This window comes from Copadichromis virginalis, linkage group LG12 (assembly GCF_057382275.1).
Source record: "Copadichromis virginalis isolate Kocher_CV1m ecotype Utaka linkage group LG12, C_Virginalis_male_GT1.1, whole genome shotgun sequence".
Classification (NCBI taxonomy): domain Eukaryota; kingdom Metazoa; phylum Chordata; class Actinopteri; order Cichliformes; family Cichlidae; genus Copadichromis; species Copadichromis virginalis.
The window spans coordinates 34,913,856-34,983,377 of NC_140629.1; the positions used below are offsets into that span (position 1 = coordinate 34,913,856).

Here is a 69,522-nt window from a genome sequence, read left to right on the forward strand (position 1 = left end):
TCACTCCTCTTTCAAACCATCTGTCCTCTCTGTCCAAAATGTGAACATTGGCATCCCCGAAAGAGTGACCTTTATCCTTAAGATGCAGATGGACTGCTGAGTCTTGTCCTGTGGAGGTGGCTCTTCTGTGTTGTGTCATGCGCTTGTGAAGTGGCTGTTTGGTCTCTCCAATGTAGAGGTCTGAGCATTCCTCGCTGCACTGTACAGCATACACCACATTGTTAAGTTTGTGTTTTGGCGTTTTGTCTTTCGGGTGAACCAGTTTTTGTCTGAGCGTGTTGCTGGGTCTGAAATGCACTGGGATGTCATGCTTGGAGAAAACTCTCCTGAGTTTCTCTGATACACCGGCTACATAGGGGATGACAATGTTGTTGCGTCTGTCCTCCCTCGCTGGTGTCTGGTCTTCTTTTCTGTGCCTCTTTGCTGACTTTAAGAACGCCCATTTAGGATAGCCGCACGTTTTGAGTGCTAATAATTCATATTAGTTTTTCAAGAAGCTTCTCCCTTTACAGTAACTGTGAAGCAGGTGAGAAAAAATATAATCCTGAATAGCCACTTTATCTAAAACTGCGGTGACAAAAGACACCGATACATGTGATCTAACAGCATAATGACGATCCTGTTCTGGACATACTATATAGCCCTGCGTCATGCAAAGCTTGATCAGTTATTATTGGCTTTGTATAGTTGATTGGTGGTTTTGTACTTTATTTCTGTTTTTTTCTAATTGCTTTAAAATATGTTTATATAGCAACACGAATGGAAAATACTATGCATGAATAACATTTTGATCAACAGTAAAACTGTCAAAATCTTAAATAATCTTAAATACAGCGATGTAAACGTTGATAGATACCTAGAACCTAAAAATCCAAATTCCTATAATTAATTCACTCAATGTTTTATCTCAGTTCGACTGTTTTAAAACATGTGCACACCAGTCCCAGATAACCAGATGCACTCATTTTTGGCATTTTTTGTAATATCCTGACTGCCTGCAGGCTTAGACCAACTGAGGAGCAGGTCCACAGTCTCAACTTGCTTCATAACATTTAAGATAAGATAAGATAAGATAAGATAAGATAAGATGACCTTTATTAGTCCCACAGGTGGGAAATTTGTTTTGTTACAGCAAAAGTGCAAAGATATGTAGCAGAAATGAGAAAACACTGGAATGCAATAAAATACAATAGAATAAAATAAAATACTATATACAATAGAATAAAATAGAATAGAATAATATATACAATAGAATAAAATAGAATAGAATAATATATACAATAGAATAAAATAGAAATACAAATACTATATACAACTGAGTAGGAAAATACAAGAATACAACTTCGTCAGAAGAAGAATTGCACAAGAATTGCACATATAGCATTTACTGCATACCAGTAAAATACCAATAAATGTTCCCATTACAAGTAATAAAAAAGAGTGATTTAATATGTGTCAAATGTGTCCACACCCTTCAGAATTACGCATGATTTTCCTCACAACACACTGTTCTTATTATTCACCTCTCTGAGGGCCTTCTATGTCAGGCTCACATGCTCTGTGAGTGGATGAGTGAGATAAAGCACTTCACATCCAGAGTAAAGTAAGGTCTGTATTGGTCAAGGTGGCAAGCAGTGTAACATATAATTTTAAGGTTGATGGAAGAAGAGTACATAATTGGATTTAGCTTGGATTAAGGCCTTTTTCCACTTTACAGCAGTGTTTTGTCCACTTGTGGCATGAGGAACTTTCCTGTTTACTTGCTGTGGTTTGTCACAGCTGAAAGTTTATAAGGGTGACAGCTTTCAAACAACATCTATCCAGTCTTCCGTTGTTTGTTTAAGTGTGTCCCAGACGTTTAGTGCTCAATTTCCATTTCAGGGCTAATTAGTTTTAAAAAAATAGTTACAAAAGAAGCAGATGTCTCTGGAGGTAATGCAGTTCACTTTCTGTTCAGTTCAGTTTTATTTATACAGCATCAAATCACAGCAACAGTCGCCTAAAGGTAGCACTGAAGTGTGGAGCTCTGGCATTTCCTCCTTACTCGTTACACTTGTGCAATAAAGTAAGCAATCCACATGCAGGCTGTTAGGATAAAATCAATGATTTTACAGCAAAGAAAGCATTCATGCAGCTTTTAAACCGGGAGGATCAAAGCCAGGCTGTTTTTTATTGACGGTGGTGAAAATAACACCTTCAAAGAACGCTTATCATTTTTTTCAAGTGATAAACACTACAACGACTGGGAGTCATGGCACTGAAGCAAGATTGTAAATGTAAAGTAATAAAAAAAATGAAAACATGTTATCAAAAGTTGAGTCCTAATTTCAAAAGAGACCACAACCTACAGAAAAAAAATTCTTGATGAGTCAGACTCAGAAGAGTAATATTTAACTGTGTGTTGCTCCACACTGTCTCGCCCGGTTCCTGCAGGGTGACTTCTGTCTTTAAACCTTGGTGTTATCTGAGGCATTGTGCAATAGGTTTATTAGCTTCGTTTAGTCAACACTGTTATATGAGAGAAAGAATATCAGTCATTATTATCACCATCATAAAGTCTGAAATAAAATGTTTACAGTATAGATGGATGCAGCTGCCATCGCATCATTTTTTTTATTGGAAATTATGCAGTTTATTATATCATTGCACTCTGAAATAAAAGCATAGTACAAATGAGTAGTTGGAGTTAAAAAAAAAAGAAATCATGGAAATAAATAAATAAATAAATCCTAAAAGCTTTAGTTAAACTTTAATTAAAGGTGCAAACACTAGCAGAACATGCAAACTCCACACAGAGGCAGATCCCTTTACTGGTGTAATAATGTCATTTCAGGCCCTATAACAAAAGGATTTCTCACATATGGAATGAATAAAGTATTTTTTATCTTAATTGCAGCCTGCAGCTGTCACGGCCAGGCGGATCAGCTGCACGCTGATCAGCCCTCTCTGTTTCTCTTCCTCTTCTCTCTCGCCGGGGCGGAACTCACTGTGGGTTCATGCCCTTGGCCCACGCCCTCGGGAGATGAGACCCAGGTGTCTCATTAAGGGGAGCAGCATTTAAGCCAGGAGGTGACTGCTGTTCGTCGCTGGATCGTTGTCTACCACGCGTTAGTAAAGTCAAAGCTACAGCAAGTTTAGTGAAGAGTGTTTTCCTCTGTGCATCGTCCTTAACCCTGTCTCCCTGTCTATAGAACCTCTTGGATTTTTCCCCGTGTGTTTCCCGTGTGGCAGTGTTGGAGTGTGAACCTGTGATCGTGTGAGTGGATATTCTGAAGAACATATGCTTTCCCTTGGACTTCCCTGGAGACCCCTTCTTCCCCCACTCAGCTGTATATAACACCCCCCTGCACATTCTTGTATATACACCTGGTGACTTGTAAATAAACTCTTCTTGTAAGCATCAGTACCGGAGTCCTGCGCTTGAGTCCTCCTTCCAACCGTAACAGCAGCAGAGTTTTCTGCTGAGTTTTGGACAGTCAGTCACCTTCCAGTTAGTATTAGGAAGGAGAATTTTAGAATTTTAACATTAAACACTGTAACTGAGCCCTGTAACCTCAGTCATGTGTTTTGCATTTCTTTCTGCTTAGCGTCATGAGCTGACTTGGCAGTGTAATATTCCAAGTGATTCCAAGGTTCATCTGAGGACCTGTGAGATCCAGCTGGGTTTGTGTCCTGGAATGTAAAACCTTAAAGCTGAAAGAGCGCACACTCTCTTTTTACCATTGTCACTGTCCGAATACGTATGAAAGTTTTTGTACACGTCCAGGATTATTGTCAGGTTTGAATGGTTATAAAACAATAAAAGATAGAAACTGTAAACCTTTCTTTTATGGCCATTTTTTATGCACTTTGACTTTCTCATATTTGTTTAACAATAAATGCAATTGTGTATGTTTTGTTTTAGGATGCTTTTTATGTCAAAGAGACTAAAAAGTTTCCACTGACAGCTACACAAAAGCACAGTGGCAACACGAGAGAGGAAACTGGGCCCGACTGGAATCTGACCTCACTCACTACACATAAATAACTTCATACCTATCTACCCGTGTAAAGGACTCCATCAAGAAGAAATATCTGTTTATTAACCTTCAGGAGTAAGCGTTGTGAAATGCATTCATTCTTTTGGGTTTGGGTGGATATATTGAAGTATTAAGCAAGTTTCACTATAGCTGGACATCACTAAATATTCTCAAAAAAATCACCATAGACATTTTTGTGGAAAAACAAACAAAAATAACAACCGCCCAACAGTTTTGCAACAATGTACTTACTAGTTACACAAATGTAAGAAAATACTCTTTAGCCTAGATATCCACTGTTGACGCATGCAAAGAGCATTTAAGGAACATTTTCACATTCAAGGGAAACTCTGCTGCCATGAAAAAAGGTCAATTTACTGGCAGTGTGACATTTTAACTTTAAAAAAAACACCTAGCCGGATGACCTCTGCAACCAGGGAAACAGGAAACGAAGCATAAAGGTCCCAGCGCGGTACTGTGTTGATCCAGATTCGTATTGCAGAGTTTGTGTCTGTTCCAGCAGCTCTTTGGATATGGAAAAAAATATGAGGCATTTTTTGGGAGCTCTATTTGTCTTCCAGATACTTACTGCAGGTTGTGCTATGCTCAGTGACACAGTCTGCCTGGATGGAAAAGCCACCTGAACAAGCAGAATTCATCATGAAGAGAGAGAGAAGGTAAGATAATCCTCAAGATGAATGAGCACTTAAAAGACTTATTCTTAGAGCCTGGAAATCACCATCTCCTCCACTGTTTAGGGTTTGGCTACGTGAGATGGTTGCACGTTTGTATATTGAAGAGGTTCATTATTGTCTGGCTGACACTCATTTTAAGTTTGTTGAAATCTGGGGCCCTCTCTCAATCATATTAATGGGGATTCAACATAAACTTTAACCCATTTGACTGCACTTTGTGTGAAACTGCACTTCTGCCAGACCCTGATTCCTTCCTGGTCTTGTTCCCCACATCTTCTGGACTTGGTGAACTCTCTGTTGCCCTGTCTAACATGGCTCAAGAGTTGGGAGTTCGCCTTGTAATCGGAAGGTTGCCGGTTCAAGCCCCGGCTTGGACAGTCTCGGTCGTTGTGTCCTTGGGAAAGACACTTCACCTGTTGCCTACTGGTGGTGGTCAGAGGGCCTGGTGGCGCCAGTGTCCGGCAGCCTCGCCTCTGTCAGTGCGCCCCAGGGCAGCTGTGGCTACAATGTAGCTTGCCATCACCAGTGTGTGAATGGGTGGATGACTGGATGTGTAAAGCGCTTTGGGGTCCTTAGGGACTAGTAAAGCGCTATACAAATACAGACCTCACACAGAAGATCATCTTCTTTGGACACTGGTATTTCTTTGAACTTTTGATTTGTACTGGCTAATCGGTGTATTTTTTCTTTTCTTTCCTGTTTTCCTGTTTGTTTTTTTCTGTGCTTGAATGTTATTGTTTTTGAATCTTGTGTCCTTTGTCTGGTGTGATTTTATGTAACTTCGAACTTAAAATCTTATAAATAAACATTAAAAAAAGATGAATGAGCACTTTACTCACTTTGGCAAGAACTGCTTAAAGCTGGTAAGATCATAAAGTTCTAAAATAACACAAATGAGAAGCAAACACATGGCAGCAGAGGTGTTTTTACACTTTATTTTCCACCTTATAAAACAGAAGTTGTTTATCTTTTATGATTATAGCCTTCTCAAGACAAAATGCAGGAGCGAAGGAAAAAGACCCAACAACAACACAAACCACCAGTAGACCACATTCCTTGGTGTGCCACATATTACTGACGGCAGTAATAACTAAGAACTTTTTGCCAGGTTCGTCAAATCTCTAAAAAACCTCGTGTACTGCAGCCACTCTGCATGCTTTTGCCGCCCTTCCTTTCTTATCATGATAAATTCTGCTGCAGTTGTTTCCTTTGTTATTCAAGCCAAACATTTCAGAGTGTGAGACCAGGAAATTTATTTTAGGTGTGTCGCTGGGAACTTTCCTTATAACAAAAACAAATTTCACACCAACTTCGGGCGCCACAGTGTCTGATCATATTAGGGGCTAACAACTCATATCGTACAAAAACGTGGTGTGTAGTGCTTTTTCCGAATTCTTCACTATGTTTGTTGTGGTGCCGAGAACAAACCTTTGTCGCTGAGCGTGGCATGCGAAACAAACAGAGAGTGTATATTGCAATCACAGGGGAACGATGAATACGAAAATCTAAAGAATTGGGATTTGTAATAAATTCTTTTTAAAAACATATGGACAATGTTTGTACAGTTTCTTTGAGATTGGCCAGTAGTCTCATCCCTTTGCACCACCTGTAGTTTACAATATGAAAAAAAGAGCAAAGTTTTATTTTGTGCTTTTACCACCCAACCCAACTACCAAAGCATTTTTCTCCCTATACCAAGAACACAAAATTAGCCAGCCAGACTAATCTCCAGTTTGTAGCTCTACTTAGTCCAGCTACTTTATCAAATCACAGCAGGAAGAGAGAGTTCTGCTTGGATTTAGCTAAAGATAAACTGTCTTCCTCTTCAGTTTGTAGACAGAGCGGATTGTAGTAAATGTGTGCAAAAGGCTGTTGGTGAATGCCTGCAGGACAAAGAGCACACAGAGGAATAATTAGGGAAGGCTGCTGCAAAGAATGTGAGATACATATAGTGAACCTGCACCATTTTAACCCTGGGAACATTTTAAAGGGAACATAAAAGAACTAAGTAAACTAACTTACATACATCTACTTTGCCTCATCTTTGACTTCAGCCAAATCCCGCTTGGTGTCACTGAGGCTGAGATATTTCTGAGATATGCAGACGTATTTCTGCGGTTGACACGCAGTTTTGAGGCTGTAGTGTTCGCTGCCTCCATGGTTGTGCTTCTCAAACCAGTACTCCACTGAGTCACTATCCAGCTGATCCAGCTGAACCAGCTGTAAAGAGATGTAGCAGACGTAGAGATGTAAAAAAAAGTAACTGATACAAGTCTACATCTGTAGTTTTAGATTGAATGATCGACAGGGAGACGGAGAGAGAGAAAATGCATTGTTCTATTTACCTCAAGGGAGTGTTTGTCCCCCTTTAGGAAATAGTCTTTCACCATATTGTCACGCTTCAGATTGAATTTAAAAGCTATCCAGTTGTATGAGCGGTGTTTCTCTATGTAGACCGTATGATCATCTAAAAAAACCAAACAAAATAACATTAACTTTACTTCTTTATTAGTGACACAATAACCCATTTCATGCAATAAATCAGTGCACATATAAAGCTATCAGTGTAAACAATGCTGTTTCCTGTTTTTGGATTGCCACTTAGAAAAATCTGAATGATTTTGCTGTTAAAATTCTTACTTGTTTGGGAGTCAACAGCACACAGCTTGAGTCCATCGTAAAATTTCTGGACTTTCACAAACTTCCCATCTTTAATCTTCAGAACACGTGAATTCATCCTGTCAGCTCAGAGGGGTTCTGGCACGAGGAGGAGAACGTTAAGACCAGCAGAGATCTTAAACAATAGAAGGTACACAGACTGGACTCCTTGTTCAGTAATTTGACTTAATAGGATTAAATGTTTGTTCCTAGTTCATGAATGCTTTCTGGAAATGATCTTAAGTTCCTTGCAGCTTTGAAGGTTTCCAGCTTGTGATTTATTTCTGTGATTACTGATATATCCATCTTTAAAATTAGAGGATAAGAGATTAAAAAAAGTCCTTTCTTGAATAAATTTCTTATGGAGAATGAAACAAACATAAAGAGCAAAATAAAATATGATGCAGGGGGGACATTTCAGCATATTGTTCGTTTGAATTTTGCAAAAACACATAATAGCACTCTTAAATAATAATAATAATAATAATAATAATAATACGTTTAGTGTAATATTTATCTACTTATTCAGCTACTTCTGGAGTCTGAGTAGCTAATATAACAGATTTTAGCTTTTATTGAACTATTACCAAGTTGGAGTCTTGAGTTATGAAGCCCTGTGTAAACAACAGCTATTTCACGGAGAAAATCGGGAGCGCATGACAAATAAACCTTCAGATAGTTTTTGCAGCGACTGCTGCAGGCTGCTTTCACACCGCTGTCGGAGAGTGCAGTGCAGCCTGCGTTATTTTTAAACCACTTTACTGAGAACAGTACTGAGAACTGAGAACAGCTAAAGAACGCTGTTGCGCATGCACAAATTAAAGCACCTGTGACTTACCGGCTGTGATGATGTCTGAAGTAGAAGCGCAGTTTGTAACTTTAGCCCGCGGTGCCGGAAAGGAGACTTAAATAGGAGGCGAGTAATCTGTGGTCATTGCGCAAGCTTGTGACGTGGGAGTGCTGGACGTGGGTTTATCGCTTCTGTCATTCTAGACTGGCGACCTGACCACGGTGTTTTAATAACTAATACTAATAATAATAATAATAATAATATATATATATATATATATATATATATATATATATATATATATATATACACCTACCTCAGCTTGAATTTACAGTGCAATTTACTGATTTCAGTGTACCCATCCTTATTGTAATCTCAAATAAGTTCAAGATAGATGTGAAGATTCAGAAAACCCAGAACAGGTGACATGGATGGTGATTTTAAAAGGGGAGAAGACCGATGTTTAGGATGTAACGAATTCCTTCTGATGCAAAATGCTCGTTTAAAACAAACACAAAAACGCGTTTAACAATTTGAAATGATCCAAGAAGAAGCACTCCCTCTACTGGCCAAAATGGCAAATCGCCCTTTCTGTGTCGAGCATGACTGTTGTGCTTCCAGATATGGGAAACTTGTAAGAAGAAGCTCGTGACCTTGAAAATATATATTAATTATATATATTAAGTTAAAGTTAAAAGTATTTAGCTAAGTTTGCTAATTTATTTGAGGAGTTCTTTGGGGTTCTCAAAGAACATTAAAAGCTTTTCTCTGGCTGACTTTTGTGCCTTTCCACGCCACCATGATCTCACTTCGGTAATGTTGAGGTCTGGGGAGGCCAATCCATGACGAGTACTGCTCCACTGTGTCTCTTTCTATTTAGCTCTACCACCCTGGCAGTTTGTTTGGGATTGTTGTCATGGTGTCAAGTTTAACAAGATCCCAAACACCAACGGTTAAAAAGCACTAAACCATGACAGAGCCTCCATCATGCTTTACAGATGGCTGTGGACACCCCCTGTCATACCTCTGTTCTGAACTCCTCTGTAAAGATTGAAGATGATTTGAACCACAAATTCATCACTCCATGACACCTGATTACGCTCATCTTTAATCCACCTCTTGCATGATCTGTCATACTTTAGTCTTTTCTCTTTTCTGTTTAAAGATTGCTTTCTTCAGAGCCAAACTTCCACAGAGACCCTTTTTTGATGAGGCTTCAGTGAACAGCACACGATTCATTTGCTAGAAAAAAAGAACCAATGTCCAAAACTTTAAAAATAAATAAATAAAAACTATTGCTTAACACTACTTTAAAGAAAAATTCACAAGAAATTCTGGTTCTTTGGAAGAAAAATGTAAAGAAATGGGGGGAAGCACTTTTTCAAAGTACTTATACATTTTTGAGGGGATTTGATTTTCAAAAGACCTTTACACTTTATACTTTTGTCCTGGTGTTTTACTGCTACAGGTCCATTTGAGCCAAGGATTTCCAGTTGAAGAGCACTGAAGTGAATCACTACAGACATTTTAATACTATCAATGATGTGTAACCACAGAAGTTCCTTTGGCTCACTAGTTCCCCTCACTCATTAACAACAAGCACTGAGTATGAATATTTTTACTACTACTACTACTACTTTAAACAGAAAGCGCAAGCAGTGAGTCAGTTCCACTGTGGGTGTAGCCTACTCACAGGGAGCAAAGACTACGTGCAAACTATAAAAAAATCACACAAGTTCCTTTATGTGGCACCAAATGAGGGTTTTTCTATATCTGCACATTTCTAAGGCATCAACAGCTTGTTGTGCAGACGGTATGTAACATTGACTTAACTCTTGAACTCTTAGTGGCTGGTTTGCAAACTGTGAGGTTTTAAAATTCAGTTTGATATTACAAAAATATAGTTGAATTGAACGTGGGAATAGGTTTAGTGAGCATTACTCACTTAGGAGCACAATGAGTTCTTTTATAAACACCGGAAAGTCATTAGCACTGTATTGATAAGGTTATCTCATTTTATTCCAAACATTATTAAACACTGAGCTGTTGTTTAGAATTACACACAGAGAAAAAAGTCTGAGCCAAGAAACCACCTCTGTGCTGCCAGTAAATATGAATGAAATTTTGGAGGAATGCTAAATCGATGCCACGAAGAATTAAGGACGTTCTGAAGACAAAAGAGGGTCCGACTGAGTATCAAACAGGCGTAAACTAAATTTAATTCATTTCTTATTGAATGTAGTCTGCAAATCTTATTCTTTTTTTGACTGATGTTTCTTAAATAGCAATTTTAAAGTTGTTCTCACACCCAATACCTGAATATGAGTCACCCAGACTTTCAGTAAAGGCTTTCCACTTGTATTTTTATTCATTTAAATTGAGAAAATGTGGCAAAACACGTTCTCAGTTTCTGTTATTCCGTATTAATACCATATTTGTACATATTTATGATGCAGACCTGCTGTGCAGAGCAACTTAGTTCTATACTTCCAGCTCCAACAGCCACAGCAGTTTTTGATCCATCGCTGTTTATTTTAGTCCCCAAGTTATGCAAGAAGTGCTGCAAAACTATACATGCAATATATACACATACAGATTTATAGGCTTTAAAGGGAAAATATTTATTTTACATTACTATTTACATTGCATTCTTTGAAAATAAAAAAATAACAAAGTCAGGACAATAAGCTCAACATCTTCTCCATAAGGGAGTATATCAAATACTTGAAATATTAAAAATATCCAAAAAGGAAAAAAAAGAAAACTGAGTGTTTGAAAAGGTCAAATGTGTCATGTCATTGAGTCACAGGCGTAACTAAAAGGAATGAGAGACAAGAGGAGGTCATAACTGAAAAGAAACGGCATCAAGAGAATGTGTACTTAGGTAGTGAGAAGTGTGCTGCGTATATGAACAGGAGGGCGTGTATGTGAATAAACAGTGTGCAGAGCAGCCAAATAAACACAACAGGTTTTCCATGAGGAAGTGTCAAACACCAAATTATGAAAAAAAACAACAATCTCCCCAAAATATCAGCCAATATATTTACAAGGAAACTCATATTCTCAAATCACAGAAGGGTGAAAGCATCGAAGCATGCAGACTAAATTTTTTTTCACCCTCCCTTCCACATTAAAAGTAACAAATGGTGTAATATTGATAAACCACTGAAGCTAATCATCGTCGTCACAGACTAGCTGGACAACCACTTTGTCTTTGAGCGCCTCGTTTTCTCTGTAAACGTACACTGGTGCACCACTTTCAGACGGGCTGGGTTCCCAATCCGTTTGCTCTTCACTTCTTTCTTTCTCGTCCTCACAGAGCAGGTCATTGTACGAGTTAACGCACAGGTCGTGGTCCTGAAGGGGAGAGGGGTATCGGAGCGAGGCTCTCTCGATTCGCACTGACCGCCTAACCGGGGTGAAGAAGCGAATCTCCTGACCGTTGACCTTTACTGACTCTCTCTGTTGACTTGGAGGGCCACTAAGTGAAGATAAAACATAATTAATTATAATCCACAGGAAAAAAAAAACATCTTGCTGTAAAAACTGTAAATAACTCATCATTTCTTTGTTAAGCTGCTTGGATATGATTCTCATTGTGCATATTTTTTCTTTCTTATTGCTTCTGACTTGTGATTAAAACAAAAAGCATACTTCAAACAGAATAAGGAAAAAGGTGAAACCAAATAAAGCACACAGATCAGTGAAAAAGGTTCTAACATTACAGCTTACTGTGTTTAACATGTGTTTCTACAGCAGCCTGAACACAAATTAACAGTATCATTATTATAATATCAACATCACTTAAAGAATTATCTGACCCTGTTTTAGTGGAGTGTTTGCTTTTGGACCTCTTTTGATAAATACTGTTGTTTAGTTCTAAATATATGCACGGATTACCGCAGCACCATACACGCAACATACACAGGTTTTAAAAGCTAATTTTACATCACTGTGTACACTGTATTGTTTGAAGAAATAAAATAATAGCATAAGGACCATAAGAACAAATCTATATCTTGCATGAAGAAGTTACTTAGCTGCAAAAACGGGTCGAGAATAAAAAAACAACAAACAAAAACACAGGACGGTTTGAATGGTTCAAACATGTCATTTCAATGTGTCAGAGCAGGACTGAAAGACTCCGGTAAGTCATGGGAGACAACCCACGGTCAACGAACGGATGACTAAGAAAACTGGATTTAATTTATGTGAAGAGAACAGCTCAGTATTGTGAAGCGTGCTTCCCTACGCGAATAAAAAACAACGAGGAAATATCTTATTGCCAGAGACACACGGAAGGAGCAAAGCAGCTTTTCTAGCTGAGGGCACAGAGCCTGGGTGTAGCTCATTTCAATATTTACACTCAAATGACAAAGCAACACAACAACTTAGCCTTTCTCAAACTGTGCATCCAGCAGTGATTTTAGTGAGTGATCTCTTAAAAGTTGTCTGCGGGACAGTGTTCAAAGGAGCACGACAAACACTCTTTATATAGATTTACATTACTCACAGTATCTACAGAACACAGTAAACTTGGCACACATAATCTAGAGTGTGCCTTGAGATTATTAAATGGGATTGACTGACAATGTCCCATTTTCCCCACATTTTGTTCTTCTCTTCATGCTCTTTGCAAACTGATTCAGAAATCCCCCCCATTATTAACTATGCAATGCTTTTATTTCCGCGTGAATGCAAAAAAGGAAACGAGCCGTTGGCGTTGTTATCATGAAAAGTCGATGGCTCATAACCTCAGTAGCTTACAACTCATGGGCTCTGTCATCAAACAGATTAGAGCTGAACTAATGCTAAAAAATTTTGAGCGACCAAACAAATACATCAGAGAACAGTAACATGGAGAAAATGACACGATGACTCGAACATACCCAGGGGTTGCCGTGATCTTGTACTTGACCACAGACGACTCTCCTCTCTCCCCATAAATGAGCGCTCTGACAGGTTTGGGGGTCATCAGTGGATTGCTGCCACAGTCTGGAGTGTTTTCAGGTGTTGGAATATGTTCGACTTCTTTGTCCTGTTCTTTAGCTGAAAACAACATGAAAATGTGGGTTTTACTAAATTTAATTGGGGAAAATATCCTGCAAGAATTAACAGGACTTGATTTGATGTAGAAAATGTGTGCATTTAGTAGCTGCACATTTACACTTCCAATGACAAAGACAATACCCAGGCTTTGGATACCATACCAGTACCTCAGACTGGTAATCATATACTCTAAAAATGTGCATCTTATTAAATGTGCATATTTTAAATAACATTCATGGTCGTATTTTTGTTTAAAAGGAAGGAAACGTATATTATTATGCAACGGTTTTAATTTCATATTAGGCTGTATGTTCCCCATGAATTAAATGAGTTTGACACCCCTTATCTAAGAACTAAAGTTATCTATTGTAAATCTTAACGCTGCCGCTGCCCCCACCAAGGTCATGAAGGTGAGTTACCTTGGATCTCGTCCTTTTTCTTCAGAATGTCAAACACCACGATCCGCAGCTCATCTACTGGCTACAACAAAATACAATTACAGGAAAACAGGATTATTATACATTACTGGAAAGCTTTCCCCAGAGATGACAAACTCTTCACATCCTGCTCTGAGCTAAAGTTAACTATACGCGTATCAAGTTCAAATTTGTTTATATGGCACAATTTCATGCTAGACCAATTAAAAATGAAAAGTGACTAACATATACAAACGTTTCTATAAAAGGAAAACTTGATTAAAGAGAAAGACAGTTTTCCAAATGCAGTCAGAATTTCCAAGCTACTAGTTGGAATGTGTATTTGTGACTCGCTAAATAAGCTACGCAGACCACTGATCAGCCTCTATCCATGAACATGCTGCAGCAGTGTTGTTTTTGAACTGCTCTACCTAGCTAAGAAGCCGAACAAAAACCTGTTTTTTTTCCCCCGAACAGTGATACTGGAACTCACTTAATTCTGGCCTCTGAGTTATCTGGAATACTGCACTAAAGACAAACAGGATGCATGACATAACCCCCCTCCCCACCCACCCCCCAAAAATGCTGAAAACCCCACACTGATGCATCAACAACAGAGTCATTTAAGTTAAGATTTGCTATGCTATTTTTGGCCTCTGTTATATTATAAAATTTCGTTTTCTCTGAGTGAGCCCTGTTTTGTTTATGTAGGTGTGCACAAGACTACAGATGGAAGAGGAAGATGCTTTTTTAATACATAAAAGACCTTGAGAGTCTGAATATCACTGTTGCCTTACCTCCAACACAAGACGAACAGCCTCTTCGAACATGGGTAGGACATCGAAGTTTCCTTCTTGCTCCATGAGGCGGACTTGACAGATCCAATATTTCGCAAATTTCTGGGAAACAGCAGGCAGGCGGGAGAGAACCTCCTTCACCTGGTCTCGGCAACCCTGCAGGTGTGAAACGTGTTCTCAAGTAACTGGCAGGATACTCCAAAGAGTTTATTTTATGTTTATCTTTAGTCATAACTTTTTTACACTACCATTACGTAATGACTAACCCGGTGTGAGAAAAAGTTAAATGTAGGGGTTGAAATTCTCTGATGTCCTGTTATATTCTTCTTGTAAGTTTTACCAGGTAAAAGCACATCTGCTTTCAAACAAGGTGAGACAATATTTTCTGTATCAAATGCATTTTTCTTACTTTATCTAATGACTACACCGAGACGACAAACTTTCAAGTCTGTTCTCTGTGTTTACTACACAACTTCAGGTGAGCAGTTAAATGAAAAGTGACACTGAATCAAATCAAATACAACACACACACCTCTCTCAGTAACTTGAGGCAGTCAGCCAGGGATCTATCTACAGCACAGATGAGGGAGTAGGCCTCATCTTCTTCAGTCATGGAGGCCCAGAAAGGCTGAGGCACTGAGACCGTGCGCCTGACCTGAGGTTTGCCTTGCATTGGAGGACGTTTGTAGGTAATGCCTTTGGACTCCCGCCATTCCTGCAGTTTTTTCCTTTATGTCAAAATGAGATGAGTTATTAATGAGCAATATTACATGTAACTATGAAAACAGAGCTTGGAATGTCTACAGTGACAAACTGACCTAGAAATCGATCCGTGATCGATCGAGATAATAGTTTTTATATTTGGATCTGCTTAAGCCAAATAAAGTCAGTCACTAATACTGAAAAGTTATCTCGTCCTACAGATAACTTTTGGTGTTCATCACATACAGAAAGAACTGAGGTCACTGGGGCCGAAGTCACAAGGCAAACTTAATCCCACTGTGAACTACATTGGAAATCTAGCAAACTGTACCATGTCACAATTTTGTAGTACAGTTACCTGTACTGTTCTACTTACATTCTTTCCACCTGGGCAGCAGTCAGTTTCTTTCCCTCAGTCTGAGGAAAGACCTTACTCTGGACTTTTGGGGTCTTCGTGTTTGTGGCTTGGCCTGTGAGACGGACGGTCCTGGAAGGTGGCGGGACTGTCTGTGAAATAAGTGGAGCGACTCTACTTTTTACACCAGATTTGAGCGGAGGAGCATTTGAAGCACGATTTTCTGTCTTGCCAGCTGTCTCTTTAGTTATCTTGGTTTTCCTTCCTGTATCAGTCACAGCAGGCTCACCGACAGGTCGAGAGTTGCATGTGGTAGCTGGCCTCGAGAATGCTTGGAAGGCAGCTTTGCATGGCTGGCTCTTCTCCCCTTTAGGTTCAGTTCTTGGCTTTGTGGACTTGTTTGCAGGCTGACCAGTTGATTTTTTTGCTGCTACTCTTACCTCTGGCTTAAAAGACGCAACCGTGCACTTGAGAGATGTGTATGTTGTTTTCAGTCCACTTGATAACTGACTTTTAGATGGCTGAGAATGACTACCTAGAACAGGTTTAGAGTTAAGTTTGTTTTGACCCTGAACTTTATTCTTAGCTCCCATAGTTGAAGAAATATTTGCAGCAAACCTCTGCGAAACAGACGTTGTTGACTTGCTGCTGGATTGCACCTTCTTCGCAATTTGATTTGTGGTAGTTGTACTAGCTGCAGTGACAGAGGTATGTGGTAGGCTTGGCTTTGTGGCTCTTGACTGGATCACTGCAGGAGTAAGTCCTGTTTTTGTTTTGACAAGGGGGCCAAGACTAATCCTGGTACTGATCGTCATCGTTGGACCTGATATGGCAGAACTTGGGCCAAAGCTGAATTTGCTTTTTGATTTGACTCTGACTGTATGAGCTGTGTTTAAAGGGGCTTTGCCTGAAGTTTGAATTCCTGCATTTGCCTGCTTGTTGACATGGCCGGCTCCATTCAGGTGAGGTTTGAAGGACACAACACTGTATGTTCTGGTGAGCGAAGGGTTTCGATTATGTTTTGGCTGTGCTGGACGACTGTTGTTCTGCTGTGCCGTCAGTATATTGCCGTTTACATTTCCTTTGTTACTGACACCAAATGCTTTCTTTTCAGGGCCTCGACTGGCCTGAGCTGTCACGCTTTGACCTTTTGTGATATTACGCTTGAATCCGTCAACTGGAGCTTTGTTTTCTTTTCCTGCAACAACCTGTGAAAGAAAAACTACGAATTAACAAAAAGGGAATCAACACTAGCCTGATTCCAAACAGCATCTCTGTCCAGCCAACAAACTGTTTCAGATTCCTTCGCTGACACTGAATTATTTAAAGATTTTGTTGTCAGATTTGTGAGTAACAGTTCGTGCATTCAAGCTGTACCTTTTGTGTAGATGTCACAGGCTTCTTACTCACAGAGTTTCCAATTAGGTTTGACCTAAAGAGTGAAACATCAGTTACTTAATTTATCAAAACAGAAAATGAGCTTCAACAATTTCCAAATGATGACCAGATATCCTTTTAGAGTTGATCATTAACTGATTTTATTTTTGTTAAAGTCTGTGGTAAGAATTTATTTTCTCCCTATGTTTATCATTCATCTGTTCATACAACACAAAAAATAATTACAATTATTTGGTTTCATTGACTCATGGTCAGTGCACATAAAATCCATGAACCCAATGGACCTCTTTTTGTTTTATTAAATGGAATGTGGATTTGTAAATAAGTATATGCAAATATAGGTCAATAGGTTTATGATATATCTACATAGATAGATGCAATGTTCACTGCTTAGATGTTTTATTTATTTTTATACTTTAAAAATATGAAAGATTTGAGACTTTGTGGGGGATTTAAATCCCAGAAAAAAATCAGTCTGATTTGTTATATGGATTACCATATATACCCATAGGGGAGTGTTTCATTCTCACATTTTCTTGGGTGTTTGAAAAGAGGTTAACTGGGCTTTTTTTTTTTGAGATTTTGATTCTAATGCAAGCGAAAACAATGATAACTAAATAAAAACTCATACACAAGGACAAAAACTATAATGAAATGTACTGACACTTGATAATATTTAATAACAAAATGAAAAGTGGAATGAGTTTGGAAGTGATCCAATCAGTCAAACAATGTTAGACATGTACAATTTGATCTGCCTCAACAAACAGGTTGGAGTGCCCATGCTCATGTTTCTCATCGAAAAAAAAAAGAGCCAACGCCTGCAAGTAAGAGAGAGCATACTTACAGACACGTTTTGCATTTGATGTCAAGGACAATAAGACTCGTTTTAAACCGTGTGGAGCAACTCTCACCAGTAAAAACACGAGAAACTTTTTATGCTTTATATTTTATTCACCAGATTCAACTTTAGATTTAGTCTACTTTAATCTTATATTTAGACAACTAAAACTTAAATAATTTATGGCTAAAACTAAATGACGTTTTACTCAAAACAGCTTGACTAAAACGTAATCAAAATTAGCTCTCAAAATCAACACTGCATCCAAGAGGCCTCTTCAGTTCTAAACCTGGCACAGTCCCAGATAATAAATTCCTGGTGATGGGCTGTCTCCTTTCAACACCCAGCAACATTTCATAAAACATTTTTTTCCACATGCAGTTTTATTCTTACCTTGCTTCAGGTAGCTTCAGCTTTCCTTTTGCTGCCAGATATTCCATTAGCTTCTGCTTACGGATCTCTGTGACAGAAAACATACAGGAATTAAGCACCATCAAATAAAGATTTTTCACTATACTCACATGTAAACGCCAAACTTGAGATTCATGAAATGCCTGAACTGAAAATTCTAAAGGATTAGTACGAAGCAACATCATGTATTTGTTGTTTGTGTTGTTCTTGGTTTGGCTGTTCGCTATAGCAATATATACAATATATATACAAATACATGGGAATATTTTAGTTGAATGGGGAGGTGATAAAAAAAAGTTTTGTACTTTGATGCTATTCTGGGTCAAATCAATGAAAATGGTGGTTTTGGGGACGGTTGAAATTGTACATGTCATATATGTGTGTATATTTTAAGGGAGAGAGTTCAAGAGGGATCTTGAAATTGTAATACGAAACATATGTGTTCCCACCACATTTGTGCAGGTTCAAGCAGAGGCTGACACCTGCTGGTCTTTGAAGGATCATGGGAAAATCTCCAAACAGTGTAGGAGCATAGTAGTACTTCACTTCACTGTGCAATACCTTTTGTGCAATACTTTTGTTAATAGTCAACGGTGCAATAGACCTCAATACTTGAAATGTGCAATTCACTTGTATTTTTATTCCTATTTATCCCCTTCGTATATCTTATTTATATATGTGTGTGTGTGTTTATATACATATATATATATATATATATATATATATATATAATATTCTGTAACTGTAACTTCTGTCGGTGCTGTGCTTTTGGAAACCGAATTTCCCAGAGGAACCCACCCGAGGGATTGATAATGTTTTATCTTATCTTATCTCTCTCATCTTATCTAGTATAACTATATGTGGTTCACATACAGAACAGAGGTCATAGGTTTATAGAGATGTAAACACTCAGAACAAGCAGTTGGTCCTCAGTCCTCTTTATTTTCTCTAGGTGCTCTGGCTAAAAGACATTCATGTTAGGTTAATTGGTGATTCTAAATTTGCTGTGGATGTTAAAGTGCTTGAAAGTGTACAGATAAGTGGTGTATGAATGTAGAATTAAAGTGGGACTTAGAACCTCTTTGAGTGGTCAGTAAGACTAGAAATGTGCTTTATTAATGTGAGTACATTACATGTGGCGCTCCCTGTCTTTGCTCCTGCAAGAACAAGTACCCACAATGCGTGAAAATGAAACAATAAAAATGTTCCAATCCACTTATTCTGAGCTAACTGAGAATAAAACAAATCAAAAGTGGGATTGTGGGTCATAATAAGATTATAAAGGTGCCTAAGATGCCATTTCAGCGAGTGAGGGAAATCATTGTGAGTCCCACACATGTACGTCTTCGACCACTGTTTTGAATACAGGAAAGATAGCAATAGCACGTTTTGTGCTTGTTACACATACAGAAGTGAGAACAGGGTGATTGTATGGTTATAAATTGGTTATATAATAAATTCCAACAGGTCCAGAGTTTCCTTGCCATTTTCACAGTCATGCATTAAATCATTTTGGCTGTTACACTATCCAGGATCTCAAACTTTATTTAAGAATCAATCTTCTATTTATTAATGTCAGACCAGTTATTTATACATTGTAAAAGAATATGTAGTTCGTAATTTGTTGTTGATACAATGAGGGAATTGACCGGGACAATGCTATGAAAGCATGAATATGAATTGTACGTGTTAAACAAAACAAACAAAGCAGACTCCTGCATGGACAGACCGCCATTAGGAAGGTCGGTTAAAATACTCAAAAGGCACCTCAGCTGCGGATAAAAGTCACTTTTTAGTGTTACCACCCACTTAACTCTATCCGTCTTCTTCCACCCTGAATTGCTAATACTAACTGTACTGTAAGTTAACGTTTCCGAAGTCGCAGCCATAACGTCTTGTTAACCGTTTAAACTTTGCTAGCTTTTATGGAACTTAATAAACTCGCTAACCTTTTCTGGAAAGCACTGGCTCGGATTCCCCTTCTTCCATTTCTAATAGAAATTGTTTTCGTCGTATAAGTTTGTAGAAATCAGCTAAACAAACGTGTTTCAAACACGTTAACGTCGCCCATAATAACTGCGCTCGCGCATCCGCTTTCGAAATTGCCGGGAGTTAACGCCTCCTTTCTCTGATTGGATGATTTGAAATTTCGGGGGAAAACAACACACTTGCGCAAAACTCCTGCGCTGATTAGAGCAGAAATCATCTGTGCAAATGAATGAAAGGCAGGCGCACCATTTCCTGGACATGATGTGTCAGCTGTGCTTTATTATATGACCAAACTTTGTATAAAAACTCTTCAAAATATCACCGTAGACGACATAGATAAGAAGGTACGATACAGCTCATTAAAGTGGAGACTGAAATGAGAGGTTTTTTTTGGAAACATAGGTTTTATTTTAAATTACTTAGTGATCCAAATTTAAAAAATTAAAGGCAGGACAACATAATGGCGTCTGGGAAGACGTTGTATCCCTTATAAGTCAAAGTCATACATAATCAATTGTAGACAATTAGCAGTTAAGTCCAGGCACCAAACAAACAAAAACTAAGATACACTGATTTAGACAGACTAATTTGTTTGGTAAGAATGCTTTTAGTCCACTCTGCCACTTGGTGGCGACAATGTACCATTGAATTGTTTGCCCATCGCTAGTAAAATGAACAGGAAGAAGAAGGTAGGCTAAGATCATACATGATAAGATAAATTATTAAGGTAGACTACATAGAAAAAAAAAATCTCAGAACAGGAAAAAAATGCTTAATTAAATACAGGATATATAGTAAAATTGAAGGAGCTCAGTAAGCAAAATATCAAAGCAAAAACTGAATAAAATACCATTAAATGGCTCTAGTAAGTAACTCCAGTGAGTTTAGCCAGATGACTCAATGAATTGGATTAAGAAAAATAAGAAAATAAAAGTAGTTTACTAAATATATAAAATAAATGTCAGAAACCCAACAAATTTCTCACCGTAACAGAGTGAAACGTGTAGGAGACACTGCAATAAAGTGGCTTAATGTGCACACAATGTGTTGGATTGGGCAGAGTTTAAATAAACTCATATCAGAACAGAAATCTTGCATTGTAAAGATTTATTGCACAAGGTATCTGTGCTTGGATCAGCAGAGTCTGATAGATAAAGTGATCTGCCTGTCCAATAAGTTGGGCAGAAAGTGATCAGGGTTATGATGGTTAATGTCTGTTTAGTTGCCAATCACAGAACCGGCTGTACTGATCAGTGTGTAGCCTGTCGGTGTCATCGGCTCTATTCTGACTCGGGGTTTATTACAGAACACCGCGTTGCACGGAGCTGAGGAACAGTGGTTGATTTCTGACTATTTTCACAAATAACATTTTGTGAACTTTGCTGTATGTTGTGGTGAGAGACTGTTATTGTCTGTTATTTATCCCTATTTGAGTGGATTACCAGATATTTAAAGAATATATCAGCCACAAATATAAATTGGGAATAAAAAATTTATTTCAGATTGTTAGATCATTTAAATACTTGTTTGTAAAAACAAACAACCAAACAAATAATTAACATCTTGCAATAGCATAAATAGATGAATAAATACATATATAAAAGCATCAACAGTATGTTAAATTATTGATTAATAACTACACACCAGATGCTCAGAGAGCACAATGATGCTACCTTGTGATGTAACTTTACATCATTAATCATTCCAATTTATGTACCTAGCACATACTTTAAGAAGGTCAAACTGGAGCGCAAATAGAGCTCCAAAATTCATCTTGGGAATCCTTAATGGGTTTTAACTCTGGCGCTGGATGTTGAAGCTTCTGTAGCGTGGGGCGGTCTCCTGACACACTTCCACCACCTGGTCGTCGTCCTGCGCTGTGCTGATGTACCAGTTGGGGCAGCGGACAGACATGAGAGAGCTGATGCTGAGCCCAGTGTCGCGTTTATAGAAGAGAAATCGCACCATGTCGCTTTCAGCGCTTATCCTTGTCAGACTGTTTTTATCCGTCACCTCCTGAGAAGAGCAAACATCCATGTCAGAGAGTTTCAGTCAACAAAATTAGGCCTGATATCAAATATTAATTCACCTATATGTGTGCAGTGTCTTATAGATTATAACAAATGGTGTGCTTTTCATGTGAGAGTCCTGAAAGAAGTTTACCTCCAGGTGGAGGGTTGGCTTGTCGTCATCCTCGTGACAAGACAGATAGAGGTTTGTGCCTTTGATGCCCAGAGCGACAGGCCTGGTCTCAGCGATGGGTGTAGGGTGCGCGTAGGTCGACATGTTCAGGTGCACTGTGGAGAGAGTGATGGATACAGGGTCATTTTAATAAATCATGGCAGCGTACGTAAGCAGGAAAATGTTAGAGGCACAATTGAATCAATTTAATAAATTCAAGTTACCTATCCTTTCTACTTTATGGCATTTTAGTTCTTTTCTACTTCATGTTTCTAACAACACGGATGATGATTGAATATTTTTAATGATTTTCAACTATTTAAACGTCTAAGTGTCACATGTAGTTACCTTTGCGGTCATCACTGCCTCCCTGCAGCATCACTGCATGGAGCTCCATGCTGCTTTGGACCAGAACCAAGCTCCTCTTTTGGCTGTCAGTCACAGTGCACTCAATCTCATCCCTGCTGGTGAACTGAGGTGGTGCACCTGTCCTCTCGATCACACTATGCTCTGGGACAAAAACAGACATGCATGGTTGAATATGGTGTTAAACTAGATTTCTGTCTACTTATGACTAGGATGGTAAAATGGAAAGATACACTATTTGTGTATTAATCTAAAGAGAATTCAAAATAGCTAAACCTAATTCATATTTTATAGAAGAGATAATGGCTCATTATGAGTTTTTCCAGTATTAAACTTGTGATTACCTTCCACAATGCTCTCCAGCATGATGGAAAGCAGGTTTTCATCCTGGAAGTCTGTGCTCAGCACTGGCTCTGACTTGCTGGTCTTTAACCTCTCCATGGCAATGATGAGGTTGACCACACTCTTCATTGTCACTGGATGATGGGAAACTTCCAAGTCCAGTCCCTTGGGCATCTTGAGGCTCCATTCCTCAGCCATGTAGCTCATTTCGAAGTCCATCTTTTACTGAGTTAAGATCTGCTAAAGCACAGAAAATAATTTGTATTATCCTCACAGCTGGATTTTCAGCAGAACTTCTACTCATCTTATACTTTCTTTATTTTGTTTCTGTTACTATTTACATTTTTATAGCATTTTTAAAAAATTGCTCTCTACTGTTACAAAGCAAGGATCTTCTTTGCTCAAGATGAACACTGTCAAAAAACCAAACGAACATTGTAAGTGAGCTTACCTGTTGAAATTTGTAGATCAGAAGCTGTTTCAATGTGCTGTGTTCACTGTTGTTCTGTCAGTGTTGTTCTGCCCGACTGTGCTGTCTGGCAGGGTTTTTAAATCCCCGCATCAGGGAACTTTCGTATTGCATACAACACATACGTCATTATGATGCAATAGTGGAGTTGTACAGGTTGTCGGCGGTGAAGCAACAGCTTGAAGCATCTGCACAGAAGAGTCATAAGTAAAGGATAAATAGACTGGCAATTATAAAGTACCTCTATATTCATTTTAGGTATTAAAAGCACTTTCACTCGATCACACAGCAGTACTCCATCAAACGTTCACCCGAATGCCTGTGTAGGTTTGATGAATATCCAGGACATGATAGTCTAAGTAAGTAAGTAAGCAACTAGCCTTGTTTAAGGTTTGTGAAGCACTTTCACCTCTCATCCCAGAGGCTTTCTCAGTTCTAAAAACCAACTGTTGAAGAGTCCCAGGTATTTAAACCCTAGTGGGGTTTTCCATGCATTTATTGAGTGGTGGTCCGAACACGCTTCGCTGCATTGCATGCGATGGATGAGAGGAGTAACAAGTCACTGCTCTGTGAGCATTAAGTGTCTCTTGATTTCTCAGTCAGATTCATACATGAGCAGCCATCATTCCCAGATCATCAAAACAACTGCGCTTTAAGGTAAATGTTGTTGTGATTTTTGCTCTATAGATAAAATTTAACGGAATTGACATGTCCATTGTTATATACAGACTATCTACTATTAAAATAGAGCAATGACCGACAGCACCATGACACAGGACTAAAAATTGCCTCATCTTTGAGAAATAACAAAAAATTCAAGAAAGCAGGTGAAAACTCATCATATGAAATTTAAAAACTTTCTTCATACGTCTTTAAAAAATTTTAATGGGGTATTTTAATGTGATAAAAAAAATTCCAGTACACTTCCTAGGTGGAGTTGTGTAACAGTGCTTAAATAACTCTAGATTTGCTTGTTGGGACATGAGTGAGTGTGTCAGGCACGTTTATCACGCTCAGGCTAAAGTTTACATCAGTGTTTTGACGTCAAAAACCAAAAGACAAAAAGACCCACTGTTTGCAACCATTTTAGCCTATTTTTTTTTTAACTTTCACTTTAACTCCAAAAAATAATAATAAAGAATTTTATTATCTCTGCCATTACTGAATAAAAAGACAGAAAACCCTCTGCTTTAATGTTCCCAGTTTAAGCTTCTATATCAGCCCTCACTGATAGATGAGGGCTTCCTGACAGTCACTGTTTTATATTTAACTAAAAAAGGAAAGATTTATCATAAATTTAAGCATATTACAAATGTCTCAAATGGCTTTTACAGATTTAGGATATTTCAGTACAGTTTTGAAAGGATGAAATATTTTAGATAAGGAAGACAGATTGTAAATCTAAAATAAGCTGCTGTGAATGGATCCAAATGTCACGAGCTGGGAAATGACTGGAGCCAAATTGGATCTGTCTAAATCTGTGATCTAAAGTCAAAATTCCATCTTCAAAAGCTGGATTTTTTGGTTAGATCAAGAAAAACCTTTTGATAGAGTGGATTATTTGTTTAGGACACTTCAAGATGCAGGTTTGTGGAAAAAACAATATTTCATGCTTTGAGTTGCTGTTTTGTTGAAGATAGGAGGGGACTCAGCAGACCAGTCCCTGTCTGGAGAGTCATTAGGGATGGTTGTCTGTTATCTGCCATGCCGTATGCTCCTGCTCCTGCCTTCACATACACTGATGCAGGAAATAGAGAAGAGACTGGTTGCCTTTTTTGGCAACTTTTACCAAAGCACTTTTGTTACCTCTGTGGGAAGGTGGACAGCGACTCATTGACATAAAAAATTGCATTAGGTCTTTTTGTCTTCAGACTGCTCAGCATTTCTTATACCCCAAACCACAGATGTGGATCGAAATGATGACTGGTACGGACATCTCAGGGATTTCATCCTTCTACCACTCTGAACCAAAGTGTTATGTGTTAAAAGATTCTGCTCTGAGGTTTATGCCAGCAGGGGGAAGACCCCCTGTTCTTCAACCCTCTTATTCAGTCTAGCTTGCTTGGTTCTATTAGCATCAATAATTGTAGCATTTGTTACCATGCAAAGAGTCCTAGCAACATCTGACCTGACAAAACTGGCAGTGCTGAGATCAGGAGAGCAGCGGAAAACTGCTGCTGTCTTCAGCCGGTTCTGCCAGTTCCTAAGTCATTGTCTGTCCTACGGAAGTTGGTGGAGGAAGTGGTGGCTGCCCTTCCTGGATTCGTTTGGCAAGTGCCTAGTGTGGGTTTTGCAGAGACTCACTAGCCGCCACCCCCCGTGTCCTATGTTCATAATATTTTTAATAAACGTGGGCGCAAGAGAGAGAGGAAGACATCTTACAGTGAGTTGAAACAATAATTTGTTATTTATTCTTGCATATACAATTTTTCTCATTCGTATTGTGTCACTTTGTATGTCACTCACAATTTCCATCACCTCTTCCCATTCGCTGAGCCCCTGCACGGTTCGGCTTTGGTATGCCACCCCAATATTTTTAGTGGCTCCCATGGCCACCCCTATGAAAAAAATCCAGGGGGCCCTAGATCTCTAGTTGAGGATAGCGCACAGGTGAGTTACCACAAACAGACATATGGCGCTTAATTAAAGCCAAGTGTATCGTATCTGCAAACAAAAACTAAGATACACTGATTTAGACAGACTAATTTGTTTGGTAAGAATGCTTTTAGTCCACTCTGCCACTTGGTGGCGACAATGTACCATTGAATTGTTTGCCCATCGCTAGTAAAATGAACAGGAAGAAGAAGGTAGGCTAAGATCATACATGATAAGATAAATTATTAAGGTAGACTACATAGAAAAAAAAATCTCAGAACAGGAAAAAAATGCTTAATTAAATACAGGATATATAGTAAAATTGAAGGAGCTCAGTAAGCAAAATATCAAAGCAAAAACTGAATAAAATACCATTAAATGGCTCTAGTAAGTAACTCCAGTGAGTTTAGCCAGATGACTCAATGAATTGGATTAAGAAAAATAAGAAAATAAAAGTAGTTTACTAAATATATAAAATAAATGTCAGAAACCCAACAAATTTCTCACCGTAACAGAGTGAAACGTGTAGGAGACACTGCAATAAAGTGGCTTAATGTGCACACAATGTGTTGGATTGGGCAGAGTTTAAATAAACTCATATCAGAACAGAAATCTTGCATTGTAAAGATTTATTGCACAAGGTATCTGTGCTTGGATCAGCAGAGTCTGATAGATAAAGTGATCTGCCTGTCCAATAAGTTGGGCAGAAAGTGATCAGGGTTATGATGGTTAATGTCTGTTTAGTTGCCAATCACAGAACCGGCTGTACTGATCAGTGTGTAGCCTGTCGGTGTCATCGGCTCTATTCTGACTCGGGGTTTATTACAGAACACCGCGTTGCACGGAGCTGAGGAACAGTGGTTGATTTCTGACTATTTTCACAAATAACATTTTGTGAACTTTGCTGTATGTTGTGGTGAGAGACTGTTATTGTCTGTTATTTATCCCTATTTGAGTGGATTACCAGATATTTAAAGAATATATCAGCCACAAATATAAATTGGGAATAAAAAATTTATTTCAGATTGTTAGATCATTTAAATACTTGTTTGTAAAAACAAACAACCAAACAAATAATTAACATCTTGCAATAGCATAAATAGATGAATAAATACATATATAAAAGCATCAACAGTATGTTAAATTATTGATTAATAACTACACACCAGATGCTCAGAGAGCACAATGATGCTACCTTGTGATGTAACTTTACATCATTAATCATTCCAATTTATGTACCTAGCACATACTTTAAGAAGGTCAAACTGGAGCGCAAATAGAGCTCCAAAATTCATCTTGGGAATCCTTAATGGGTTTTAACTCTGGCGCTGGATGTTGAAGCTTCTGTAGCGTGGGGCGGTCTCCTGACACACTTCCACCACCTGGTCGTCGTCCTGCGCTGTGCTGATGTACCAGTTGGGGCAGCGGACAGACATGAGAGAGCTGATGCTGAGCCCAGTGTCGCGTTTATAGAAGAGAAATCGCACCATGTCGCTTTCAGCGCTTATCCTTGTCAGACTGTTTTTATCCGTCACCTCCTGAGAAGAGCAAACATCCATGTCAGAGAGTTTCAGTCAACAAAATTAGGCCTGATATCAAATATTAATTCACCTATATGTGTGCAGTGTCTTATAGATTATAACAAATGGTGTGCTTTTCATGTGAGATTCCTGAAAGAAGTTTACCTCCAGGTGGAGGGTTGGCTTGTCGTCATCCTCGTGACAAGACAGATAGAGGTTTGTGCCTTTGATGCCCAGAGCGACAGGCCTGGTCTCAGCGATGGGTGTAGGGTGCGCGTAGGTCGACATGTTCAGGTGCACTGTGGAGAGAGTGATGGATACAGGGTCATTTTAATAAATCATGGCAGCGTACGTAAGCAGGAAAATGTTAGAGGCACAATTGAATCAATTTAATAAATTCAAGCTACCTATCCTTTCTACTTTATGGCATTTTAGTTCTTTTCTACTTCATGTTTCTAACAACACGGATGATGATTGAATATTTTTAATGATTTTCAACTATTTAAACGTCTAAGTGTCACATGTAGTTACCTTTGCGGTCATCACTGCCTCCCTGCAGCATCACTGCATGGAGCTCCATGCTGCTTTGGACCAGAACCAAGCTCCTCTTTTGGCTGTCAGTCACAGTGCACTCAATCTCATCCCTGCTGGTGAACTGAGGTGGTGCACCTGTCCTCTCGATCACACTATGCTCTGGGACAAAAACAGACATGCATGGTTGAATATGGTGTTAAACTAGATTTCTGTCTACTTATGACTAGGATGGTAAAATGGAAAGATACACTATTTGTGTATTAATCTAAAGAGAATTCAAAATAGCTAAACCTAATTCATATTTTATAGAAGAGATAATGGCTCATTATGAGTTTTTCCAGTATTAAACTTGTGATTACCTTCCACAATGCTCTCCAGCATGATGGAAAGCAGGTTTTCATCCTGGAAGTCTGTGCTCAGCACTGGCTCTGACTTGCTGGTCTTTAACCTCTCCATGGCAATGATGAGGTTGACCACACTCTTCATTGTCACTGGATGATGGGAAACTTCCAAGTCCAGTCCCTTGGGCATCTTGAGGCTCCATTCCTCAGCCATGTAGCTCATTTCGAAGTCCATCTTTTACTGAGTTAAGATCTGCTAAAGCACAGAAAATAATTTGTATTATCCTCACAGCTGGATTTTCAGCAGAACTTCTACTCATCTTATACTTTCTTTATTTTGTTTCTGTTACTATTTACATTTTTATAGCATTTTTAAAAAATTGCTCTCTACTGTTACAAAGCAAGGATCTTCTTTGCTCAAGATGAACACTGTCAAAAAACCAAACGAACATTGTAAGTGAGCTTACCTGTTGAAATTTGTAGATCAGAAGCTGTTTCAATGTGCTGTGTTCACTGTTGTTCTGTCAGTGTTGTTCTGCCCGACTGTGCTGTCTGGCAGGGTTTTTAAATCCCCGCATCAGGGAACTTTGGTATTGCATACAACACATACGTCATTATGATGCAATAGTGTAACTGTAACTTCGGTCGTTGCTGTGCTTTTTGGAAGTCGAATTTCCCAGAGGAACCCACCCGAGGGATTAATAAAGTTCTATCTTATCTTATCTTATCTTATCTTATCTTATCTTATCTTATCTTATCTTATCTTAGTGGAGTTGTACAGGTTGTCGGCGGTGAAGCAACAGCTTGAAGCATCTGCACAGAAGAGTCATAAGTAAAGGATAAATAGACTGGCAATTATAAAGTACCTCTATATTCATTTTAGGTATTAAAAGCACTTTCACTCGATCACACAGCAGTACTCCATCAAACGTTCACCCGAATGCCTGTGTAGGTTTGATGAATATCCAGGACATGATAGTCTAAGTAAGTAAGTAAGCAACTAGCCTTGTTTAAGGTTTGTGAAGCACTTTCACCTCTCATCCCAGAGGCTTTCTCAGTTCTAAAAACCAACTGTTGAAGAGTCCCAGGTATTTAAACCCTAGTGGGGTTTTCCATGCATTTATTGAGTGGTGGTCCGAACACGCTTCGCTGCATTGCATGCGATGGATGAGAGGAGTAACAAGTCACTGCTCTGTGAGCATTAAGTGTCTCTTGATTTCTCAGTCAGATTCATACATGAGCAGCCATCATTCCCAGATCATCAAAACAACTGCGCTTTAAGGTAAATGTTGTTGTGATTTTTGCTCTATAGATAAAATTTAACGGAATTGACATGTCCATTGTTATATACAGACTATCTACTATTAAAATAGAGCAATGACCGACAGCACCATGACACAGGACTAAAAATTGCCTCATCTTTGAGAAATAACAAAAAATTCAAGAAAGCAGGTGAAAACTCATCATATGAAATTTAAAAACTTTCTTCATACGTCTTTAAAAAATTTTAATGGGGTATTTTAATGTGATAAAAAAAATTCCAGTACACTTCCTAGGTGGAGTTGTGTAACAGTGCTTAAATAACTCTAGATTTGCTTGTTGGGACATGAGTGAGTGTGTCAGGCACGTTTATCACGCTCAGGCTAAAGTTTACATCAGTGTTTTGACGTCAAAAACCAAAAGACAAAAAAAACCACTGTTTGCAACCATTTTAGCCTATTTTTTTTTAACTTTCACTTTAACTCCAAAAAATAATAATAAAGAATTTTATTATCTCTGCCATTACTGAATAAAAAGACAGAAAACCCTCTGCTTTAATGTTCCCAGTTTAAGCTTCTATATCAGCCCTCACTGATAGATGAGGGCTTCCTGACAGTCACTGTTTTATATTTAACTAAAAAAGGAAAGATTTATCATAAATTTAAGCATATTACAAATGTCTCAAATGGCTTTTACAGATTTAGGATATTTCAGTACAGTTTTGAAAGGATGAAATATTTTAGATAAGGAAGACAGATTGTAAATCTAAAATAAGCTGCTGTGAATGGATCCAAATGTCACGAGCTGGGAAATGACTGGAGCCAAATTGGATCTGTCTAAATCTGTGATCTAAAGTCAAAATTCCATCTTCAAAAGCTGGATTTTTTTGGTTAGATCAAGAAAAACCTTTTGATAGAGTGGATTATTTGTTTAGGACACTTCAAGATGCAGGTTTGTGGAAAAAACAATATTTCATGCTTTGAGTTGCTGTTTTGTTGAAGATAGGAGGGGACTCAGCAGACCAGTCCCTGTCTGGAGAGTCATTAGGGATGGTTGTCTGTTATCTGCCATGCCGTATGCTCCTGCTCCTGCCTTCACATACACTGATGCAGGAAATAGAGAAGAGACTGGTTGCCTTTTTTGGCAACTTTTACCAAAGCACTTTTGTTACCTCTGTGGGAAGGTGGACAGCGACTCATTGACATAAAAAATTGCATTAGGTCTTTTTGTCTTCAGACTGCTCAGCATTTCTTATACCCCAAACCACAGATGTGGATCGAAATGATGACTGGTACGGACATCTCAGGGATTTCATCCTTCTACCACTCTGAACCAAAGTGTTATGTGTTAAAAGATTCTGCTCTGAGGTTTATGCCAGCAGGGGGAAGACCCCCTGTTCTTCAACCCTCTTATTCAGTCTAGCTTGCTTGGTTCTATTAGCATCAATAATTGTAGCATTTGTTACCATGCAAAGAGTCCTAGCAACATCTGACCTGACAAAACTGGCAGTGCTGAGATCAGGAGAGCAGCGGAAAACTGCTGCTGTCTTCAGCCGGTTCTGCCAGTTCCTAAGTCATTGTCTGTCCTACGGAAGTTGGTGGAGGAAGTGGTGGCTGCCCTTCCTGGATTCGTTTGGCAAGTGCCTAGTGTGGGTTTTGCAGAGACTCACTAGCCGCCACCCCCCGTGTCCTATGTTCATAATATTTTTAATAAACGTGGGCGCAAGAGAGAGAGGAAGACATCTTACAGTGAGTTGAAACAATAATTTGTTATTTATTCTTGCATATACAATTTTTCTCATTCGTATTGTGTCACTTTGTATGTCACTCACAATTTCCATCACCTCTTCCCATTCGCTGAGCCCCTGCACGGTTCGGCTTTGGTATGCCACCCCAATATTTTTAGTGGCTCCCATGGCCACCCCTATGAAAAAAATCCAGGGGGCCCTAGATCTCTAGTTGAGGATAGCGCACAGGTGAGTTACCACAAACAGACATATGGCGCTTAATTAAAGCCAAGTGTATCGTATCTGCTACATGTGTTTTTGTGAGTTTTTGAGACTTCTACATCATCAGCATGACTTTTTTTTACCCTCAAAAAATGATCTAAATTGCATGAAACATTTTTAATGACTAAATTGCAAAAATATGGGTTATGTAGCAAATGTGATACAAATTAAAACTCATATGCAGATTAAAATTTGATATATTTTTATATATATTTTGTCTTGGGGTTCAACAAACACTCCATTATCAAAAGATGAAGATTTCTGGCAGTTATTTCATGGTTTGGGTTTTAAAGGGACGTAGTCACTGTAAATATGGACTGGTTCTTATATCTAAGCTAACTGAGCTCTCAAAGTGATTTACACAACTTGACTCATTCACACCAGCACTTTTTTTAAATACTCTTTCTGTCTAAGTGTTTCTATCTAACATTCACACATATTCATATTCTGATGGCTGCATTGGAGAGCAACTTGGGGTTAGTACCTTCCCAAGGATATTTGGCAAGCAGACTGGCTATCTGCTCTACCACCTGTGGCTCAGGTGGTAGAGCAGACAGTCAAAGATTATAAGCTTGTATTTTTTTCAAGCTGAGGAGACCTTGCAACATTTGTGGTTTGGATGTCCTAAACTAGTTCCTCTCTTTACATCTCCCTGTCTGGAGAGGTATTAGGCAAGGTTGTCTGTTATCTGGCATGTTGTATACTCTCCTCTCTTTACATTACCTCAACTGTTGTTGGCTGGGTATATGGACAGGTGTTGGGTGACAGAGTTTTTATTTATGGCCCTTAAAACTCTCATCAAAAACTCATCAATTTTCTTACAGGCCAGGCAACAATGGTTAACTAGGAGAAATAAGATGAAAGGAATTGGGTCCTCCTACGCAAATTGCTACCTACTCATGGTGGAGGGGTTTGTGTGTCCCAGGGATCCCAGGGGCTATGTTTTGTGCCCTGGTAGGGTCTGTCATGGCAAATTGGTCCTGGGTGGGGGACGACACAAAGAGCCATTCAGAAGACCCCTATTAGAAGACCACCGAGGGAACAGTTTACCCTGCCCAGGATAGGGTTACCGGGGCTCCACTCAGGAGCCAGACCTGGGGAGGGTCCCTGAGGGTGAGCATCTGGTGGCCAAGCCCGGCCGGGCACCACCCAAAAAACGGACATGGGCCCATCTTCCTGCAGGCCCACCACCGCAGGAGGTTAGGGTTCATTGTGAGTCGGGTGGTGGCCAGGAGGTGAAGGGTGGCTGGCCTCTGCCGTAGAGATTGAGAAGAGTGAGAGAGATAGAAAGAGTGAGTGAGAAGGTCAGCCATCTGGGAGGGGCTCACAGTAGAACCGGAGCCAGCTGAGGTGGTTCAGGCATCTGATAAAGATGCCTCCTGGGCGCCTCCTGGGTGAGGTGTTCCGGGCATGTCCCACCAGCAGGAGGCCCAGGGCAGAGCCAGGACACGCTGGAGCGATTACATCTCTCGGCTGGCCTGGGACCACCTTGGTGTTTCCCCAGACAAGCTGGAGGAGGTGGCTGGAAAGAAGGAGGTCTGGGTAAACACAATTTACCTATTATAAAATGGATTTTGTTGTTGAATGGGGTTGTTAACATGTGCAGCAATAGTTTCTGTTTTTCATTGTATAACTATAACTTCTTTGTATAACTTTATTTCTATTGTACAAAATGAAACGTTCAAGTGCAAACTTCATCCAGGACAGAAACAGCCACAACTTGGGCTCTTTGCTAGCATCTGCACAGGCAGCATGCTAACACAAATATAGCCAAGAACCCAGAGTGATGTTAAAGCTGAGTAAATGCCAACCCCAGCCCAGCAGTCAGACCCTGAACTTCAACAGGTAATAAAAGCAGCTCTGTTTCTACCTGTTCAATCACTGTTGCGATTGCTTTGAGGTGTCTTTGGGCTGGTTTCCATATTTGCCTTGTGTTTTATGTTCATACGTAATGTTGGAATTTAGTCATCTTTAATACAAATATACCTCATTATTATATGTCTCACAACTACGTCATAATTACATCACACACATGTTTTATACTTACCACACAGTTAAGTATTATAGAGTAGTTTTAGAAGTAGATTGCTACACACAGACAACATTAGACATTACAGGGAAAGGCCCCAAAGAGAGAAATTTCGATTGGGAGGGCTGCCTCACTAGTGGAGGCCTATCGCATCTATCGCATTCGGTGTGAACACACCGTTAGCCTGACACTGTTAGAGAAGACAAGGCTGTAAATTTCAGGTTAAGAAAAAGCCCCCTCCCCCTTCTCTTCTTCTCTCTATGCAGGTCTGACTGGAGGGTAAGAGGTGGTTGCCATGGTGATGGGTGAAGCGGTGTTTCCAAATAAGGCCCAGAAAGCTGCAGAAGAAGAAGCATGAGCTGAAGCGCTGGATCACAGCCAAGTAAGAAGAACTGTGGCTTAGTATCCTGTTCATCACACATAATAAAGATTTTTTACTTAACCTTCAACTGCTTAATAAATTGAAGAAAATGCACTTTGAGCATATTTGTCTTCTCCTTCTCAAGAATGAACCCAACAGTAAACACTAATACAAAGATGTTTGTCCTCATTAGGATAGGGTTTGTGTCCATGTGTGGGATTGTAGCCCAAGGTTTATGTTGTTAACTGGTAATTATGTGAAAATGGGTTTTAAGTCATTCAAAGAAAATAGTGTAATGAGTAGTGTAACAAATTACTTTCTCTATGGAGTAATCAAGTAACATGCTGCATTACTTCAACCCCAACACTGGCAATAAGGCTTCGTTTGTTTGAAATAATTTCAATCCTTGTCAGTGGATTTCCTCATGAATAAAAATGCTACAATTATCTATAAAAATAACAAATAACAATGTTTATTTTCATAGTAATTTTCAGGCTTACAAACTGCTTCCCAGAAAGACAAAATAAAAAAACAGTCGAAGTCGGCTGTGTGTCAGGCAGTAGCTGCACCCAGAAATGCAGCGCTCAGAAGAAAAACTAGAACTAAACTTAAAAGTATGCTGAGCTCAAACAAGGTAAAAAAAAAATAATGCAGATCAAAAAGAAGGAAACCAGAATTATACATTTTCTAGGGAAACACAAAACCAAGAGGAATCCAGCTCTGAGGGAGAGCATGACAAAAGGATCAGAGGAGACTCAGACAATATATTCACACACAGGATAACAAGGGAAAAGGCAGCAGGTGGAAGTATAACTGAAACTAACCAGATAAACAGATAAAGCGACAAAAGAAGCAGAACTAAACCTAAAGCACATGAGACAAGAGATCATAAGACTGGAAATACTGAAGACTGAGACCAGGACTAAGACATATGAACTTAAGATACAGACAGAAAACAAAACAGAGAGACAAGATGAAAGGAAAAGAACTGGAATAAAAGAAGAATTAACAAAAGTGTCAGCGAAGAACAGCAATTATTTATTTTAGGAAGAGAAACCTAAAGAGGTTCTAGTAGCAACAGGAGCATTAGATTTGTGGTTGTAAACAAACTGTTAAGATTCCAACACAGAATTTAAGATCTATAACTTAGATGCAAATGGTATTAATGAAAAGTTTCAGTCTGGTTTTAAACCTCTATTCCGTGGTTTTAGTTTTACTTGACTTGACTGCTGCTTTTAACACGGTTAACCACAACATTCTTCTATCAAGATTGGAACATGATGTTGGTCTCAAAGGTACGGTTTTAACTTGGTTTAAATCCTATCTCTCAGAGAGGTCGTTCTCTGCTGCTATGGGACCTCAAGGGTCCGTGCTCAGTCCCGCTCTTTTCTCTTTGTACATGTTGCCGTTGGGATTAATTTTTTAAAAATACAACATCTCCTTTCACTGTTATGCCGATGATATCCAGATTTATTCACCTTTGAAATCTGACGTGTCTGCTTCTTTGCAACATCTGTTCAACTGTTTGCATGAAGTTAAAATTTGGTTGTCACATAATTTTCTTACATTGAACGAGAATAAGACTGAAATCGAAGTCTTTGGTAGTCACACTCCGCTAGACCAGTTAGCTGATGCCCTTGGCCCTCTCGCTAGCCATCTCTCGCTCACTGTAAGAAACCTCGGAGTGTTCCTGGATGGCTCTTTTAAACTTGAGAAACAGCTCTCCACTGTGGGAAAAAACAGCTTCTGCCAGTTGCGTCAGATATCTAAAGCAAAGCCGTTCCTTCCTTTAAAGGACCTTGAAAAGATTATCCACGCATTTATCACATCCAGATTGGACGACTGTAACTCCCTCTACTTGGGCCTCCAACACTCTTCTCTTTACCGGCTTCAGTTAATTTAAAATGCAGCTGCGCACCTCTAGTGACGCACTCCTTTATTAATTATTTTTTAAAATTCAAATTCAAATTAGGATTTGTATAGACTTGTGAAAATATATCAGTTTTGGGTTAATTATTTAAACACTTGGAGTACTAGACATTTATAAAAGCAGGTATAGTACAAGGAGAAGTTCCTCTTATTTAACAGTTATCATGTCAGAGCAGAAGTTGTGAAAATATTGATTTTTTTATTTTAGATCTTTGCAAGAAACATATTATTAGAGCTTTTTTTTTTTTACACAAGGTGAACAAAAGATTTAAAACAATGTGTCAACTTTAGACAAGAGTATTACAGTACGTCATTCCATCTTAAATCTACAGCCTTCTCATTGCATAAAAATTTTATAGTACACAGTTTAAACACATAAAAAGACTGATGTGAAGTCTCACATATCAAATACCTTTCAATCAACTCTAAAGAAAAATAAGACATAAGATATAAAAATGGAAATAAAAATAAATACATAAATACATAAATACACACCAGATGCTCAGAGAGCACAATGATGCTACCTTGTGATGTAACTTTACATCATTAATCATTCCAATTTATGTACCTAGCACATACTTTAAGAAGGTCAAACTGGAGCGCAAATAGAGCTCCAAAATTCATCTTGGGAATCCTTAATGGGTTTTAACTCTGGCGCTGGATGTTGAAGCTTCTGTAGCGTGGGGCGGTCTCCTGACACACTTCCACCACCTGGTCGTCGTCCTGCGCTGTGCTGATGTACCAGTTGGGGCAGCGGACAGACATGAGAGAGCTGATGCTGAGCCCAGTGTCGCGTTTATAGAAGAGAAATCGCACCATGTCGCTTTCAGCGCTTATCCTTGTCAGACTGTTTTTATCCGTCACCTCCTGAGAAGAGCAAACATCCATGTCAGAGAGTTTCAGTCAACAAAATTAGGCCTGATATCAAATATTAATTCATCTACATGTGTGCAGTGTCTTATAGATTATAACAAATGGTGTGCTTTTCATGTGAGAGTCCTGAAAGAAGTTTACCTCCAGGTGGAGGGTTGGCTTGTCGTCATCCTCGTGACAAGACAGATAGAGGTTTGTGCCTTTGATGCCCAGAGCGACAGGCCTGGTCTCAGCGATGGGTGTAGGGTGCGCGTAGGTCGACATGTTCAGGTGCACTGTGGAGAGAGTGATGGATACAGGGTCATTTTAATAAATCATGGCAGCGTACGTAAGCAGGAAAATGTTAGAGGCACAATTGAATCAATTTAATAAATTCAAGCTACCTATCCTTTCTACTTTATGGCATTTTAGTTCTTTTCTACTTCATGTTTCTAACAACACGGATGATGATTGAATATTTTTAATGATTTTCAACTATTTAAACGTCTAAGTGTCACATGTAGTTACCTTTGCGGTCATCACTGCCTCCCTGCAGCATCACTGCATGGAGCTCCATGCTGCTTTGGACCAGAACCAAGCTCCTCTTTTGGCTGTCAGTCACAGTGCACTCAATCTCATCCCTGCTGGTGAACTGAGGTGGTGCACCTGTCCTCTCGATCACACTATGCTCTGGGACAAAAACAGACATGCATGGTTGAATATGGTGTTAAACTAGATTTCTGTCTACTTATGACTAGGATGGTAAAATGGAAAGATACACTATTTGTGTATTAATCTAAAGAGAATTCAAAATAGCTAAACCTAATTCATATTTTATAGAAGAGATAATGGCTCATTATGAGTTTTTCCAGTATTAAACTTGTGATTACCTTCCACAATGCTCTCCAGCATGATGGAAAGCAGGTTTTCATCCTGGAAGTCTGTGCTCAGCACTGGCTCTGACTTGCTGGTCTTTAACCTCTCCATGGCAATGATGAGGTTGACCACACTCTTCATTGTCACTGGATGATGGGAAACTTCCAAGTCCAGTCCCTTGGGCATCTTGAGGCTCCATTCCTCAGCCATGTAGCTCATTTTGAAGTCCATCTTTTACTGAGTTAAGATCTGCTAAAGCACAGAAAATCATTTGTATTATCCTCACAGCTGGATTTTCAGCAGAACTTCTACTCATCTTATACTTTCTTTATTTTGTTTCTGTTACTATTTACATTTTTATAGCATTTTTAAAAAATTGCTCTCTACTGTTACAAAGCAAGGATCTTCTTTGCTCAAGATGAACACTGTCAAAAAACCAAACGAACATTGTAAGTGAGCTTACCTGTTGAAATTTGTAGATCAGAAGCTGTTTCAATGTGCTGTGTTCACTGTTGTTCTGTCAGTGTTGTTCTGCCCGACTGTGCTGTCTGGCAGGGTTTTTAAATCCCCGCATCAGGGAACTTTGGTATTGCATACAACACATACGTCATTATGATGCAATAGTGTAACTGTAACTTCGGTCGTTGCTGTGCTTTTTGGAAGTCGAATTTCCCAGAGGAACCCACCCGAGGGATTAATAAAGTTCTATCTTATCTTATCTTATCTTATCTTAGTGGAGTTGTACAGGTTGTCGGCGGTGAAGCAACAGCTTGAAGCATCTGCACAGAAGAGTCATAAGTAAAGGATAAATAGACTGGCAATTATAAAGTACCTCTATATTCATTTTAGGTATTAAAAGCACTTTCACTCGATCACACAGCAGTACTCCATCAAACGTTCACCCGAATGCCTGTGTAGGTTTGATGAATATCCAGGACATGATAGTCTAAGTAAGTAAGTAAGCAACTAGCCTTGTTTAAGGTTTGTGAAGCACTTTCACCTCTCATCCCAGAGGCTTTCTCAGTTCTAAAAACCAACTGTTGAAGAGTCCCAGGTATTTAAACCCTAGTGGGGTTTTCCATGCATTTATTGAGTGGTGGTCCGAACTAGAGATGGACCGATCCGATATTACGTATCGGTATCGGTCCGATACTGACCTAAATTACTGGATCGGATATCGGAGAAAAATAAAAAATGTAATCCGATCCATTAAATATCACGAAAGCACCTCACAAAACTTGCAACACGCCGTAACTCGCCTCAGAACGTCGGAGCAGTATGCATCACGTGATAGAGCAGCTGTGGCATGCGGGACCTGTCGGTGGTCTGGATAGCATTTGGAGCTTCGCTAGCAACCTGGCATTTCATCTCCGACAAAGTTATCCCCGAGAGAAGTAAAGCAAGTGTGTAAGTCCATCTCTGAATGTTTGTAAAGCATTCCCACGTTAAGCTTAACGAGCGACTGCCTCTCGCTCTCCGGCTGCTACTTCAATCGTGAAACTGCTTAAATGATCAGCTGATCGGCTTTTCTGTCATGAGTCTCTCTTGTTTGTTTTTGGTCCACTTTGCGCCAGAAAGAGCAAACCAGCGGCTGAACAACAGCAGCACGTTTAAGCTTGATAAGCTGTTGTTAGAATTTATTTAATATTACTTTCTACACCAGGATCTTTTTCTACTTAGCTGACGCTGGTAACTGTGCAGGGGCGGATCTAGCAAAGTTTAGCCAGGGGGGCCGATAGGGCATTAACTGGGAAAAGGGGGCACAAAGACATACTTTTCTTTCTTATTCTCATTTAAAATGTCTAGCTTTTAATAAATAATTATCTGACACCCAAAGTTTTAATTTGATGTAAAATGAATAGAAGTCAATTACTGTATATAGTGACTATTAAGTCTAATATATATACCCTAGTAAGCTATAGTACATTTTCCTTTGGGAAGGTACCATCTGTGCAGTCTGCAATTTTGTTGAAGAAAGATGTTGAATCTATTTAATATTTCTTGAAAAATAATTGATTTCTGTGCATTTTTTTTCACACTGCATCAAATTAAGGTTGATTACATTGATTAAGCATCATGAGGTGGAGCGTGAGGGGTGGTTCCCTATTTTTTATTTATTTATTTTTGTTGTTGCTGGGAGTTGGAACCCTATTAGTTAGGTTGCTTAATATTTACGCTAAGTACTCTTTAAAATACCAGAATAGGGAGGATGGTGTAGGTCTAAGTTTATTAGATTGATCAGTATTGCTGAACTATGAAATATTTTTTTTGTATACAGGTATAACAGAATAGCTTTAGTGTAGTTGTTGTTTTAAACTTGAGTATGAACTTGCAGACTTGCAAAATGCAGCAAGATATTTTAAAAAACAGTTTTGTTGATTAAAAAACACTATATCGGATTCATATCGGTATCGGCAGATATCCAAATTTATGACATCGGTATCGGTATCGGACATAAAAAAGTGGTATCGTGCCATCTCTAGTCCGAACACGCTTCGCTGCATTGCATGCGATGGATGAGAGGAGTAACAAGTCACTGCTCTGTGAGCATTAAGTGTCTCTTGATTTCTCAGTCAGATTCATACATGAGCAGCCATCATTCCCAGATCATCAAAACAACTGCGCTTTAAGGTAAATGTTGTTGTGATTTTTGCTCTATAGATAAAATTTAACGGAATTGACATGTCCATTGTTATATACAGACTATCTACTATTAAAATAGAGCAATGACCGACAGCACCATGACACAGGACTAAAAATTGCCTCATCTTTGAGAAATAACAAAAAATTCAAGAAAGCAGGTGAAAACTCATCATATGAAATTTAAAAACTTTCTTCATACGTCTTTAAAAAATTTTAATGGGGTATTTTAATGTGATAAAAAAAATTCCAGTACACTTCCTAGGTGGAGTTGTGTAACAGTGCTTAAATAACTCTAGATTTGCTTGTTGGGACATGAGTGAGTGTGTCAGGCACGTTTATCACGCTCAGGCTAAAGTTTACATCAGTGTTTTGACGTCAAAAACCAAAAGACAAAAAAACCCACTGTTTGCAACCATTTTAGCCTATTTTTTTTTTTACTTTCACTTTAACTCCAAAAAATAATAATAAAGAATTTTATTATCTCTGCCATTACTGAATAAAAAGACAGAAAACCCTCTGCTTTAATGTTCCCAGTTTAAGCTTCTATATCAGCCCTCACTGATAGATGAGGGCTTCCTGACAGTCACTGTTTTATATTTAACTAAAAAAGGAAAGATTTATCATAAATTTAAGCATATTACAAATGTCTCAAATGGCTTTTACAGATTTAGGATATTTCAGTACAGTTTTGAAAGGATGAAATATTTTAGATAAGGAAGACAGATTGTAAATCTAAAATAAGCTGCTGTGAATGGATCCAAATGTCACGAGCTGGGAAATGACTGGAGCCAAATTGGATCTGTCTAAATCTGTGATCTAAAGTCAAAATTCCATCTTCAAAAGCTGGATTTTTTGGTTAGATCAAGAAAAACCTTTTGATAGAGTGGATTATTTGTTTAGGACACTTCAAGATGCAGGTTTGTGGAAAAAACAATATTTCATGCTTTGAGTTGCTGTTTTGTTGAAGATAGGAGGGGACTCAGCAGACCAGTCCCTGTCTGGAGAGTCATTAGGGATGGTTGTCTGTTATCTGCCATGCCGTATGCTCCTGCTCCTGCCTTCACATACACTGATGCAGGAAATAGAGAAGAGACTGGTTGCCTTTTTTGGCAACTTTTACCAAAGCACTTTTGTTACCTCTGTGGGAAGGTGGACAGCGACTCATTGACATAAAAAATTGCATTAGGTCTTTTTGTCTTCAGACTGCTCAGCATTTCTTATACCCCAAACCACAGATGTGGATCGAAATGATGACTGGTACGGACATCTCAGGGATTTCATCCTTCTACCACTCTGAACCAAAGTGTTATGTGTTAAAAGATTCTGCTCTGAGGTTTATGCCAGCAGGGGGAAGACCCCCTGTTCTTCAACCCTCTTATTCAGTCTAGCTTGCTTGGTTCTATTAGCATCAATAATTGTAGCATTTGTTACCATGCAAAGAGTCCTAGCAACATCTGACCTGACAAAACTGGCAGTGCTGAGATCAGGAGAGCAGCGGAAAACTGCTGCTGTCTTCAGCCGGTTCTGCCAGTTCCTAAGTCATTGTCTGTCCTACGGAAGTTGGTGGAGGAAGTGGTGGCTGCCCTTCCTGGATTCGTTTGGCAAGTGCCTAGTGTGGGTTTTGCAGAGACTCACTAGCCGCCACCCCCCGTGTCCTATGTTCATAATATTTTTAATAAACGTGGGCGCAAGAGAGAGAGGAAGACATCTTACAGTGAGTTGAAACAATAATTTGTTATTTATTCTTGCATATACAATTTTTCTCATTCGTATTGTGTCACTTTGTATGTCACTCACAATTTCCATCACCTCTTCCCATTCGCTGAGCCCCTGCACGGTTCGGCTTTGGTATGCCACCCCAATATTTTTAGTGGCTCCCATGGCCACCCCTATGAAAAAAATCCAGGGGGCCTTGGATCTCTAGTTGAGGATAGCGCACAGGTGAGTTACCACAAACAGACATATGGCGCTTAATTAAAGCCAAGTGTATCGTATCTGCTACATGTGTTTTTGTGAGTTTTTGAGACTTCTACATCATCAGCATGACTTTTTTTTACCCTCAAAAAATGATCTAAATTGCATGAAACATTTTTAATGACTAAATTGCAAAAATATGGGTTATGTAGCAAATGTGATACAAATTAAAACTCATATGCAGATTAAAATTTGATATATTTTTATATATATTTTGTCTTGGGGTTCAACAAACACTCCATTATCAAAAGATGAAGATTTCTGGCAGTTATTTCATGGTTTGGGTTTTAAAGGGACGTAGTCACTGTAAATATGGACTGGTTCTTATATCTAAGCTAACTGAGCTCTCAAAGTGATTTACACAACTTGACTCATTCACACCAGCACTTTTTTTAAATACTCTTTCTGTCTAAGTGTTTCTATCTAACATTCACACATATTCATATTCTGATGGCTGCATTGGAGAGCAACTTGGGGTTAGTACCTTCCCAAGGATATTTGGCAAGCAGACTGGCTATCTGCTCTACCACCTGAGCCACAGGTGGTAGAGCAGACAGTCAAAGATTATAAGCTTGTATTTTTTTCAAGCTGAGGAGACCTTGCAACATTTGTGGTTTGGATGTCCTAAACTAGTTCCTCTCTTTACATCTCCCTGTCTGGAGAGGTATTAGGCAAGGTTGTCTGTTATCTGGCATGTTGTATACTCTCCTCTCTTTACATTACCTCAACTGTTGTTGGCTGGGTATATGGACAGGTGTTGGGTGACAGAGTTTTTATTTATGGCCCTTAAAACTCTGCAGCACAGCGGAAGCAGACTTTTCTCATCAATTTTCTTACAGGCCAGGCAACAATGGTTAACTAGGAGAAATAAGATGAAAGGAATTGGGTCCTCCTACGCAAATTGCTACCTACTCATGGTGGAGGGGTTTGTGTGTCCCAGGGATCCCAGGGGCTATGTTTTGTGCCCTGGTAGGGTCTGTCATGGCAAATTGGTCCTGGGTGGGGGACGACACAAAGAGCCATTCAGAAGACCCCTATTAGAAGACCACCGAGGGAACAGTTTACCCTGCCCAGGATAGGGTTACCGGGGCTCCACTCAGGAGCCAGACCTGGGGAGGGTCCCTGAGGGTGAGCATCTGGTGGCCAAGCCCGGCCGGGCACCACCCAAAAAACGGACATGGGCCCATCTTCCTGCAGGCCCACCACCGCAGGAGGTTAGGGTTCATTGTGAGTCGGGTGGTGGCCAGGAGGTGAAGGGTGGCTGGCCTCTGCCGTAGAGATTGAGAAGAGTGAGAGAGATAGAAAGAGTGAGTGAGAAGGTCAGCCATCTGGGAGGGGCTCACAGTAGAACCGGAGCCAGCTGAGGTGGTTCAGGCATCTGATAAAGATGCCTCCTGGGCGCCTCCTGGGTGAGGTGTTCCGGGCATGTCCCACCAGCAGGAGGCCCAGGGCAGAGCCAGGACACGCTGGAGCGATTACATCTCTCGGCTGGCCTGGGACCACCTTGGTGTTTCCCCAGACAAGCTGGAGGAGGTGGCTGGAAAGAAGGAGGTCTGGGTAAACACAATTTACCTATTATAAAATGGATTTTGTTGTTGAATGGGGTTGTTAACATGTGCAGCAATAGTTTCTGTTTTTCATTGTATAACTATAACTTCTTTGTATAACTTTATTTCTATTGTACAAAATGAAACGTTCAAGTGCAAACTTCATCCAGGACAGAAACAGCCACAACTTGGGCTCTTTGCTAGCATCTGCACAGGCAGCATGCTAACACAAATATAGCCAAGAACCCAGAGTGATGTTAAAGCTGAGTAAATGCCAACCCCAGCCCAGCAGTCAGACCCTGAACTTCAACAGGTAATAAAAGCAGCTCTGTTTCTACCTGTTCAATCACTGTTGCGATTGCTTTGAGGTGTCTTTGGGCTGGTTTCCATATTTGCCTTGTGTTTTATGTTCATACGTAATGTTGGAATTTAGTCATCTTTAATACAAATATACCTCATTATTATATGTCTCACAACTACGTCATAATTACATCACACACATGTTTTATACTTACCACACAGTTAAGTATTATAGAGTAGTTTTAGAAGTAGATTGCTACACACAGACAACATTAGACATTACAGAGAAAGGCCCCAAAGAGAGAAATTTCGATTGGGAGGGCTGCCTCACTAGTGGAGGCCTATCGCATCTATCGCGTTCGGTGTGAACACACCGTTAGCCTGACACTGTTAGAGAAGACAAGGCTGTAAATTTCAGGTTAAGAAAAAGCCCCCCCCCCCCCCTTTTCTCTTCTTCTCTCTATGCAGGTCTGACTGGAGGGTAAGAGGTGGTTGCCATGGTGATGGGTGAAGCGGTGTTTCCAAATAAGGCCCAGAAAGCTGCAGAAGAAGAAGCATGAGCTGAAGCGCTGGATCACAGCCAAGTAAGAAGAACTGTGGCTTAGTATCCTGTTCATCACACATAATAAAGATTTTTTACTTAACCTTCAACTGCTTAATAAATTGAAGAAAATGCACTTTGAGCATATTTGTCTTCTCCTTCTCAAGAATGAACCCAACAGTAAACACTAATACAAAGATGTTTGTCCTCATTAGGATAGGGTTTGTGTCCATGTGTGGGATTGTAGCCCAAGGTTTATGTTGTTAACTGGTAATTATGTGAAAATGGGTTTTAAGTCATTCAAAGAAAATAGTGTAATGAGTAGTGTAACAAATTACTTTCTCTATGGAGTAATCAAGTAACATGCTGCATTACTTCAACCCCAACACTGGCAATAAGGCTTCGTTTGTTTGAAATAATTTCAATCCTTGTCAGTGGATTTCCTCATGAATAAAAATGCTACAATTATCTATAAAAATAACAAATAACAATGTTTATTTTCATAGTAATTTTCAGGCTTACAAACTGCTTCCCAGAAAGACAAAATAAAAAAACAGTCGAAGTCGGCTGTGTGTCAGGCAGTAGCTGCACCCAGAAATGCAGCGCTCAGAAGAAAAACTAGAACTAAACTTAAAAGTATGCTGAGCTCAAACAAGGTAAAAAAAAAATAATGCAGATCAAAAAGAAGGAAACCAGAATTATACATTTTCTAGGGAAACACAAAACCAAGAGGAATCCAGCTCTGAGGGAGAGCATGACAAAAGGATCAGAGGAGACTCAGACAATATATTCACACACAGGATAACAAGGGAAAAGGCAGCAGGTGGAAGTATAACTGAAACTAACCAGATAAACAGATAAAGCGACAAAAGAAGCAGAACTAAACCTAAAGCACATGAGACAAGAGATCATAAGACTGGAAATACTGAAGACTGAGACCAGGACTAAGACATATGAACTTAAGATACAGACAGAAAACAAAACAGAGAGACAAGATGAAAGGAAAAGAACTGGAATAAAAGAAGAATTAACAAAAGTGTCAGCAAAGAACAGCAATTATTTATTTTAGGAAGAGAAACCTAAAGAGGTTCTAGTAGCAACAGGAGCATTAGATTTGTGGTTGTAAACAAACTGTTAAGATTCCAACACAGAATTTAAGATCTATAACTTAGATGCAAATGGTATTAATGAAAAGTTTCAGTCTGGTTTTAAACCTCTATTCCGTGGTTTTAGTTTTACTTGACTTGACTGCTGCTTTTAACACGGTTAACCACAACATTCTTCTATCAAGATTGGAACATGATGTTGGTCTCAAAGGTACGGTTTTAACTTGGTTTAAATCCTATCTCTCAGAGAGGTCGTTCTCTGCTGCTATGGGACCTCAAGGGTCCGTGCTCGGTCCCGCTCTTTTCTCTTTGTACATGTTGCCGTTGGGATTAATTTTTTAAAAATACAACATCTCCTTTCACTGTTATGCCGATGATATCCAGATTTATTCACCTTTGAAATCTGACGTGTCTGCTTCTTTGCAACATCTGTTCAACTGTTTGCATGAAGTTAAAATTTGGTTGTCACATAATTTTCTTACATTGAACGAGAATAAGACTGAAATCGAAGTCTTTGGTAGTCACACTCCGCTAGACCAGTTAGCTGATGCCCTTGGCCCTCTCGCTAGCCATCTCTCGCTCACTGTAAGAAACCTCGGAGTGTTCCTGGATGGCTCTTTTAAACTTGAGAAACAGCTCTCCACTGTGGGAAAAAACAGCTTCTGCCAGTTGCGTCAGATATCTAAAGCAAAGCCGTTCCTTCCTTTAAAGGACCTTGAAAAGATTATCCACGCATTTATCACATCCAGATTGGACGACTGTAACTCCCTCTACTTGGGCCTCCAACACTCTTCTCTTTACCGGCTTCAGTTAATTTAAAATGCAGCTGCGCACCTCTAGTGACGCACTCCTTTATTAATTATTTTTTAAAATTCAAATTCAAATTAGGATTTGTATAGACTTGTGAAAATATATCAGTTTTGGGTTAATTATTTAAACACTTGGAGTACTAGACATTTATAAAAGCAGGTATAGTACAAGGAGAAGTTCCTCTTATTTAACAGTTATCATGTCAGAGCAGAAGTTGTGAAAATATTGATTTTTTTATTTTAGATCTTTGCAAGAAACATATTATTAGAGCTTTTTTTTTTTACACAAGGTGAACAAAAGATTTAAAACAATGTGTCAACTTTAGACAAGAGTATTACAGTACGTCATTCCATCTTAAATCTACAGCCTTCTCATTGCATGAAAATTTTATAGTACACAGTTTAAACACATAAAAAGACTGATGTGAAGTTTAAGTCTCACATATCAAATACCTTTCAATCAACTCTAAAGAAAAATAAGACATAAGATATAAAAATGGAAATAAAAATAAATACATAAATACATAAATACACACCAGATGCTCAGAGAGCACAATGATGCTACCTTGTGATGTAACTTTACATCATTAATCATTCCAATTTATGTACCTAGCACATACTTTAAGAAGGTCAAACTGGAGCGCAAATAGAGCTCCAAAATTCATCTTGGGAATCCTTAATGGGTTTTAACTCTGGCGCTGGATGTTGAAGCTTCTGTAGCGTGGGGCGGTCTCCTGACACACTTCCACCACCTGGTCGTCGTCCTGCGCTGTGCTGATGTACCAGTTGGGGCAGCGGACAGACATGAGAGTGCTGATGCTGAGCCCAGTGTCGCGTTTATAGAAGAGAAATCGCACCATGTCGCTTTCAGCGCTTATCCTTGTCAGACTGTTTTTATCCGTCACCTCCTGAGAAGAGCAAACATCCATGTCAGAGAGTTTCAGTCAACAAAATTAGGCCTGATATCAAATATTAATTCATCTACATGTGTGCAGTGTCTTATAGATTATAACAAATGGTGTGCTTTTCATGTGAGAGTCCTGAAAGAAGTTTACCTCCAGGTGGAGGGTTGGCTTGTCGTCATCCTCGTGACAAGACAGATAGAGGTTTGTGCCTTTGATGCCCAGAGCGACAGGCCTGGTCTCAGCGATGGGTGTAGGGTGCGCGTAGGTCGACATGTTCAGGTGCACTGTGGAGAGAGTGATGGATACAGGGTCATTTTAATAAATCATGGCAGCGTACGTAAGCAGGAAAATGTTAGAGGCACAATTGAATCAATTTAATAAATTCAAGCTACCTATCCTTTCTACTTTATGGCATTTTAGTTCTTTTCTACTTCATGTTTCTAACAACACGGATGATGTAAAACAGATGATTCTGCATCGAGAACGATTTTCAACTATTTTCAACTATTTAAACGTCTAAGTGTCACATGTAGTTACCTTTGCGGTCATCACTGCCTCCCTGCAGCATCACTGCATGGAGCTCCATGCTGCTTTGGACCAGAACCAAGCTCCTCTTTTGGCTGTCAGTCACAGTGCACTCAATCTCACCCCTGCTGGTGAACTGAGGTGGTGGACCTGTCCTCTCTAGTATACTCTCCTCTGGGGAGGAAAAAAAAACAGACGTTCATGGTTGAATACTGTGTTGTTATGCTGTTTTAAACCAAAGGCTTTAGTTAGATCAGAGAAAAGACATAGATAATAGTATATAATATAATAGTTCAGTGTTTTTCCACTATTTAAATGAAGTCTTGTCTGTGTGATTACCTTCCAAAAAGCTCTTCAACCTGATGGGCAGCAGGTTTTCATCCTGGAAGTCTGTGCTCAGCACTGACCCTGACGTGCTGGTCATTAACCGGTTCACGGCAATGATTAGGTGGGCTACACTCTTCATTGTCACTGGATGATGTAAAACCTTCAAGTCCAGTCCCTTGGGCATCTTGAGGCTCCATTCCTCAGCCATGTAGCTCATTTTGAAGTCCATCTCTTACTGAGTTAAGATCTGCTAAAGCCCAAAAAACAGTTTCTATTATACTCACATTCATTCACTCACACATTATCTAAATATGTCTTCTACCTTTTTATCAGTTATTTTATTTATTTTTGTTTCTTATTAAACCAAAAAAACATGACATTTTTATATAATGCATTAAAGAAATATAGACATTTGCTTCACCAATTTGTGAATTTAATCTATGAATGAAACCTTAGCAAAAAACAACTACACTCTATAAAGGATCCTCCTTATAATCTGCTCCACATTAACACTGTCAACAAATTGACAGCTTACCTGTTGAAACCTGTAGTTCAGTTCAGTGTCAGTGAGCTTTGTTAGCAGTTGTCTGACTGACCTGACTGGCAGGAGTTTTATACGCTCCCTCGTCTCCTCCTATTGGGGAATTTCTAGAGCCAAACAAGGAGTGGAGCTCCGGTGCTTTCAGTGATGAAATACTGGAATTACACTGACATGTTTGAAGGTCCCCTAGTATCTAGCAATAAATAAACTATAACTATCACTGAATTATGTTATTTATATTTTTAAGGGGAAAACAATGTTTTTCCTTTTTTGAAGTAGAGTTACATTGAACAGCCTGAAAACCCTCACATGCAATATTGAAAGTAGGAAGCTATACCGCTGAATCATAAAGCAGAATCAACAAGCAACAAAATACTGAGAACTGTACGTTTATATTTTTTTTAGTTACTACATTTGACTCCAGATTTATGACTTTAAAAACAAAATTTTTAAGGAGGTGATTTAAGCATACTGAAGGTAAATAAAGGTGTAAGATTGGCATCTGTAAACTCTTTGTTGGCCCTGTATTAAAACAGTATCAAAGGGTTGAGTAATATCAGCGTCTTAAAAGTGTAAGTCATGTGGAGTCACAGCGGGAATAACAGAAAGTACAGAAAGCCGATGAAGCGCATGGCTCGTCACATGAAACCCAACATTTACTTGTTTGAAAGTTGTTATTTTTTCTCACTTATTTGAGCACTCTGTGGGGTTTTGCTGATATTTTTTGAGGAAAGAAAATAGGAAGTGTAGTGCAACTGGTGCTATTTGTGTTAGGTATGTTACAAAGCTGATACCAAGAATTCTCAACATACAGTCAGATACAGTTTAACGTGGTTTAGTTGGGTTGTTTATTTCTCCACTTTCCTGGTGCTTCCTCTGCAGGTGAGCCAAAACCACACCCTGCTGCCACATGCTCTTAGAGCCTTTTTATTGACCGAGTGTGTCAGGCATAGTTGTCACAGTTGAAAGCTCTGAGTAATTTATCAGTGCCTGGCAGGGGAAGGGCTCCACTTAAATATACTGTTTATGATATTTACATCCTGTTGCTTCATATAAACTTTAAAAATGCTACGATCTCCAAATAAAAGTTTTCATTGTGTGACTAGTTTTGCAGCTATAATAGGCACATTTGACTCCAGATTTATGATTTTAAAAACAGAATTTTTAAGGAGATGATTTGAGCATATTGAAGGTAAATAAAGGCTATTGAAACAGTAACAAAGGGTTCAGTAATATCAGCGTTGAACAGATAATGGTTTTATGGTCCAAAGTTTGGAAGCATATAATGAGTGCTGTGAAATTCTAGCTTCATGTAGCAAATACTTTTCAAGATATAGATTTTTAAATGGTCAGCTGACCCGCTTTCAGGCTATTTTCCAGCACATTGAAATCTGGGGCAACGTGAATAACTTGAAAACAATTAAAGATAAAAGCCTGGAATTTTCACTGGTTCTTCTTACTAACAAAATGAATCGACGTGTGTGATCTGGGACAGATAACCAAAAAATAAAAATAAACAATCATACAGAGACATACAAGAACACTGTTGGAAAATCACGGTGGAAAAAAAGCAAGAAAAACAAAAACAAATCCTGACTGTGTGTCAGTACCATTAGCCAAGAAGAAGAGACTAAATTAAGCAATAAATAAATACAATTAAAGGTAGCAGTTATAGCAAATGAGCATTATGCTGCTGGTTGGCAGTTTCACTTTACTTTTTCATTTCCTTTATGATGAAATCAAAGGGAAACACACAGAGATATGACAAACTTTGGCAAACAGAGTTTGAGGATATGATCCTTGATAACCAGACATGTATCTTCCACTAAAATATATTAGATTTCATTAGAATGTTTTTTGACATAGGAAGTGAAAGGCAGTGCAGCTGACAGGTTTGCTGGTTTATATCTCGAGGATCCTGATTTTAAACCTTTTGCTCAGCTGGGGCTTTCACTCTGGAGTTTCCTCTCACAGTCCAAAGACATGCATGTTAGGTCATGTCTCACCCAGCGTGGGCTGGGATAGGCTCACTGCCATCCAATCTGCAGTTGGGTAAGGGGTTAAGGAAGGTGAATTGAAGGGGTGGGGGGTGTGAGGACATGCATGGATTTGCTGAAAACAGTTTAAATTTCACATAAAACTGTAGTTTTATCTGTTTAATAAGTGTTTTTGATCCTTTTATTACTCAACGCGTCCCACTGTCCTTTTTATCTCTGCTATGTTTAGTGTGAGTCTTCTTTATACTGTTTAGCATGTGCAGTTTGGCTGTTTCCCCACTCCACTGTAGAAGTTGTGTCTTACATCTCATCCCCACTGACTCAGTGTGTTTATAAGGTATAGTCCTGTCTTCTCTTTGGTCTTTTTCATAGAGTCCGTTTAGCTCGCTGTACTGCGCCTCAAACTTCTACCAGGTGGGTTTTTTTGGTTTGACTTATTGACCGTTTTCTGTTCTGTCTGTTTCCTCCTGTGCCCTAAAATTTCAGTTCTCTCTTCTGAAAACCACGCATCAGGACAGAAACAAACATTGTCTTCACAAACATTTGCAGGAAATGGGATGATGCAGTTCAGTTGTCTTACGTTGTTTGTGTCTTTGGCCTTTCATTTGGCTGCTGAATCAGCTTTCTTGCCTCTTTCTGCCTTCATTCTTTCTAATTTTTAAAATTTCTTTTCTTTTAAAAAATGTGTTAACAGCTGGAGTGATTATTTTGAATATATTTGTTATTTCTGATAACAGTATAAACTAAAACGTGCACACATATTTTAGAATACAGTGTTATGCGAGTATGTGAATTAATTCTAAACCAAAACCAGTCATTTATTATCCTGTGAATTAAATCCTATATTTAAAGAAAGAAAAATGTGAATGTTGTGTTATGTATAAGCCTCTACACTAATACTTAGTGGATATTACCACTGTGTGGCTGTCACTGCAGCCCATCACACACTCCCCCTCTTGTCTCACTGGGACTGCGAGAGAGACAGTCTGCAGTGCATTTATGCTTGTTGGGAATGTGGTTGATGGTGAATCGGAATTGCTGGATCGCAAGGTACCATCGCGTGATCCTTCCGTTTGTGTCCTTCATCTTCTCTATCCATTGTGGTTTGTTTCCAATACGAACTTCTGTCCCAGAAGATAATACCTAAAGGAGTCCAGGGCCCATTTTAATGGCCAGTGCCTCCTTCTCGATGGTTGAGTATCGTACTTCCCTCAGAAACAGCTTGCGGCTGATGAAGGCCACTGGATGACGTTCTCCAAGCGGTCCCTGTAACAGAACAGCTCACAAACTTCTCTCGGAGGCTTCGTCTGAAGAGTGAAATGTCTCTCAAAATCAGGGCTGTGCAAGACTGGGCTCTGTGTTTAGACTGTTCCTCCCTGTTCTATGCAAGGCCACCTGGATTGACTGGAAGACTGTTTACTTAGCCTGGCAGGGCGAAGGACACTGTCTCAGCTGAACTCTGGACATATATACACACACACACACAGAGACATATATATATACACATGCTGATGTACACTCATCCCCCCTCCCCCTCCAAACGCCTTCGACGCTTATTCCCTTCCGATGCTGACGGTGGATCAAGGAGACCAGCGCTTATGCTGCAGGCCCGGATGCACTGTCTACATTGGCTGTCTGTCACCCGTTACCCAACCCTGTTGCTTGTCATGTGTTTCTTTGGAGTATTAAGAGGGTTTTTTTGCCTATCTAATTTGGTAAAGTAAATCTTATCTTATTCAGAGATTGTCGTAGGTCCTGAAAAGCCTCCTCCATCCAGTGGATCCTATTGGGACTTCAGAAACCAGTCAGAGCTGTCAGAGCTGCCCCGGCAGAGTAATGATGGATAAACCGGTGACAGAATCCTGCCATACCCAAAAATGATCTCAGCTGTTTTCTGGTCTCTTGCAAGGGACAGGATTCTATGGCGGTGACTTTATTGACTTGAGGTTTTCTCACTCCATTTTCAATCACAAACCCAAGGTACTCAGTTTCAGCCTTGGCAATGTTACACTTAGCTGGATTTACAGGCGATGCTGCAGACTGAAGACGCGCCAATACCTTCTCCAGGTGTTGCAGGCGTTCTTCCCAGGTAGAACTGAAAATGACTATGTCATCAAAGTAGGCAGCAGCAAAATCAGACATGTCAGACAGACCAAGACCGGATATTTCAAGAAAGATGGACATTGCAGTTTGGTGAAAGTGCGAGCTGCCTTATGTGTAACTTGCCATACTGAAGGAATATAATCAATGACAGGAAAAAACTAGCTGAGCAGCTACCAAAAGGAAGAAACAAGAACTTTTCCACAAAGCCATTAAGGACACTGATGCTGCTGTTGATGGAAGTTATGCAGTTAGTGAATCAATCGCCAAAGCAGGAAAGCCATTCACCCAAGGGCAATTTCCGAAAGACTGCATGTTATTAGTTGTTGATGTTCCTGATGTCCAAAAAAAGAGGTTGTTCAACAGCATTGCTGTGTTGGTAAACACTATAAGCCTCTGTGGCAGAGTAGTTTAAAAAACATGACATTTTCAGAAATTTTTTATTTTTTTTTAAATTTTGCTATTTGATCACTAGATTGGCCCTCCAGCCACTCTAAGCTGTGAAATGTATTAAAATATAGTAAAAAGTGCAAAATCTATGCAATCCTTTACATTTTCCACAGCATTTCCAATGAGTCGGACTGGAATGTTTGCTCTGCTGATTCTGGCCCCTGGGCCTTATGTTTGACACCCTTGGTGTAGGGTATTGTTAAATTAACTCCTAGACAACATGTAAAGTATTTAGACTGCTGGTAATTTATTATCAGTGATAATTCAAACTACATAGGGCAACAGGTGTGTTTACACATGTTGTTACATTTTCCAACACAAACTCCTTTTTTGGTCACAGACTCTTCCTGAGCACACCAGATATAGCCAGTTGAGTTTGACTGCAACACAGGGTTAGATTGCATCACAGTGAAACTGCAATCATCCGGAAATCTCTCTTGGCACACTACGGCTAATGACAATACGATGAGGTTGGCCCCGTAGCTATCATTACTCCTCTCCTTTCTCCACCTTCTAATAGCAGGTCTAGGTGATGTATCAGACCTGATACTGTTTCTATTATACAAGATCACATTATTCCCTTAGGCTATTTTCACAATTAAAATCCCTGGTGTTGACACAGCCAGTAGCTTTGGAATTTTTTCGGTTTGAAATTCAATCCGCCTTCTACTTCCTTCACAACTGATTCACATCATTCCTATATAATACACCATGCTCTAGCAATAACAAATAATGGACAGTACAGACAAGTGTGTAATCCATGCTTCAGTATCAGATTCAGCTGATAATCTTTTGTATTAGACAACTTCTGAGAATCATCAACAAGGAAGGAGGAAAGAAAAAGATATAAGCAACTTCCAGTAAAATCTAGTCTACAGCCACTGTACGTAATCTACTTAAATAGTGTTCGAGGTGACACAGCTCCAACTACTTTATTAATGTATTTCAATTGTAGCAATACCAAGTAATGTTGCAAAAATGACAATATAAAATTAAAAAAATGTCCTATCAGTGTTTATGCAAATGAATCAAGTTTAAAACAAAAGAAGCTTTTCCAAAGTGACTGCATCTTCATTAGAATTGACAACATCAGACTTTAGTTGTAAGACGCTCTTGGGCTCTTTTTAATGCTCCAACAAATTTAACCTCAATTTCTTGACTTTAAGTTTTCACACAGGAATTAAAAGTAGGTTGACTCATTCATCAGCTGAAACCTTTCTTCATCGCTGCCTTTCCAAAGCCTTACCCTAAGGGAAATTTTTCTCCCACTACCGGTGCAACAGGAAACATCAGATAATCATTAAAATGAAGTGCTTGTGTACAACAGATGACTGGTGAACTACACGGAAGAGGAAAATTTCAAGCCTCAACAGGCTCACCACAAAGCAATTAGCCTCCTAGGAAACTTAAGAATACCAGAACAAAACCCGAGTGGATGATTTGACCTAACAAGGTTACGTTTAAAAGACATTAGACACCAATTCAGTATAGTTTCAGTGTAATTCTATTGGTCATTTAAAAAAAAGGGAAAATGTATGCTTTCATCAATACCGGTTAGCCACAACATTAAAAGCTCTGACCTGAAAATATCACTGATCATCTTGAAGAACAATCATTATAAAATAAATACTAATAAATGCTGGAGTATTATATGAGATTAGCAATATAGGACACTTCATTTGAGTTTCCATATATTCATGCATTTAGAAGTGGAACAACAAACAGTGTTTTTGGAGAATAAGTGACTCAGATTTTATGTTCAAGTAGCTGCACAAAAAAGGTGAGCTCTGTGTGTGTGTGTGTGCCTGTTTAGACATCTTTGTGGGGACCATAAATTGGAACGTTACTATACTTGTGGGGACCAACAGTCACTTATGAGGACAAAAGTGCCTGTCCCCACGAGCTTGAAGGCATTTTTAAACTGAAAATTTGCTTTTAGTGTCAGGGTTCCAATTATGTTATGGTCAATTAGATGTCCTCACTAAGATAGCAAAACGAGAATGTGTGTGTGTGTGCACGCACCATAGCCTGGGTGAATCAGGTGTGTATGGGTACATCCAAAGCGAACAGCATCCATCAAAGGGGAACGTTTTGGCATGTGGTGAGACGCTGAAGTGTTGCCGTTGAGAGTGACGCGGCTACAAGCAATAAACAGCGAACTGGGGAGAACCAGTTTTTTCCAGCTGAACACTTGAATAAAGTTGGGAGTGAGAGGGAACAGTAGGCCACTCTGTATAAATTAATAACCTCCTGACAGCCTGGTGTGTGTCTTTCTGTCTCATTTTGTTTCTCTACAGATTGATCACCATGGGGGCAATTGCAGGGGTGTCACACAAAAGGCTAAGAAACACAATCAAGGATTGTGTAGTTAAATGTATTTACATTGGCATAAAGTGGAGTTTCACTCATGTAAAATGATTAATTATTAAAGTAAATCTTTGTTTTTACATTTTTTTAGTTGCATTTTACTCTAACCAAAGTCTAACTTTGTTTGTGATGGAAAAGAATGATTTTTTGAGCGTTATTGTGGCTTCAACGAATGATCATTTAATTTCTTTCCAAGTCAGAAGAAAAAAACATGGTGACCAATACCACAAAGGGCTCTTTGGTTTTATTCTTCTCCTTGCGTTTCTACTCTTCCCCATTTATCACATCTACAGATGCAGATGTGATCAATCCAGACTTGTGCTTCTGAAAACTCTGAAAACTAGTTGGAATTATTGTAAAAATTATGCACCATATCCTAACCATTTAAATCCAACAATTCAAAACCAAGTGTATCATTTTTGAAATGCAGGTTTTTAAGACTTCTACATCATCCGTTTGATTTCTTCCCCCTGAAAAAATTAAATTAAAAAAATGCACAATGCATTTTAAATAATAAATGCCTGATGTAGTAAATACGATACAAATGTGAACTTCTTTATGCAATTTCAGATTTATTTATTTTTTGTATTAGATCAAAAGGTTCCAAAAATAGAATTTTCTTCCAATTGTTTCATGGTTCATGGCTAATAACTAATATTCAACATTGCTATCAATACATTTTTCAAAAAATGCCTCTCTGTGCAAAATGGGTTTAAAAACATAAACAACTGTGGGATACTGTTTGTCCGTGATTTGAACCGCGGGACAAATTGTGGCAGGATCAGCCTGATATTATTTGTATCCCGCTGTAACTTTACTGTATAAAGAGCAAACATCTCCAAAATGTCAGGAGTAGTTAGCCAAGAAGTGTTTGTGAACTAAAAATCAAGAATGTGGGATTCTGTTTATTTGGAGAGCCCAGCGCTGCTCCCGACGAAGGGAAAACCAATTCTGCAGGGGAGACCTGCCTTGACACTTGTGCAGGTGAAGCCAAAGGGAAGATAAGCTTCACCATATTTTCTTGTCTTTGGCTTAGAATGAAGTTGGTTTGGAAACATATTTGGCGATGCTTCATATCCTGCTTTGCGTTTGCGTGCGAGCCCCGTCAAAAACCTGTCAATTATGCTAGCAGTGTCCAAGTATTCATTTTCTTTTTTTTCCCCCCATACTGCGCCCCTCCTGCAATGGCTCTGCGCCCCCCCCCCCCTAGGGGGCGGGCCCTACACTTTGGGAACCTCTGAGCTAGAGGAATATGTTTTTGATTGCTGAGGCAATGTTTTGTTTTTATCAAAAACAAGAAGTAAAATCTGTGAGTCAGTGGTGAAAAATTAGATTTGCATTAAATATATTTATAGCTTTAAACAGTATAGAGGACTAAAAAGCGTAGTATTGTATGTGTCCATTATTGGGAAAAAAAATGTCAGATCAGCCCCAGAAACAAAACAAGGCAATCACAAAGCTCTGTAGAGAAATATATCTCAGGTTTATTAATAACTTTCTTCATTTTCAAAACTCATTAAGACAGAAATTATAAAACAGTATTTACACCTTGTGTCTATTTATATTTAAGTTAAAGCATGCCAGAGAGAATGAAGGACAATCAGTATTTTTTCCCAAATGCCAGTCGCTCCATTCGCTCTGTTCCCAAATTTAACTCGAGACAAAAAAAAATAAAAAAATAAAAAAAATTTATTACCACAATCACTAACAGTGTTCTGAGGTACAAAAAAAGAAAACACCCCCCCCCCCACACACACACACACACACACATTATATAGGCACTGACAAACACATTCACGTGCACCATAATAAACCCAAACCCAGAACAATTTAAAGCAGGGGTTGTGGGATGGGGGGCCACTCCAACATGAACATGGAAAAAAATACAGTCCTTTGAAATAGGAGTGTGTGTTTGCGTGTGTCTCTGTGGTGTTTAAGTAAAAAAAACAAGGAAGAAAAAGGAAAAACAGGAATGAACACACAAAAAAGTACAGTCATTAAAAAGTAGTGAAGCCAGTCACTTGATGAAGTCAGTGATAATATGATTATGAAATTTGGGTTACCAGCAGCATTGTGACACAACTGTGTGTTGTGTGCTGCTTCTGTTTTTAGACCACAAAAACCATGGACTCTTTGAATCTTTGTCACTTGCAAAATTCTTACTTTTTGCCTAAAAGACAAGAAATACAAACATTTCTTGGAAACTGAGTAAAACATGAGCACATGAAGCTAATGCAGATTCAAAAGTAGAACTAGTGTTTACTCACTGGGGCTTGTCATTAAAGCGTTGGAGAGGCTGCTGGTTTTCTTTCAATATTTGATTTAAATTGGTGTCAACTAACCTGGATAGTTGATTGATGAATAATTAAATAGATGACTTCAGTTACCATTTATTGACAATCCTTCCCATTAGCGTTATCTAGTGGCATTTTAAGTGTGAAAAAGAGATGAAAAATCTCATTCAAGCAGCACTTTTTTTCCTTCTAAATATATTTCCATGTGCTCAAATACATTCACAGCCTGCTTGAAATGCATTTCCCCAAAACTGTTTAGCTGCAATATTTGCACAGAAGATGCCAGCCAACAGCCACAGCCTCTTTATAAGCAGCATCAGTGCTGTACTTTAGTCTTTGGTAGGCAGTAACATGCAATTAAACCTGCCAAATAAATGATTCAAATATACAAGTCACACTCACAAAGCACCTGGTTTGGTGCAAAAAGTTGTAGGTTTGCCAACTGAGACATAAAATGCATCATCTAACATTGAAATGTTAGAGGATCACTTTTGTATTTGGTGAAAGAAATAAAATAATAATAATTTGTGAAACAACATTAAGTCAACTACATGTAACTACGTCAAAAATGTTTATTTTCTAAAGACACTAAAATTCTAATCATGTGTTGCACTTGCTGAAGTTTTGGAAATTTACTGACCTCTCTGGCCTTTCCCACCACTGCTGAAACTCACTTTCATTGACATCTCACTTCAACAAGATAGGAAATTCCACAATAACGGAAATGCTTTTGGTTTCAGATTTCCTCATCCAGAAAACAAGTAGTAGTAGATGTAGTAATACTAATTTCTTCAAATTTCAAAATCATTTTTGCTGCTGGGTGTTATGTTAATGCTCCCGATCTCAAAAACCGCAACAATAAAAGGAAAAATCAATTTTTTTAACACCAGCTTGTGATCATCTTTCCTTTCGCTTGCTTCGTATCATACTCCTGGTGTCCTGCATATCCCAGAAGACTTGGTCACATCTTTTAGAGCAAAGCTGGAAACTTGTTGCTTGTAAAAAAATCTTTGCTACTCAAAGATGACAGAAAAAGTAAAGGCGGTGCAACCATAAACTTTATATCATCTTCATCTTCAATGAAGTTGTGCATTTATTTTTACTGTTGACAACTGGAGGAACTGCGAGCCCAAGGACTGCCAACCTGTTTATCAAAAGACAGCCATGAGCTAATGCATTCACAATTTTACTCTAATTGGGACCTTGTTTTACTAAACAAACATCAAATTATACTAAATAAAAAACTTGCAATTCAGACTGCAAACTCAAAAGGAACCTTTTTGCTGTGGTCTTAAAGTAGATTTATTTCCTCATAAACTTTTATATAATTATATTTTCTTTGCAACCAGAGAAGTCACCCCTGCTGGCCATTAGAAAGAACACAGGATTAAGGCACTTCCACATTGGGCTTATGTTTCAAACCTAAAGGCTATGACCATCTTTTAAGTATAGCCTAATAAAAAGTACCAAAAAGTGAACATCTGTTACATGTAGTTGTTAGTGTGTAAATAAAATTCTACAACGGGTGTCTTAAAAGCAGCAGAGTATCACAAAATAAAGAAATACCCACGAAACACGGTTGTGCTCCTGTTAGAGTTCAGGGAAAGAAAAATCCACCAGAAAACAGATTTTCAGATTCTTCTTTAAGACGTTGTCTGAGCGCACAGTAAAATATAACTGGTAAAATATAACCAAAAAACACACAAACAAACAAAAAAACCGGACAGAATGTGGCTAATGTTGCATTTGGAGACACAAATACAAAAACTATGTTAGAGTGACCCCCTTTTCCTACATTAAAAACAAAAAGCAAACCCGAACATAATCACTGAATGGAAAGAAACATTTTAACATGTAAAATCTCCCAAAACGGTGAAATAAAATTGCATTTTCTCCCCTTCAAATCAACAGGAATATATACACGCATACACAGACATTAAACTCAATAAATAAACTCTCAGATTTCTTAAAGTATTTTCCAGTCAGGAGGTGATCAAGCTTCTCACTTTTGGTTTCTGCTCCCAACAAGTCAGATGATGGCCAGCTTTGGTCTCGTACACGCAAACTCACGCACAGACACAGACTACCCATCGTCTTTAGAAACAAAACAAAACAAAAAAACCCAAAAAAAAGTAGGAAAGGATTCTTTGCTCTCGAACGCCTTCGTCTCTGCAACCCATCTAGAAACTCCACGTCTGTCCTCAGAGGAACAGAATTAAAGGTGACACAGATATGGCATTTGGAGAGCAGGGCAGCCACAGTTAACGTACCCTATATATTTAATTTAACACATTCAAAATATTCATGTTGATTGTCTTGTTCACAATACAGACTGGTGGTCTATCAGCGGCAAATCTCTTAACAACTCTGGGATAAAGGCTCTGGGCTACCAGCTGTTTCTATGCAGGAAACAAGGAAGAGAAAATATATCTCTATAGATAGAAATCCACCCCATCCCCATCCTCATTTAACCACAATATCCCCCCAATAAATATCTCACTATAAATTTCTATGGTACACGTATTACTTTGTGTGAACTCCGCAGACATGCTCGGGTTGTCTTTGTCCTCTAGCTGTATGGAGGAGGGGGATGCAGGTTGCTACACATGCGGCGATGGGCTGGTTTGGGGCTTTCGACCACACTTGCTTTTACGTACATCCGGAAATGAGGAGGAGGGCGGAGTCTCCCTGAGTCTCTGATTAGGGACAGTGATTTAGAAGCAACGCACACTCTTTCTCACACACACTACACCACACACACTTAAATAATCGGTAACACCTCTGAACGAGAAATGGAGGAGCTTTCTGGTCCAGACAAACAGGTCCTTCAGATCAAGAGGCATGTGCAAACACTGACGCGATACTAGTTCCATCGATCGGTAGAGGTGTGGAGACTTTGGTATGTGTGTGTACACCGATGAGCCCAAACATTATGGCCGTAAATATCCTGTTCATCCTTTAAGCACAGTCAAAATGTTTTGGCTCATCAGTGTGTGTTTGCTCTGTGTGTGTGCGCGATTGTGTGTGTGTGTGTTTAATCTTTGCATATTTACACAGTATGAACGTGGCTTGACTCTTTGGGCCTCATCAGCTTGTGCCTGCATTCCCACTCACACAAACACGCACACTCACACACAATCCTCCCCTCCTCGGCATACAACCGGGCGTAGTAGTGCACGTGGGCCAATGTAGGAGTATGGAGGGCTGGTACCAGTGGAGGCTGTCAGATTCTGTTCTCCACCTGGCTGTGGTGGTTGCCTGTGTGTGGCGAGTTCTGCTCATTGAGGAGGAGAAGCGTCGTCTCGTCCGGGCCGTTCTCCGTAGGGGTGGAGTCTGCTCCCAGGTCCGTAATGGTGGTGTTACCGATGGTGGTGGGAGGCGTCTGATCCATACGAATAGTGTTGTGGCTGCTCTCGGGGGACTGCGGCGTGCTGTCCAGGCGAGATGCCATCAGGCCGTTCTGGTACTGAGCTCGTGTGATCTGAAAAAATGAGGGATAATGAGAATAGTTATCATTCTTAATATGTTAGCAAAGACCTGCACAGTTGTATTTCTATCAGTTACTGAGTACTTTTAAAACTGCATGCCAACAGAACTTTTCAGAACTGTATGTCCTGGAAATTTCAATTTTAAAGACCAAAGGTGTGCCTGCATTTTAAACAGAATTTCTGTCTGACTTTACGAGAAATTGGATAACGTCACTGTGATGTCTAACTGGATCAATGTAAGGATAGTGCACGTAACTGTGTGATTTGTCCAGGAAACTCTGTACTTCTTTACTGACAAAGAGGCTAAAGTGAATCATTCCCTTTGTTTGCTGCGTGTGATGAAAAGTTTTTTCCTGACGCTGCAAGGAAATGTATGTTTCTGGTCAGTCCATCTGTTAGACTTTTTCCCTATCACTATATTGATTGTGGGACATCACCACAGCACTGCCATCGTTCACCACACTTGCTGGAGTCTTCTGCAAAGAAAGCTGCACTCTCAAATCCATCTGTATCAACTGGGAATCTCTGAACTCCATTGAAATGCTGGTAAAGACCCACACAATCAGGCATTTGTGTCGGTTGCACCAGGTAATCAGAACTGAGAGGAGCATGAGAAGTAAAAGTAGTAAAAAACGACACCAAAGACACCATTCCAGCAGCTGTGATGTCACTTCTTGCATGCACATCTGTTTGTGAAGGCAATAATGGCGAGTGTAAATCAAGTGCAATGCTTCGCTGATAGGTCAAAGCCTTATTTTTATTTTAAATGCCACCTGATATAAAAATCAGAACTATTTTTAGCACTTGTTCCCAGAGCTCCTATACTTTTGAGAACTTCATAGACCCATGTCTACATATTGTAGCTGTTTACCGTCACCAGTGTCACAAATCTCCAGAAAAACTGGTAACATAAGCTCATTTCATTCACTGTATTGGTGTAGGTCCTTTAGCTTGGTCTGTTCTGCAGAGAAGAAAATATTTATGATATATTTCTTTGCAGTGATGCGAAACCAACCGTTAAAAGTGTCCACTGCGGTTACGGTCTTTGCTTCTAATATATGATTTTGATGCATTTCTTCCTCTTCAACCCCTTTTCCCGTTCAGCAAGCTTTTCACCCAGTAAGAATGATAACAATTCATAGTCTAAGGAGCTTGGAAAGAAAATCGCCTGGAATTCTTTAAGTTGCTTGAAAACGTTTCACCTCTCATCCGAGAAGCTTCTTCAGTTCTAGGGTCAAATGGTGGAGAGTCCCAGATTTAAGCTCTGTGGGAGTGACCCACCGAGAGATACAATGGACCCCCTAATGATCCTCTAACTAATCACATGAGCCAAGGTGTGAAAATGGGAGTGGGTCACAATCAGCCAGGGTTTCAGGTGAGCTCATTGTGAAAACTGGCCCCACCCCATCACGTGATTTCCTGAGGTCAGATGGTCCAGGATGTGAGTGGGCGTTAAGGTGTCTGGGAAGGGATCTCAAAACTGGATCATAGATGGCAGACAGTTGGTGTCGTAAACCCCCGCCTCTGTTCAAAGATGGTCGCTCACAGTGGACATAAATGGCTTCTTTCACTCCTCTTTCAAACCATCTGTCTTCTCTGTCCAAAATGTGAACACTGGCATCCTCGAAAGAGTGACCTTTGTCCTTTAGATGCAGATGGACTGCCGAGTCTTGTCCCGTGGAGGTGGCTCTTCTATGTTGTGCCATACGTTTATGAAGTGGCTGTTTGGTCTCTCCAATGTAGAGGTCTGGGCATTCCTCACTGCACTGTACAGCATACACCACATTGTTAAGTTTGTGTTTAAGAGTTTTGGGACTCTCCACCATTTGACCCTAGAACTGAAGAAGCTTCTCGGATGAGAGGTGAAACGTCTTCAAGCAACTCAAAGAAGTCCACACGCTTTTCTTTCCAAGCTCCTTAGATTACGATGACCCGGATGACTGAGAACCTTCACAGAGATAAATATTCATAGCACCATCATGTTCTGAAGCTACTGCATTGGTTGAATGACCACTATTTAGATAGCCAAAGATAGTAACCAACACAGGACCATAAATCCTGCATGAACTTTGGAAAGGCTTGTTCAAACCCACTCCACCCACTCCCCATGAACTGGTTAAAAAGTTAAAAATGGAATTCTAAAACATAATTTAGACTCTGGTCCTTATGGCGGAAAGACTTCCCCTAAAGGTTTCTAGTCCCTGGAGAAAGATTATGTGGTGACAAAAGGCCTTGATTGTTAATTTGGAGGTAAGAAAAAAAAAAACAAAAAACAACCTTGGCAAACTGTAGGTCAGTGAGGGCTCGGACGTAGAAGTCTGGTATGTACTGCTGCATGGGGATGCTGTTGTTGAGCTGACTGTTGCTGCCGCTGACCGAAAGTGACTCCATCCGGTCGGCTCCGCTCATCGAGGCTGTTCGGTTCAAGCCGCTGATATGGGATGGTGAACGAAACTCTGCAAACACCCACACACATGCAGGAAAGGTTAATAGCACCAGGTCCTGTTACGCGTTTAAAAACAGGGTTGTGTGATAAACACCTATCGGGCCAACCATGCCGTTGGTTGGGCTTGATGTTACTGTTTCAAAGCCTTTGATGGTGGAGACCTCAGAGGCACAAGATGCAGTGTAGCTTCAAATGCAGGTTAATATAAAGAATAATTAACGAGTGAGAGTGATTACTGACACACAATGTGTAATGGATGCACAGCAATAGCAGCAGTAACACCTAAACAGAAATAAAGTTAAACCTATGAAAGTAAAGGAGAAAAAAGGAAGTTAATATTTAGGTATTTAATCCACTCTAAGCACCGAAGCAAAGACGTGCATCCTGCTGTGGTCAAAGCCAACAACATCTAAAAGTTTTCCAAGAGCACCATCAAACTTATTAAGGACTTATTAAGAGAGCTGAAAGCAATATTTGACGCTGTAATCTGTTAAACATAAGTGTGAGTCAATGTTTAAATATGTGTCACATTTTCAAGTGATAACTCACAACAAACTGCTGAAAACCTCAAATTTTACTGTTCACTGGTTAGTCAACAATTGTAAAACTTTCCAGGTGGAAATTCCCTGGACAAAACTTTCCTACATTCAATTTTTGATAGAAGAAAGGTTTCTGTGTTTAGAATAATTAATATTTCTGTGTGACATATTTAAAAAAATGACTGGACTTCTTTAATTTTGTTGAAGACAGTTCATCCAAGAAGCTTCTTCAGTTCTAAGAGCAACTGGTTGAGAGTCACAGAAATTTAAGTCCTATTGAAAAATGTAAAAGATTTGACTTAGAATGAAATAAAACTGAGAAAAACATAAAATACTCCCAGTCAGAGCTAATCAATAATAAACTAATGGATTAAATGACACATTATTTCAACTCAAGAGCATATGACGTATAGAGTTACATACAATAACCTCCACGGAACTCTATAAAGTGACACATAATAACAATCATAATGTAACCAGTACAGCTTAGCCATTAGTTCAGCTCATTTTAGCTCTAGATGGCCATAACATGCAGCATGCACCTCCCACTTCCCTCAGACTTGTTATGTTCACCCTCTGCTCACTCATAGTGTAATCACAATGATGACATTCACGGACGTCATCCAGCTGATGATACTCCTGGATGTGTCACACACGCGCTTCACACGCAAGCTCATTACCAGATGTGTGTTATTACCAGTTGGCGTGAGTCTTCCAGTAGGGGGCCTCAGTGAGTCATAGGAAACGGTTTTACCTAGACATGTCAAGTGTGTTAGCTTTCAAGAAATTGAGCTCTAAAGTTAATCCTGGTTGTCTATGGCTACTTTTTAAGTTAGTGGTTAGATGTCACTTCATCAGGAAACAATAATTGTCTAAAATAATCATTTTAAGATCCAGTAGGGAACCTTTCTTTAGTTGTATCCTGTCAACTTATTATGCAGCCACAACTGAAAACGACACTCAACCACTCACAAGTTAGCACCCTATTTAATTTCAAATCTTTCTTTACATATAAAAGTACCTTATAAAAAAAAAAGACATTATCCCATTGATCTGTGAGAATTATGAATTCTCAACTTGCATCATCTTAGTTCTGTGAAACTGTCATGTAACAATGAAGGAGTGGATCTGATTATCTCAAGGGAGAGGAATGATAAAGCATATCCGGCTTTATTGTCTAATTTTTCCTAAATACATCATGATGGTTTTTTTCTTAATGTATAAAATTACACTTGAAAATGAAACAGGAAGCTCATAAGGAAAGTGTTTAATGAGGTCATAAGTTTCTCCCCCATACATATGCTCTCTGCTAGCTAAAAACGCAAGTGCTAAAGATAGCGATACCCCGGCCCTCCCTGGAAAGACACAATTGAAAGCCTAAATGGGAAAAGTATGAACCAATCATGCTGTTTGCCTAGCACATACATAGTTTTACAACCATTTCAGAGGTGTGGGGACAGGGATAGCTCTCTACTCATTATTACTCATTTAATGACATAAGTAAGTGTCATTTTTAACCTTTTTCTTGACTTACTGTGTTCAAAATGTGCTCAGTGGTAGGATGAACAGAGCCACTCTTTAGTCTGGATTGAGTTATTAATGATGCTTTGATGTTATAAAACTGTGCCCACGTGTACTAAAAACATAAAAGTTTTAAACCTTATTGTGAGATCTGGGCCCGTATCCCTAAAGATTCTGAGAATCCTCTCAGAGAGCTCCTAACTTAACCTAAAAATTCCTTGCCAGGAGTTTTAGCTTAGAAGTGATTCCAGAACATTTTCAGTGAACTCTGAGCAAGGAATGGATGGAAAATCCTATCTTAGTGAGGAGGTGTGGTTGACCCCGTTGCTAGGTATGAGTCATCATTTCAAAAGCCGTGATTGGTTGATCCTACAAGTTTGATGGAAATGAGCTTTTGGTGATAATGAGCAAAGGATGTACCCTCAAATCAATAAACATATTATATACTCTAATCTTATGCTGACTGTAATTGTAAATAATATTTCACATTCAAGAAAATATCTGGAAAATGAATAGTAAGCTGTAGGGGTTATAGCCATTAGAATCTAAAATATGTGAAAACTTAAACTCATTACACCCTGTTCAAATAATGATTCGTGTCTTATTTGCTCATATAAATATCCTAGCTGGCATATTTTGTACTTTCACTCCCATATGGACCCCGTTGAAAACAAGATGGCCTATCTCAAGGGGCTGTCCTTAATGAAGTAGAAATCACAACGTTACAAGTCCAGTGTGGTCTTAACGAGGGTAACATGGCTCAGCTTTTAGCAATGTCTGTGATTGCAGACCCAAGTCATCACTGCTGCATTGTTGCATTTTCCCGGTTGCCAAATACCTCGGGGTTGTGATTACTTTCGTCTCCGGTGTAATAGCGTTGTGGCGTCGAGTTGGTGAAGTAATTGCATCTCTAAGGAGATCCACCACAAACATGATTCCTGCACGATCCAATCTGTAGCATCTCAATAATTCCCTGTCATCCAGTGTTTGCAGGACATCACTCCTGCCTCTTCTGTTGGCCATTTTGTGCAGCTGCTTAGGGGAACTCCTAAGCCACTAAAAGTCCTCTTCCCTGCTCTTAGCAGATCTTGCCTTAGGAGCCCTTTTAAGCGCTAGGAATCTTGAGGAATAGCTTTTATATTAACTGGGATTGTCGTGTCACTTTTAGGGGAAATTCTAAGAAAACGTCATGACTCTGAGAATTTTCTTAGAATTTGGCCGCTAGGAGCCACTTTTTGCACAAAGATTCTTTAGGGATACGGGCCCTGGTCACTGTGTCAAACCCCCCAAAAAGTCTCCTACTGGATCTTTGAGAACAAAACTCTGAAAATTTTAAAAGAACTACCCTCTACCTGTGAAGTAGTGCTCGCACAGTGAATCGGTGCTTTTAACAGTAAGGCAGACAAGTGATTGGACCAAATTCTAAATAACAATCACCATACACCCATTTTAATTTTTTTTTCTTACTGTGCTTTAAAAACACTACAGTCTATTACAGCTATTAATATTCTTTAGTCGATTTGAAACGAGTGTTTTCGTGACATCGTCAGGTCAAGGACAACAAAAAGAGCTGAATTAAAAGGCTCACATGCTGCTTCTTAATAGCTCCACATTCTCCATTGAAAACAGTACGTCCAGATGAAGAGAATCGATCTTTTGGGAGCTCGTTGTGTTTTTCTTTTTTAAATTGCATTAGCAGTTATACTTAAAAACTCATGCGATGCCAACAGAAGACAACCCCATCTGAAGCTATCAGGAGCAGTGTGCAAAGAGCAGACAGCTTAACCCCCGAGGGGATTCATGTCCCTTCTGTGCATCTCATGATGTTGTCCCGTCCTTCTGAGTTTTATTTTAGATATGCCACGTGATCGTGTTATTCCCCCCGCATTCCCTCCCAGTTTAAGATGTGTGCTGACATTCTGGTTGATAAACTCTTTGATCAACTTTCATTATTTCAAAAATTTCGACAGACGCCAGTTTCACACTTGCATCGCCTCGGTGCTACTATGAATCAACGAATGTGCAAAATTAGCTTACTGTACAGACCAAAATCATTCTTTTTCTCTAACCACCAAGTCACAATATTCCACATCTCCATCATCCGTCTTCAAGTCTCTCCAATCTAGTTTAAAACACTCTAAACATACTTTACATGGATAACAGCCTAAAGCAAACTATCCAAAAACGTTTTTGAAAACACCCTTAAAGACACTTTTGAGACAAATAAAAGGCAATTTGGGATTATTTTACACTTCATATAATTGAAATAACTGATGCTGCTTTTTGAAAGCAGAGCCTATTCAAATATTTAGGGGTTAAAAACGAGCTATGGCTAATATTTGGTGTAGAGGTTGTCAAAAGGTAAGTTATTGCCATTTTGGTTACACATGTGACTGTGACTAAACAAAGCTATGAGTACTAAAAAAAAATCATTTTTTTCTTTTAAATGAATGCATAACACTCTAGAAATACTGGCAGTCGCTCGTGCTGTCCCTTAGCCTCCGAGCAGATTCACCTATGATAATATATGTGAAAATCCAAGATGACTTCCTCGGTTAATGCATTCCCAAGATTACCAGAAAACCTGACTTTTGACTGGGGCATCGAGTTCACTGGGTTTCAATCAATTTAAAAATCCTACTTTGCCTCATTCTCGAGTTCACAAAGTGGGCTGTGGTAACAACACAAACCAACACCGTTCAGGCTGAGAGAGAAAAAAATAAAAAGATTTAACGGATTTTTACAAATAAGTTAATTTAAACAGAGATTAAGTTGTTTATAATGAAGTAAATTTAACTTAATGCTGGCCTACATTAAGAAAACACTGATTTATCATCTTCTTCTTTCCTCCTGCTCATTTACCGCCCAAAATTGTAACAATAAAATACAGATGTAGTTTGATCTGAGGTTGCTTTGGTTGATCAAAGAGTTTCTTTGCCAAAAAGTAGCTGTTAACCTCTAAATCTTTGCTCTCCTTAAAGGGCAAATCCGCCTTGAATCACACAGAGAAGAAAGCTAACGCTGTACTTCTGATCTGTGGGCTGAAACCTCAACGTGCTGCACCTTTGGGCAATCAAATGGTGATGTGAGGACAGGTGAGGACTGAGCAAAAATTACAGGACTGTATATAAAAGTCTTATCTGTGATCTATTATTTAAACCCACAAAGAGCACTGCCATGAGAATTTCTCTTCTCTTAGTGATCCGGCATCAATTCGCCCAACATGTACAACAGAGTCAAAGCTAGTGCCCCCCTCTACTCAAGCTCTACCCATCCACCCAGTACCCATGTGTCCTTTGTGTTAAAGGACCCAGACATG

General features: G+C 39.3%; 7 protein-coding genes across 13 annotated transcripts in view; all 7 read right to left on the reverse strand.

Annotated features, from left to right (window-relative positions):
- Positions 1–5,634: 5,634 nt before the first annotated feature.
- Positions 5,635–8,295, reverse strand: LOC146697490 (uncharacterized). Of its 2 annotated transcripts, none has more exons than XM_085476269.1 (5): positions 8,211–8,295; positions 7,355–7,471; positions 7,060–7,181; positions 6,741–6,934; positions 5,635–6,597 (listed from the first exon to the last, which is right to left on the reverse strand). In XM_085476269.1, the coding sequence occupies exons 2-4, from the start codon at positions 7,449–7,451 to the stop codon at positions 6,743–6,745; spliced, it is 411 nt and encodes a 136-aa protein (XP_085332395.1). In that variant the 5' UTR covers positions 7,452–7,471; positions 8,211–8,295; the 3' UTR covers positions 5,635–6,597; positions 6,741–6,742. The 2 variants fall into 2 exon arrangements, with proteins under 2 accessions (XP_085332395.1, XP_085332394.1); XM_085476268.1 differs by having other exon boundaries at positions 6,737–6,934.
- A 2,472-nt stretch (positions 8,296–10,767) lies between these two features.
- Positions 10,768–20,256, reverse strand: ckap2l (cytoskeleton associated protein 2-like). The gene is made up of 9 exons (XM_085476262.1): positions 20,081–20,256; positions 18,114–18,180; positions 16,859–16,913; positions 15,503–16,689; positions 14,957–15,152; positions 14,425–14,580; positions 13,631–13,691; positions 13,052–13,211; positions 10,768–11,643 (listed from the first exon to the last, which is right to left on the reverse strand). The coding sequence occupies exons 1-9, from the start codon at positions 20,118–20,120 to the stop codon at positions 11,334–11,336; spliced, it is 2,232 nt and encodes a 743-aa protein (XP_085332388.1). The 5' UTR covers positions 20,121–20,256; the 3' UTR covers positions 10,768–11,333.
- A 1,338-nt stretch (positions 20,257–21,594) lies between these two features.
- Positions 21,595–23,545, reverse strand: LOC146697492 (interleukin-1 beta-like). Of its 2 annotated transcripts, none has more exons than XM_085476263.1 (5): positions 23,461–23,545; positions 23,012–23,249; positions 22,650–22,811; positions 22,284–22,417; positions 21,595–22,136 (listed from the first exon to the last, which is right to left on the reverse strand). In XM_085476263.1, exons 2-5 carry the CDS (start codon positions 23,226–23,228, stop codon positions 21,915–21,917), a joined length of 735 nt encoding a protein of 244 aa, XP_085332389.1. In that variant the 5' UTR covers positions 23,229–23,249; positions 23,461–23,545; the 3' UTR covers positions 21,595–21,914. The 2 variants fall into 2 exon arrangements, with proteins under 2 accessions (XP_085332389.1, XP_085332390.1); XM_085476264.1 differs by having other exon boundaries at positions 23,012–23,246; positions 23,461–23,544.
- Positions 23,546–27,069: 3,524 nt separating this feature from the next.
- On the reverse strand, positions 27,070–29,020 carry LOC146697493 (interleukin-1 beta-like). Of its 2 annotated transcripts, none has more exons than XM_085476266.1 (5): positions 28,936–29,020; positions 28,487–28,724; positions 28,125–28,286; positions 27,759–27,892; positions 27,070–27,611 (listed from the first exon to the last, which is right to left on the reverse strand). In XM_085476266.1, exons 2-5 carry the CDS (start codon positions 28,701–28,703, stop codon positions 27,390–27,392), a joined length of 735 nt encoding a protein of 244 aa, XP_085332392.1. In that variant the 5' UTR covers positions 28,704–28,724; positions 28,936–29,020; the 3' UTR covers positions 27,070–27,389. The 2 variants fall into 2 exon arrangements, with proteins under 2 accessions (XP_085332392.1, XP_085332393.1); XM_085476267.1 differs by having other exon boundaries at positions 28,487–28,721; positions 28,936–29,019.
- A 7,432-nt stretch (positions 29,021–36,452) lies between these two features.
- On the reverse strand, positions 36,453–38,331 carry LOC146697494 (interleukin-1 beta-like). Of its 2 annotated transcripts, none has more exons than XM_085476270.1 (5): positions 38,247–38,331; positions 37,798–38,035; positions 37,436–37,597; positions 37,070–37,203; positions 36,453–36,922 (listed from the first exon to the last, which is right to left on the reverse strand). In XM_085476270.1, the coding sequence occupies exons 2-5, from the start codon at positions 38,012–38,014 to the stop codon at positions 36,701–36,703; spliced, it is 735 nt and encodes a 244-aa protein (XP_085332396.1). In that variant the 5' UTR covers positions 38,015–38,035; positions 38,247–38,331; the 3' UTR covers positions 36,453–36,700. The 2 variants fall into 2 exon arrangements, with proteins under 2 accessions (XP_085332396.1, XP_085332397.1); XM_085476271.1 differs by having other exon boundaries at positions 37,798–38,032; positions 38,247–38,330.
- Positions 38,332–46,918: 8,587 nt separating this feature from the next.
- On the reverse strand, positions 46,919–49,048 carry LOC146697495 (interleukin-1 beta-like). Of its 2 annotated transcripts, none has more exons than XM_085476273.1 (5): positions 48,996–49,048; positions 48,473–48,707; positions 48,146–48,307; positions 47,759–47,892; positions 46,919–47,611 (listed from the first exon to the last, which is right to left on the reverse strand). In XM_085476273.1, the coding sequence occupies exons 2-5, from the start codon at positions 48,687–48,689 to the stop codon at positions 47,390–47,392; spliced, it is 735 nt and encodes a 244-aa protein (XP_085332399.1). In that variant the 5' UTR covers positions 48,690–48,707; positions 48,996–49,048; the 3' UTR covers positions 46,919–47,389. The 2 variants fall into 2 exon arrangements, with proteins under 2 accessions (XP_085332399.1, XP_085332398.1); XM_085476272.1 differs by having other exon boundaries at positions 48,473–48,710; positions 48,996–49,038.
- A 10,447-nt stretch (positions 49,049–59,495) lies between these two features.
- The window catches only part of cnnm4b (cyclin and CBS domain divalent metal cation transport mediator 4b), a 48,710-nt gene continuing 38,683 nt past the window's right edge, over positions 59,496–69,522 (reverse strand). For both annotated transcript variants that reach the window (XM_085476275.1, XM_085476274.1), the window contains 2 exons: positions 63,975–64,153; positions 59,496–61,690 (listed from right to left, as the gene is read on the reverse strand). In XM_085476275.1, coding sequence (XP_085332401.1) covers positions 61,433–61,690; positions 63,975–64,153 — 437 coding nt within the window. In that variant the 3' untranslated portion in view covers positions 59,496–61,432. The remainder of the gene's footprint in view (positions 61,691–63,974; positions 64,154–69,522) is intronic.

Coding starts and splice junctions, on each gene's coding strand:
- LOC146697490 (XM_085476269.1), bottom strand. CDS start 7,451: ATGAATTCACGTGTTCTGAAGATTAAAGATGGGAAGTTTGTGAAAGTC. Junction 7,182..7,354: donor TGCTGTTGACTCCCAAACAA/GTAAGAATTTTA, acceptor TGGTTTTTTTAG/ATGATCATACGGTCTACATA. Junction 6,935..7,059: donor GGGACAAACACTCCCTTGAG/GTAAATAGAACA, acceptor ATCTCTTTACAG/CTGGTTCAGCTGGATCAGCT.
- ckap2l (XM_085476262.1), bottom strand. CDS start 20,120: ATGGAAGAAGGGGAATCCGAGCCAGTGCTTTCCAGAAAAG. Junction 16,914..18,113: donor CTGAAGCTACCTGAAGCAAG/GTAAGAATAAAA, acceptor TTCACTCTTTAG/GTCAAACCTAATTGGAAACT. Junction 14,581..14,956: donor GCCTCAAGTTACTGAGAGAG/GTGTGTGTGTTG, acceptor TCACACCTGCAG/GGTTGCCGAGACCAGGTGAA.
- LOC146697492 (XM_085476263.1), bottom strand. CDS start 23,228: ATGGACTTCGAAATGAGCTACATGGCTGAGGAATGGAGCCTCAAGATG. Junction 22,418..22,649: donor AGGCAGTGATGACCGCAAAG/GTAACTACATGT, acceptor CTCTCTCCACAG/TGCACCTGAACATGTCGACC. Junction 22,137..22,283: donor AGCCAACCCTCCACCTGGAG/GTAAACTTCTTT, acceptor TGCTCTTCTCAG/GAGGTGACGGATAAAAACAG.
- LOC146697493 (XM_085476266.1), bottom strand. CDS start 28,703: ATGGACTTCGAAATGAGCTACATGGCTGAGGAATGGAGCCTCAAGATG. Junction 28,287..28,486: donor GCTGGAGAGCATTGTGGAAG/GTAATCACAAGT, acceptor TTTTTGTCCCAG/AGCATAGTGTGATCGAGAGG. Junction 27,612..27,758: donor AGCCAACCCTCCACCTGGAG/GTAAACTTCTTT, acceptor TGCTCTTCTCAG/GAGGTGACGGATAAAAACAG.
- LOC146697494 (XM_085476270.1), bottom strand. CDS start 38,014: ATGGACTTCAAAATGAGCTACATGGCTGAGGAATGGAGCCTCAAGATG. Junction 37,598..37,797: donor GCTGGAGAGCATTGTGGAAG/GTAATCACAAGT, acceptor TTTTTGTCCCAG/AGCATAGTGTGATCGAGAGG. Junction 36,923..37,069: donor AGCCAACCCTCCACCTGGAG/GTAAACTTCTTT, acceptor TGCTCTTCTCAG/GAGGTGACGGATAAAAACAG.
- LOC146697495 (XM_085476273.1), bottom strand. CDS start 48,689: ATGGACTTCAAAATGAGCTACATGGCTGAGGAATGGAGCCTCAAGATG. Junction 47,893..48,145: donor AGGCAGTGATGACCGCAAAG/GTAACTACATGT, acceptor CTCTCTCCACAG/TGCACCTGAACATGTCGACC. Junction 47,612..47,758: donor AGCCAACCCTCCACCTGGAG/GTAAACTTCTTT, acceptor TGCTCTTCTCAG/GAGGTGACGGATAAAAACAG.